Here is a 67,322-nt window from a genome sequence, read left to right as displayed (position 1 = left end):
TACACTTTACTCTGTAGAACCTATGCAGGGTAAACACACACACACACACATAAGTGAAAGCCAGTGTGTGCTGAGTGTCTGGCATCCCCAGTTGGCTTGGGGTTTAAAAGGTCATGAGATATGTGTGTGTAATATGGAAACGACGTGGCGTGGATAATCAGACTGATTGAAAAGTGCCAATAAACATCACCACCAAAAACAAGAGAGTTGAGCTCAGTTCATAGCTAGTTCAGTACAGTCAGCTTGGTCAACAGTCACAGTTGAGAGTTCAATGCAGAGCAACATAGTGGAGAGTGCTATAAGTACATACAGCTGAGAGCTGCAGTGGAGATTACCAGTAGCTGGAGGAGTGTACAGCGCTGGACACTGTACACTGTGTGATGAGGAATTAGGCTGACACTATGACAGGCAGCTTGCTTTAGTGCAGCTACGACTGATATGATAATTACTGCTCCGCTATTTTAATAATCATTGTTACATCTCAATTTGCTACTACCCTGAATTATGGCAACCACCCTCACACTTTACATCAACTCATCACCAATTGTTCTTCAGTGCAAATTGGATAAATGGATCTTACTACATTTGTAGGCACTGAACAGACAGACAACGTTCATGGAAACATTTTTAGCTCTTTAAGAAAAATCCCCCTTTGGCTTTGAATGAAAATGTTGATGCCTTTGTCTTGAATTGATTGTTGACCAAGCCTGTGACTGTGAGTCTGTGACACATGTTAGTTGATAATTCTTCTTCATTCAATCCTGGTATCACAGACATAAACACATGCTCTGCGCATGTGCGCATTGAATAAATCACAAAAATAGAAGTGTACGCTGTCTTCTCACTACTGGCTGGTGTGGTGCCTGCTGTTAAACTATAATTCACTTTCACAAGAAGGCTACACAAAAGGTTCTACTAAAATGGTTCTAATTACTAATACTACTACTAACGTCAATTTGAACTGTGATATGTCTGTGGCGTACCTGTGATGTATTAAATGTTTATTTTGTTGTGATATCCAATGTACATGTACAAAGAATTTCCAGAGTGGACAATAAAGTAATCAATCAATCAATCAATCAATCAATTACTGTATAGTCGCCACTTGCGTGTATTTCCTATGCACTCCCGGGTTGGCGAACTAACGACAGGCACTGAATTAGTTCGCCGCCCATAGCGCAACACGTATCATTAGCACGTGTGTTATACACACACTTTAATGTAGGATGCATTGTGCATCATCGCGTTTGAAAAACTTTGTTAATCTCCCACCTGAAATCAATTCGAAATCAAAAACATTCTCGCATCAAAAAATGGTTTTGTCACCTGTTACATATGGTAAAATACATATGGATTACAATTATTCGTGTTTTTTTGGAGGAAAGAGGTGAATTAGGAATGTCTTTTGAGAGCGATGAAAACCTGTCACCACAGTGCAGTTGATGCGATGTGAATGTCTGGCGACTTTCCGCTTTAGGTAGTGGCGACTTAATAATGGTAATCAACGTTAGATTACCATGCCAGCTGCCATACCGTTACTGGCGTTACACCAAATAGTACATGTACAAGCCTGTAGGACCTAGTAGATCTTTTATCTGTCTCTTCACAGTGTCAGTGGGCATCTTATCTGACGTTGGGACATGTGTGGTCAGCCCCGCCCCCAGTTTGCTGACCATACATACATGTCCCAACATCAGCAGAGACTCCAACTCTCCCGCTTTCGACGGGAGATCTCCAGCCGAAAGCCAATTTTTGCAAAATCTCCCGTTCTCCCGCTTGAGATTTAATTTCTCCCGCCCTAGCTCTGTGTCTCCCGCTTGAAGTGATTTCTTACTTTTTGTCTTCGTATGTTGAAAAATAAGCCTTACATATAGACAGCACGAGAGAGCGTGCATCAAGAACCCTAATTATTAGTAGGGTGTCTGATCGTGCACTGCCAACCTACGGACAAAACGCTCCCCTATCTTACAACACGCAAGCCCCATAGAACACAATGGAGTCACGCGCCTACGCTGTTTTGACCCCGCGTTTTGTGCTAAAAAATCGCATTTATTGCAAAATCCCTGGTCCATGCCGCTATCGAATCCTAACAAATTTGGTATCATATGAAAGAGGAAGTTTTGCTCCATAATCTATCAAAGCGCTGGGACTCCGACGATAAATTGGTGTAAATGTCGTTAGAATCACACCTATCTCGATATCTCGGCGTCTGCTTCGCTACTTGTACCAGCGTGTGGCATGCGAGTAGTTTAGGATGTGCTGAATCCGATGGCGAGAGTGGTTTTTCGCTAGCTTCACGTCTTGGACCGGGGATATTGCCTAGAAGATACCCCTTGCAATAATTTTTTGATCACAGCGAACGTGTTAGGCGTGGCTTCGTATGCAACAACCATAGTAACGTCCGCGTAAATACGCTCATACATATGTAAATCTACACGCATTCGCCGCCACATGGCGCGCATGCAGCTAGCTCGCGCGCTGTGTGTGCGTGTATCTCACTGACCTACACGTGTAGATATGCTAATACATGTATACTATCTACCACAAATCGATTCTTAGTCTACGAGTGACCATGGTGATCTTATCATGGCTTATCACATCTTGAGGTCTATGGTGGTAATCGTGTTGATCGTAGAAGAATTATTGGACTGTTTGAAAAATTACTACGATCAACACAATGTCTTTGACTGACATCAAGATTTGATTATCTGATGATCAGCACGATTAGTCCGCGAGTAAGACCACGATTTCGGGCGAATCGAGAAAGTGGACCCAGCTTAGTGAATGCCACGAGAGTGGAAACGTACCATAAGGATAATCAACACGACAGTTTCAATACCGTACATATCAATATTTACATATCTTCCAAGATTACTTCACCTATGTAATCTAGATTCTTTTGTATGCCTCCGCCAAGAAGTGGTGCCGGAGGCATTATGTTTTCGGGTTGTCCGTCCTTCCGTCCGTCCTTCTCTCCGTCCGTAATGAATTTTGTGGACAGCGTAACAAAAAAAAAAAAAAAAAAAAAAAAAAAAAACCTGAAATTTGGCATGTATGTGTATTGGGGGTGAAATTCTGCCTATCAACTTTTGGGTGCACATGCTCAAGGTCAAAAGTCAAAAGGTCGAGGTCAAATGCTTAAAATTTCACTATTTCCCTCATATCTCTGCAATGCCTAAAGATATTTTCTTGAAACTTAGTGTATACAGGTATTACCCAATTAAAATTCACTGGTAAAAGTTTGGGGTCATAAGGTTAAGGTCAAATGTGAAAAGGTCAAGTGAAAATGTTAAAATTTTACTTTTTTTCTCTGTATCTTGGATATTGTTCAAGGTATCTTCATGTCAGGTCAGGATGATCTGCTACTGGTACCCTGTAGCCCAGTACAACCTGTTTCAGGGTCGGATTGTCGGCGACTAAACCGGCAAACCCACCAGTCTCCAACTGGAGAATGGTGAGGAGGGTGGCTGGACACCCTGGTGGAACTAAAAACAAGATCTATCTTAAGGGCATCGACTCTGGAGAGTCAACGATGGCCATCCAGCAATGCAGAAGGACCCGGCCACCCACTGCATTTTCTTGGCCACGATAGTTCTTATGAGAGTTCGTAAACATTGTGGAAAACCGGCATCTGATGGTGGGACCCGCAGGCCAGATGATGCGTCAATGGCTACTGGGGAAGAGGAGCGTGTTGCACCGACTAGGCACAGCTGTAAGGACGCAGAATATACTGCCGATAATCCTGTGCATGAAAGGAGCAGCACAAACCTGAGAAAACCTAGAATTATAGGGACATGGAATGTTCAAGGAATGAATGCTGACAAGATGGAGATCATCATAACCCGAATGGGAGAACAAAATATCAGTGTGCTTGGTATTTCAGAGACTTGGTGGCTCAACCAAGGTCGTTTCACTACCGAAGATGGCTACACAGTTGTGTATTCAGGCAAAGACGGCGGAAAGAGGGAACACGGAGTAGGCTTCATCCTGGACAAAAACTCGGCTAAGTCTTTCTTGGGTTTCAACCCAATAAGCAAAAGAATTATTACTCTCAGACTGGAAGGTCACCCATTTAACATCTCCGTCATCCAGGTCTATGCGCCAACATCTACTGCATCTGATGAAGCCATGGAAGACTTATGATCAGCTCCAAGATACTCTTGACAAGATTCCGAACAAAGATGTTCTTGTGATAATGGGAGACTGGAATGCAAAAATTGGCAAATCAGTGACCAAGTCTAAGATCGTCGGAAAATATGGATTGGGAGAAAGAAATGAACGTGGAGATAGTTTGGAAGATTTCTGCCAAGCTAATGACCTGATTGTTGGAAACACTTTCTTCCAGCAGCACCCCCGAAGACTATGGACATGGAAGAGCCCCGGGGACAATGTAAGAAACCGGATTGACTATATTCTCGTTAAAAGAAGATGGCGCTCTTCACTGCTCAGTGTTCGGACAAGACCAGGTGCAGACTGTGGGAGTGACCACCAGCTTCTGGTTGCACAGCTGAAACTAAAGCTCAAAGTAAAGAAGAAAGAGACACCACCATTAAGGTTTGATGTAGACAACATACCGGAACAGTACACTGTTAGTGTGAGCAATAGATTTCAGGCACTTCTTCAGATTGATGATGAAGAGCTGTCTCCCAATGAACTGTGGGAAGGAATGAAAGAAGCAGTGTTAAGCACAGTTAAGGAGGTCATCCCAAAGAAGAAGAAGAAGAAGCAACCATGGTTATCCAGAACAACATTAGAACTGACTTGCTGACAAGAGACAGGATGCGAGGAAGAGAGGGGATATGGCTGAGTGGCGAAGACAACACAAAGAAGTGTCAAAAGCAGTTAGAGCTGATCAACGTGCCTTCGTTGAGAGAAAATGTGAGGAGATAGAAAGAGCAGGGAGTGATTCTAAGAGGGTGTATGCTCTGGTCAAAGAAAATGACTCAAAAACCATCAGCAAGGTCAGATGTCATCAATGACAGAAATGGTACCACCTTAACAGAGAGCACAGACATAAAGAACAGATGGGCCTAGTACTGCAAGGAGCTCTACGAGCAGAAGACCCAGGCAGACTCTGCCAACAGCAACCTAGGGGAACAAGAGTTAGAACCACCCCCGTTATTGGAGGAAGTGCGCCAAGCAATGAGAGAAATTAGGAACGGGAAATCACCAGGCTGGGATGATATCCCAGGCGAGTTATGGAAAGCCTCTGGTGAGGAAGGCATAAACATCACGTGGAAACTATGTGACAGAATCTGGAGGAATGTAGAATGGCCCGAGGACTGGGGAAGAGCGGTCTTTATCCCGATACCTAAAAAAGGAAATGTAAAGGAGTGCTCAAACCATCGCACCATTAGTTTGATAAGCCATGCCAGCAAAATACTACTCAAGATCATCAACAACAGAATGAAACGGCAGATGGAAAATGAGATATCTGAAGAGCAGGCTGGTTTTAGAGCAGGAAGAGGCACGAGAGACCATATCATCAACATCAGAAACATCATTGAGAATTGCCGAGGACACTCTGTACCACTCTACCTGTGCTTTATAGATTACAGCAAAGCCTTTGATTGTGTCTGTCATGCAAAATTATGGAACACTATGAGAGAAATGGGTTTTCCTAGCCATATAGTGAAGCTCATTAGCAAGCTATATAAAGATCAAGAGTCTACAGTACGAACAAGCAGAGGTGACACAGAATGGTTCAAGATTGGTAGAGGTGTCAGACAGGGATGCATACTATCGCCCCAGCTTTTCAACATCTATGCTGAACGGATTATGAGAGATGCCCTGGGAGATTTCCTTGGTGGAGTGACAATAGGTGGCCAACGGGTAACAAATCTCAGGTATGCGGATGACACCACCCTGGTTTGTAACAACAGAAGAGAATTGATGGATCTACTCAGAGCAGTAAAAATAGCAAGTGAAGAGAGGGGGCTAATGCTGCATACTAGAAAGACTAAGATCATGGTTGTAGATGGAGAACGGAGTTTTGCAGATGGTGTCTTTTCTCTAGATGGTGATGCCATTGAAGAGGTGGAAAGCTTCGAGTTCCTGGGTTCCATCATAAACACCAAAGGGGACTGCTCACAGGAGATTAAACGAAGACTAGCAATGGCCCGGAATATGGTACAAAGTATGACAAAGCTCTGGAAAAGTAAACTCCCTTCCTCCCTCAAGGTCCGGCTACTAAGATCTACAGCCTTTGCCGTGGCATCATATGGCTCAGAATCCTGGACAATGAAGTCAGCAGACAAGAAGAGACTGGATTCGTTTGAGATGTGGTGCTATCGTAGGATACTGAGGATACCATGGAAAGAAAGAAGAACAAATACATGGGTGCTAGAGGAGCTTGGAGTGGAAAAGAAACTACGGGCTGATATTGTGGCCAGAAAATTGACATATTTTGGCCATGCTACCAGACATCACTGCCTGCAGAAAACAATCATCCAGGGAATGGTTGAGGGAAAACGTAAAAGAGGAAGACCCGCAGCAAGCTGGCTTGATGACATCAAACAGGTGACTGGAGCAAGCATTACAGAGGCTACCAGAGCTGCCGCTGACCGCAGACAATGGCGTTCTCTCATCCGAACCACACCTGCATATTTGTATGCTACGTGACTAGAGAGAGAGATCTTCATGGAACATAGTATATATTATGCATGTACTGACTGGAAGTGATTATCTAGGGAATTTGGGGTTCATGGGGTCAAAGGTCAAGGGCAACACTTCAAAATTTTACTATTTCCTCATATTTATGCAATGCCAGCAGGACTTAAACTTGGTGTATGCATGTATAACCCAAAATAGAGATTCTCTGGCAATTTCTTTTTTTTTTGCCAAAAAGGTCAAAGATCAAGGATCAAGAGAAAGTGCTGAACTTGCTTCTTCCTCCATGTCTCGGAAGTGGCTCATGGTATCTTGAAACTTAGTACATATTTATGCATGTTCTGCCTGACAGTGATTCTCTTATGAATTTTAGGGTCAAAGGCCAGATGAAAATGGTAACAATTTTCTACTCAATACAAAAATTGCACTTTTTCTCCATACCTTGAAAATTACTTAATGCATAAACTTATGAAAGGGCCAAAGTCAAGTTAAAGTCCTAAAATTCCCAAATACATGCTCTCCTATTCATCCAATTAGACCTAGGTCAAGGAAGGTGACCATTTTGAATTTTGAATGGAAACAATGTCATTATCGTTTTCAAATTCCCAGTAACAGGGCATTTAATCTTGTTGCTTTCGCGTGGCCTTTCTTTCTATGATATACAAGAAGTAAATTTGTTATTGCTTTCAGCAATAACAAATTGGGGCCCGTTTATCTATATCATGACGAACCTCCGGAATAACGAACCTTTGGGGGAAAAAATGAACCTTCGGAATAATAAACTATAACTACTATTGTTATATTGTACAAGCTTTAACGCCGACATCTATTAACCTACTATATTACTACTTTCACTCTTTGAAAGGAAACACGCCAACAACCAACGACACAACAGGAATGGAAACAATGGCATTATCGTTTTCAAATTCCCAGTAACAGGGCATTTAATCTTGTTGCTTTCGCGTGGCCTTTCTTTCTATAATATACAAGAAGTAAATGTGTTATTGCTTTCAGCAATAACTAATTTGGGCCCGTTTATCTATATCATGACGAATCTCCGGAATAATGAACCTTTGGGGGAAAAAATGAACCTTCGGAATAATAAACTGTGACCAATATTGTTATATTGTACAAGCTTTAACGCCGACATCTATTAACCTACTACTACTTTCACTCTTTGAAAGGAAACACGCCAACAACCAACGACACAACAGGAATGGAAACAATGTCATTATTGTTTTCAAATTCCCAGTAACAGAGCATTAATCTTGTTACTTTCGCGTGGCCATTCTTTCTATAATATACAATAAGTAAATTTGTTATTGCTTTCAGCCGGCAACATAGCTTTCGATGGTTTGTGATATCATTAGAATTAAAACATTGAGCTCTCCATAGCTGACAATTGTAAAGTAGTAGCCCGCCAAAGTTGGATTACCTTTTTTTGATACGCACTGTATAACCTGAAAAAAAAAAACCAGATTGATTGGGTTTTTATCAATTGTACATTATAGCCACTCAAATAATGATGTATTGTTTGAGTTAGTCTTCGTACACCACTTAATTACCAACTGCTAATAGTAGTCGTAATCTTCGTTGTAATATTAAACTAGAAATGTCGCTATGACGACTGGTATGCCTCCGCCATAATGCATGATTCTCCTAATAGGTCTATAGTACATGTGGACAATGTGTGATTACATTTTCACAAAATTGGCAAAATATTATAATGGCATGTTTGTCACAAATGTGTTGAATGGTCACCTTCCTTGACCTAGGTTTAATTGGATGAATAGGAGAGCATGTATTTCACTTGATCTTTGACCTTTGACCTATCGTAGATTTTTTTTTGGGGGGGGGGGGATGCACGGGGACCATTTCTGAAGAATTTATGATGTAACCCAGTATGGGCCGACATGAACTACACAGATACTTCCCTTCATTTTGTTATAAAAAAATAAGATAGCCATGTTTCATTTTAAACTCTGAAAGGTCATTTAACAAGTTCTTTATTTCTTAGCGCTTTTAGCATAAGATTCTTCTTTTTTTTCACTTTAATCTTACAATAAGAGGAAACTGTCACGTAATTTTTTTTCTTTAACTTTTTAATATCAGATAAGTTGTGATTAATTTCACGTTCTTGGAGGGAATCCAAAAAGACAAGAAACTGTTCATATGGGAAGCTGAATGGATTGAGTTTGGTAACACAGAATAGAAAAAAAAAAACATTTTTATTTCATATAAGGAATAGAAAGTGTAATTTTTCTTTCTTTCTTCGCCGATTTCGATGAGATTTGATCAATAGATAGCAGTGATCTACAACAAACCCCACATACAGAACCTACGCAATTGCGCGCGGAGACATTGTAACCCTTCAATATTGCTGTAAAACCTATTGAACCATATCCCCTTTAATGTCGTGTAACTTTTAAAGGAATTGATGTATTGGAAAGCCGTTTTCACATGATAATAGCTATGTTTTGGGGATAATTATAGGAAAATTCAAATGTTATTTGTAAATGCATATTAAATGTATGGAAAAGAACATTATAACCAAATTCCCTATCTTTTTAGAAAAATGCTAAAAAACATAATTCCTTCCTTAATATTTCATGACAACATCTATCTATCCCATCAAATGGGGTATCAGCTTGTAGGAAATTTAATTCTCTTCAAAATGATACCATTTTTATGGTAATTTGTTATTCCTAACTAAAGTTATTCAAAAATAATCCGTCTCCTAGCAACGGGCGGCGCCCATCTTAGAAATATGCAAATTAGACGCGCGCGCAACCTTTTTTTCCGCTGGCGACAACCGGATTCGGAAAATACAGGTTCTGACGATCTCCGAACATATCGTAGAATTTTGTTTTAAGGGGGGTGCACGGGGACCCTTTCTGGCTGCTAGACTACAGGAGAACCAAAGCATTCTCCCTTCGCATGGCTTGGCTTGGGAATCCCCAGTACGTCGTTGACTAGTCTGGCTTCCAGACCCTCTGGAGCAGGTTTAAGTGGATTTGCATTCGGCAAGCATATTATGAAAGGAATCCAATTGACAAAGAGTCTGGAAACCAGACTAGTCGTTGGCGCTTCTTCGCCTATGTAGGTCAAAACTCCCCACCTCCCAAAAAGAGACAAAACATCAAAAAGCAAACAGAACAAAAGAAGGCAATTGTGCACTATAAACGAAACCCATAAAATTACCAGACTGGGGAATTCCAAAGAGATCGGCTCGGACCTCTTTAGGGAATTCCCATCCCAGTCTGTTCGCGCCCTGTGGTCATGTGATCTTGCTCCCCTCAGCAGCAGTGCTTTGATATTGATACCAAATTGGGTTTTTTATCATATTATTTAGTTGCATGATACCTTAAACGTCAATGCAGACAGCCTGATCAGGCTTATTTATCACATCTATTTTGATGCCGCCATCACCACACGTTAAACTGCATGTCGTGTACTCAGTATGTTTTGAAATAATTATTGATGATGTTCCATAAACTGGTGACCAAAACCAGATGATATACGGGAGATAGTTTATGAAACTGAATGAAATTGAGAGTCACGTATTGAATTGACAACCTTTGATTGATGCCTGCCTGATATTGAAGTGCAACTAGGCTTTGCGCTTGGAAGATGAAATCTTCATGGAATCTTGCTCATAGCAAGGAGGTACTAGGCCTAGTACCTCCTTGCTCACAGTCTGAGAGTCCACTTTCCACAAAGCTATACATGATTACGCTGAAGGGCTTTGAGGAATTTACTATAATAGGGATCATCGTATCTGCAGGTTCTGTATTTTTTGATGATCTGCAGTGTAAAAAAAAAAAAAAAAAAAAGGGGGGGGGGGGGACCGGAGCTCGTGGAGTCGCATATTGCAATTTAAAGAGGAATGCGTTTTATCAGTGTGTCTATACCCCTAGAGTGTGAGCACTGTAAGCATTCTGTCATATTTGACCTAAAGCACATTCGAAGTCTATTTTGTAGGGCCTATACTATACAGTTGCACCACATTACAGGGGCGTCACCAGCTTTTTTTCAAGGGGGGTGCGTTTTGACACTAAATGTAACGAGATTTTTTGGACAGACATTTGGAATATAGGAAGCTCTCAATCCCTAGACTTTTACTGTTTTTTGAGGGAAACCAAGCGGGGAAAGGGCACCGGCGTAGCTAGGATTTCATCTTGGTGTGATGGGGGGGGGGGGGGGGGGGGAGGGGGAGGAGGGGGTGTTAGTATGCGAGGGAGAGAGCAAGGGGGAGGGGAGGGTATGGAAGAGCCTGTTGCCCCCCCCCCTCCTCCCACGGTGAGAACTTTTTGCATTTTGATGTTTATAAATGGTGCAATTTGATGTAGTTCTTTTGCGTGTTTTTATCGACTTGAAATAGTCCCACTTGTTTAAGGTAGCAGTACATTTTGATGGAAATTGTTGTTGAACAATGTGCCTATAAACTATATATCATTTCAATAAACTTCTTGTATTGATTCTTACCCTGATGCCATGAACGCGACCGAGCCCGAGCAAGCGGAGCGAGCGAGGGGGGAAGGTGTGGGAGGGGGCCAACCCCCTCCCACGGTTAGAACTGAGATTGCATTTTGATGTTGTAAATGGTGCAATTTGAAGCATGCTTTGCTTGTTTTATCGACTTGAAACAGTCCCACTTGTTTAAGTTAGCAGTATATTTTGATGTAGATTATTGTTGAACAATTTGCCTATAAAATAGTATCATCCAAATAAACTTTCTGTTTTAATATTTACACTGAATATCATGAACGCGGCCAAGCAAGAGCGAGAGGAACGAGCGAGGGGGAGGATGTGGGAGGGAGTGTCCCCCTCCCCCCAAGGTGAGCACTTTTTGCATTTTGATGTTGTAAATAGTGCAATTTGAGGCAAGTTTTTTGCGTGTTTTATCGACTTGAAACAGTCCCACTTGTTCAAGGTATCAGTACATTTTGAAGTAAATTGTTATTGAACAATTTGCCTATAAATGGTATAATTTAAATAAACTTCTAGTAATAATTCTTACACTGATGTCATGAACGCGACCGAGCCAGAGCAAGCGGAACGAGCAAGGGGGGAGGTTGTGGGAGGGGGTTGTCCCCCCTATAAATGGATTATGGAATGATGGTGTGAAACGACAAGTTACTGGCAGCAATATCAGGAGAATGGCATAACGACTACATGCGAGTGAGCGGGGAGAGCGAGCTTGAAAATTTTGACATTTTACAGTCCAAAAACTGCCGTTTGTAGCCATATTTTTTTGCTTTGGAGATTAAGGGGGGGGGGCGCACCGGGCGCAACTACTGGCAATTACTGGCAGCAAGATCAGGTGAATGGCATTACAATTAAATGCGAGCGAGCGAAGAGAGCGAGCTTGAAAATTTTGACATTTTACAGTCCAAAAACTGCCATTTGGAGCCATATTTTTTCGCTTTGGAAATTAAGGAGGGGGGGGGGGGGGGGGAGGGCGCACCGGGCGCAACTGCCGGCAATTACTGGCAGCAACATCAGGTGAATTGCATAACGATTAAATGCGAGCGAGCGAAGAGAGTGAGCTTGAAAATTTTACATTTTACAGTCCCAAAACTGCCGTTCTTAGCCATATTTTTTCGCTTTGGAAATAAAGGGGGGGGGGGGGGTGCACCGGGCTCAACTGCTGGCAATTACTGGCAGCAACATCAGGTGAATTGCATAACGATTCAATGCGAGCGAGCGAAGAGAGCGAGCTTGAAAATTTTGACATTTTACAGTAAAAAAAATTGCCGTTTGTAGCTATATTTTTTCGCTTTGGAAATTAAGGGGGGGGCGCACCGGGTGCAACTGCTGACAACTGGCAGTAACATCAGAAGAATTGCATAAAGATTAAATGCGAGCGAGCTTGAAAATTTTGACATACGGTCCCAAAACTGCCCTTTGAAGCTATATCTTTTTTGCTTTCGAAATTAAGGGGGCGCACCGGGCGCAACTGATGGCAATTACTGGCAGCAATATCAGGAGAATTCAAATGCGAGCGAGCGGAGCGAGCGAGCTTGAAAATTGTGACATTTTACAGTCCCAAAACTGCCGTTTTTAGCTATATTTTTTTGCTTTGAAAATTAAGGGGGGGGGGGGTGCGCACCGGGCGCAACTGCTGGCAATTACTGGCAGCAACATCAGGTGAATTGCATAACGATTCAATGCGAGCGAGCGAAGAGAGCGAGCTTGAAAATTTTGACTCGGACATTAATACAGTAAAAAAAACTGCCGTTTGTAGCTACATTTTTTCGCTTTGGAAATTAAAGGGGGGGGGGGGCGCACTGGGTGCAACTGCTGACAACTGGCAGTAACATCAGAAGAATTGCATAAAGATTAAATGCGAGCGAGCTTGAAAATTTTGACATACAGTCCCAAAACTGCCGTTTGAAGCTATATCTTTTTTGCTTTCGAAATTAAGGGGGGCGCACCGGGCGCAACTGATGGCAATTACTGGCAGCAATATCAGGAGAATTCAAATGCGAGCGAGCGGAGCGAGCAAGCTTGAAAATTGTGATATTTTACAGTCCCAAAACTGCCGTTTTTAGCTATATTTTTTTTTTTGCTTTGAAAATTAAGGGGGGGGGGGAGCGCACCGGGCGCAACTGCCGGCAATTACTGGCAGCAACTTCAGTAGAATGGCATTACGACTAAATGCGAGCGAGCGGAGCGAGCGAGCTTGAAAATTTTGACATTTTACAGTCCAAAAACTGCCGTTTGAAGCTATATTTTTTAGCTTTGGAAATTAAGAGGGGGGGGTGCGCCCCTCCCCCTGGATCCGCCACTTGTAGTCAAGGGTGTCGGTTTATGTTCATGACTGGGGGAGGTATGACCAGCGAGGTGGCGTCGAAGTGACCAAGCGGGGGAAGGATGTCCAAAATCTGCACTTTAGAGCATCCCCTAATTGTGCGTGTTTGTTTTTGTGTGTGTATTATATACATGGAAAAGTTAGGAATTAGCCCAGGTCAAGTCTTTTTATTGGCAATGCAAGACATTTCAAAATCAATGATCTATAGCTTTGATATAACGAAGTGTAAGGTACAAAGGTGTACAGTCTACATCACATTGCGCAACATTGTAACGACTCTTTTTGCCGTTCGGATGTTCTGAGTACACAGCGCACATCCTGCTTATATGCAGAATGCCAACCAGGAATCACGCTGAATCACAATCTTTTGTCGGGTCCGGGCTTTTTGAACAATGTTTCTCACTATATACCTATTTGATTATGGTTAAAAGAAATCATACAAAAATATCTAATTTCTTGATCACCCTTTCATTCAAAAGCAGTTTACTACCCCCCCCCCCTCCCCTCCGTATTTACGCCACTGCTTTTGGGTGAAATAATTGGACAGATTTCTAACAAAAAAGCAAGAAAATCTTTTCATCGCGGGAATTATGATTATGTAGGGTGGGGCAACTGGTACGCTTACCTTCCAATATTTTTATGGGGGCAACATTTTTGTTTTCTTTCAAAAGCAAGAAAATCTTTTCATTTCGGGAATTATTGATTATGAGGGGGGGGGGGGGCGGCAAAATTAAAATATGCTTGCCCCTCCAATATTTTTATGGGGGTAACTTTTTGTTTTTCTGTCAAAAAAAGTTAAGAAATTCTTCTCGTCTCTGGAATTATGGAGGGGGTGGGCAAAATTATATGCTTGCCCCTCCATTTTTTTTTTTTTTTTAATGAGGCTAAGGCTTGCTCTTGGGCTGGCAATATGGATTGGTCAGAAGTAACGTACATAGACCCTACATACTTATATAAGTAGCACACGTACATGCAAACGTGTATGTGCTCCGTATCAATAACGGATGTACAGTACGGTCGATAAATAGTAAACACTGTATAGAATACTAGTAGATTTGTATAAAATCAGTGCTGCCAGAACCAGGGGTGCGAATTGTTTTTGCCCAGGATATTTTTGTCCCTATGGTGCAAAATGTTATTATATAAAAAAAAAATGAAATAGAAAAGAATAATTATTTAGCGTCCGGCGTTGAGGTCGCTCGCAGACTGATTTTTTTTTTTTTTTTTTTTTTTTTTTTTTTTAAAGGATCTGAAGGGGGTGCGTTCGCACCCAACGCACCCCCCCTGGTGACGCCCATGCATTATAGCATAATAGCCTAAACCTTTTTTTTTTTTGTAAGTGGTAGAGAATGCAGTAGTATCATAGGCAATGCAAAAATGTTTATATTCAACTTAACCTTAGGTATTTAGCAATGTTTCGCAAGTTTTAAATCTTCTCTGCTATATACATAGGCGCTGTACGAGACGTGTTGTATTACCCTCGTGGAGAATATTATAGGGTATGGAGGCTCAGAATATCACCCTTCGATAGCATTCTCGCTAGAGCGCATAAATGCCTTCAGGTCTTTCAGAAACGATCAAGCTATGATATTAGAGTCTTTGCACAATAGTTTGAAATCCCAACTCCGTACGCCATTCCCGACTCTTTTTCCAATTATTTTTGTTTGTTTGTTCATTTACGTTAAAAAAGATGATCGGTAAAGCCACCAAAAATAGATATCAACGAATTATAGCAAACCTATAAAAGATGCTTAAACTTCGAAGAGCTATTTGTAAAATTTTCAGTAGTGGAAGTCAAAATGTTTTTTTTTTTAAAGAATTATTTCATGATAAATATGTTCATACGATTGAAACTGTCTCACAATGATATTGCAAATGCTCAATATATTTAGAGCAAATAATTGAGAGTATTTCCGTGCAATAACTATAATCTTTAATCTCATTTTTATTTCATAACACTTTATGGCAGGTCGATGCAACAATTTGAACGTTATTATCATATGCACATACACTAACACTTGAATACACACGTTAATGTACTGATCTCTTCACCAAGTAATCGTAATCCCATGCACATATCCCAGATGATTACTGATAGAATGACCAAAATTGCCTTGCTCCTCAAGGTATGATACTGATGATATATAAGGCGCAGGTCCTACGTATTGTTTTGTAGTTCTTTTCCGCTGAACAGTCAAATGCTAAAATGGGTCCTTCGTCTTGATGTAAAGACTGCTACAGTTGGCAATTTCCTGATCTCTAATAAACGGTAAGTTATTCCAGAGTCTCGGAAGTGCCCGGTCATCTTGGCAGCTAACATGATATTGTTTTAACTGTTGGGATTTGTAGAAGAGGAGTAGCTTGCGCAGTTTATGTGTTCAGCGTAAATGGTGTGATCACAAGATTCGCAATGCTCTTTTATCATCATTTTGGACTTTTGCAGACGAAAATGTCATTCCCCGGAGCTCCACCTGTTCCAGACGTCCATAAGACGACAGTTGGTGTGTCGGCCACCAAACTGCCAGTTGGGTCAATGCTTGAGATCAGCATCACCCTGCGTGGGAGCCGTGGAAACCCTATTGTAGTGCCACAAGCTCTGTCCACATTGGATCTAGTGATGGAGACACCGGGTGGTCAGACAGCCAATCTTGTGGTTCCCAACCAGCTGTCTGCCAGCGGAATATGCGTCACGAGGGTGTCTTTGAAAGACATCGGGCACCACAAGATCCACGTCAAGGTCTGTGGCAGTGACGTAAAGCACAGCCCCGTCTCGGTCCTGGTCTGGGTACGGGGGAATTTGGTCAAAACCTTTAAGCCGTGCATGAACAATCCTCATGACGTCATGAAGCACGAAAACATCTTTGTCGTAACAGACAAGGATTCAAACCAGGTTCAAGTGTTCGATTCCATCTTTCGACCAGTCAATAGATTCGCCTCTCCGGATATGCAAGGCTCGGGTAAGTTTGACCCTTATGGCATTGCTTGGACAGGAAAGAGTTTTGTTGTGACGGATCTCGCTAATCACCGGGTTGTGGAATTCAGCAATTTTGTCCCCACCCAGGTGTTTGGACAAGAGACTCTCCACCAGCCCTGTGGTATCGCAGTAGCCCGAAATGGAGACGTGTACGTTTCCGATTGCTTCAAACACTGCATCTTTGTCTTTAATCAGCAGCGCCATTGCACTGGAATCTTAGGCGGCCTGGGATCAGCGCTCGGACAGATGAATACGCCTTGGTTTATCGCAATGAATTCGCAACAACACCTAGTTGTGGCAGAATTCAAGAACCGCCGGATCCAGGTCTGGAATACGCATAACAACAAGGCACTGCGGATCATCGACGTCAAGCACAACGGGAAGAAGTGGGACTGCAGAGGTTTGGCCGTCGATCACCATGACAACATCTACGTCACTGTCCGTTGCGGCTTCATGCCAGGTTTCAGCGTGGAGACAGTTCTTGTGTACAGTCCCACTGGAGAGTTCTTGGGCAACTTCGGCGAAGGTTTCGATTACGTGAGAGGTTTGACCGTCACACAGGAGGGACAGAAAACAATGGCTTATGTCGTTGACGGAGCCAATCACCGCATCATGGCCTACGAAATGTAAAGAAAGATCTACGGAAAATAATGAGAGCTATTTGAGCAATCAATGAGTATTGTTTGAAGCGGAGTGTTATTTTTATCTCCATTCCAACAACTCTTCTATTGCTGACAAGATGCCATTCGTAACATCTCATTACGAATTTCGATATAGGGCCTACTTAGTGCTTGATAGTCTGTTGTGTAAAGTGGTTGGTACAATGTATTGGTATCGATTTTCCGTCAAAATTATGATGTCATGAATTGTTGAGGTTGCTTAAATTCAAAATATGTGTTTTTGTTCTTTTTTTTCGTGGAGCTCAGCTGTTTTCTTGAGTGTTAATTGTGTTTGTGAACCATGCATGGCTCTGTAGTTTTTAGTTCTGAATGATACATATGTATAAAATCCTATCATTTTGATTTCTTTGTCAGATTTGCTACATGTTCTCTCCCTCTTATAAAGAGGTTGCTGTATATCTTTTTAGTTAAGGCATTATATTTTAGGGAATGCGGCTTCACTAATCCTGTGCACATTGGTTGTGACAATTGTGATGGAAATCACTTATCATTTGCTGCGTGCATTAGCATTAGTTTTTATGTGCAGGGTATAGTGTGTGCCTACGTTTGCTGACAAATTAATGACTGATTGTGAATTGTTAAGTGTATTTTCAGTAAATAGTACCCGCGCCTTATAACCACGGTGTATATACGAACTTTCAAAGCTATTTTTGCTGTAAAGCTGCATGGTGTTTTTTTTTAATCAACCTTTCTTGTTTTGAGCAGCTGAAATGAATTCATGCCTTGTTGTAATCGTTGTGGTTATTTTGTTTCTCATGATATCCAATATCACGATTTAATTTCCGGAAGCTTTTCTGTGTAGATTTAAGCTAGTCGAGGGTTAATAGAGCTCGAAGAACTGGTTGTTATAGGATGAAGAAGAAATCGAAGTACATGTAGAATTAGTTTTGAAAAGCAGTGGAGTGGAACAGTATTCCCGTTCGGGCGTTGGCTCCGAGGAAACCTGAGTGATGCTGTGCGTATAGTCGGTGGGGATTTTGGAATCTCAGAGAGCGAATGAACACCGTTCGTGCTTTATGCGTACATTTATTGTGTATTACGATATGATTATTGTTCCGCAGTTTCGCAAAATTGCAAGCATGATATTTTGCATGTACTTCATGTTATTAAATATGAAAAAATAATTACTCGTTCATCTCCGACCTATAGGCAGGTGCCATTTTTTAGAACTCACAAGTCACATTCCATACTTTCATGTGGCACTGGTTAACACTGAGTAATTTGAGAAGGGTGATTATTCTTTTTTACGAAGAAGATAGTGATTGCTTTATTGAACGTTCTCTTGCTGTTTTGAAGTACAGTGGATTAAACAGTCTGAACTACATACTGCATGACTGTAACGCATGTAAATAGTGTATGGTCTTGGTGATGTGCTCAGACCACAAAATAATTTGTGTTCGTTATTATAGGGCAGTATATAATAGGCCTACCCATGGGTATGTCGGCACGGAGACTAGCTGGTAAACTGGGCCCCGTTTCATAAAACTTGTTATCAATGACATACAACTGCCACATATCAGATGACAAATTTGCTCTCAGCCAGTCAGATGCAACGATTTCAGTAGCTTGTCACAATTACTATAACAACTTGTCACTGATAACAAGTTTTATGAAACGTGGCCTTGGTGGCTACTCGAATCTCACTGGTTTGGGAGACGTCTCCTGAAGACTATAGCAGAGTCTCTGGAGAGTTGCTAGAGAATCGTGCATACAAACTGATTTTTTTTTTTTCCCCCCGGAGACTTTTTCTAGTCTCTGACAGGTCTCGGAGACGTCTCTATCAATTGCGGCCATGTTGCAGGGACAAATTATTGTGTGGACCTGCGAACGTTTTCGGACCTTGCATGCGAAGGCCCATGGCGAATTACCCGGCAACAATGTATAGACGTCTCGGGACGTCTCCTATATGATGACAAGACGTTTCGGAGAAGTCTCGGCGACGCGCAACGTTCTCTCGACTTCAGACAAAAAAAAAAAAAAAAAAGTTATAAAGGTTACCGTGTTTGGAGACGTCACCAGTATACATCCGCCTTTTTGATGGTAGTGTAAGCTTCTTCTTTTTTTTATAGTCTTTTTAGTCGCGGCGACGTCTCCTCCAGTGAGATACTAAAGCACTTTGGAGAGGCTTTTTTTATGAAGAGGTATGTAGGAGGTGTCTATGATTGCATGTTTCTTATTGGCTGAATTCATCGCCATCTTGGTGACCTGAAATATTCGTTGATGATGGAACGTGGGACTCGGTGTTAGTAAGATGTAATGATTGCATGTCAGAAATGGCGTGTCATGGCTTTGTATGTATATTCAAAAGGTACTGGCCGAAATCTGTACTACTTTATAACATAGACGTTTTTGTGAATCCAGTAGATTCCAATAATTTTTCTTGTTATTTTTATGCCCAATTTTGTTGGAACTTATACGGTTTGCTTAATAGCATTTTCTCTGCGTATCTTTAGAGTCATAATGAACAAAATTGAATGTATACTCGATACTCTGCCGATATAAATATCTCACGTGATCGATTACCAATCACACAACAATCTTTACTGTATAGGTCTTGGTATTGTTGTATACACTTGCAGACACCTGTTCATCTTATTTATGTGACTATTATGTAGAATCCCACACGGCTTCTTCATGTATACTGCATAGATGCGTTGACTCAAATGCTATTCATTCGGTACTCTTGTCAAAGTCAGTGCGTAGAATAAAATGATGAAAACGCTACTTGTCCTGCATCACATCTTACTGATTTTCATTTTTTTAGTTCATCACCAGTGCCAGTGAGAAATGGAAGAGTTCAAAGTTGATGCAAAGTGGAACGTAATGAGTATATGGAGAAAGTGCGTGATGTGGGAAAAAAGCATAGTCGCTTATCACTATCGACATTTTGATACAATCTTCTTATCATTACGATCAGTTACATGCATTGTGCAAGTGGCTTGTATCTTATACAATAATGCTCTAACTCTATGAAGATGTACATGAGCTAACAACCTATAGTTTAAAGGGAACTCAAACCTAAATGGGGATTGAGTGAAAGCAGCAACATTAGTACGTAGAACACATCAGTGAAAGTTTGATGAAAATCGTACAATCGATGCGAAAGTTATGAATTTTTGAAGTTTTGGTGTTGGAACCGCTGGATGAGGAGACTACTAGAGGTTTTGACGTATATGAGTGGACAACAATATAAAGAAAATATTTAAAAAAAATCCCCCCCCCAAAAAAAAAAAAAAAAAAAAAAATCTTTTCCAGCATTGTGAAAGAGCAGTTGACTAACTGCTTTCATAAAGCAGGGTGGAATAATTTTGCTATACCCTTAACATCATGTCAGTATCTAGATGATGGAATGTGTAATTTTCATGAAAAATGAATTTTTGTGGAATTTTCTTTATATTTTCTTTATATTGTTGTCCACACACACGTCATAACCTCTTATAGTCACCTCATCCAGCGGTTCCGACACCAAAACTTTGAAAATTCATAACTTTTGCATCGATTGTCTGATTTCCCTCAAACTTTCACTGACGTGTTCTATGATGTTGCTGCTTTCACTCAATCCACATTCCTCTTTGGGTTTTGGTTCCCTTTTATGCGATTGTAAACTGTTATCATTGTTTCGTACTCTATAGGCAATATACATTCCATAACAATCTGTTCTCCCATGTCTCTCTTTTCTCCCCTCTCTCTTACTTTTTTTTTTTCAATGATATTTTATTGATTTCATTCAAATCAATCATAAATCAACCCATTCTGGGTGTAACATGAACATAAAAACGGTACAAATGCCATTCAAAAGACAAATCCATTACCAACTTATACTGCCCATCATCTCCCTTCAAACATAACTCGATTATAAATCAATCCTACTGACCATTTCTTCACGAGAAAGTATTGACATTTACAAAAAAAAAAATATATATATATATATATATATATATATATGTATCTTTGACTATGGTATACTTATACTGCCAATCATCTCTCTTCAACATAACAACTCGATTATAAATCGAGTATGTAAGGGTATATATATATATATATATATACAAGGGTATATACATAAAAAAAGCAACAAAAATACGTTATACAAAACTAGAATGGAATCATTTCATTGAAAATCAAATCCCCATCCCCACCAACCCCGATGCACTCAAACCTATCCCACCACCCCAAACACATACATCCACAACCACCACACACATACACCCCAAACACCAACACACATACACACCAACACCAAAAATCGTACATACACACATACACCCCACACACAAAACACACCCGAAGCGATACCACCTTCCTTCCTAATGAAAACAACTTCCAAATGTTGATTGATACATACAACATTCAAGCGTGTAATGGCCGTATGCAGAAAAGCATCGTCCGCCCGCACCCAAATACCGCTCCAAATACCCATTCAAATTCACCAAACAAAACTCATCAAACTCCTAGCTGCGGACAAAATCCTTTAACTTTTACACCACCAAAAACTTATCCCTCCCCGCGCGCGGCCAATGACACATTATATTGCCTTCACCACTGATAACTACACTGTACTAATAAAAAGAAAAAGAAAACAAAACAATACTTAAGTTCTCGTTTCAGAAACATTTTCCCATTTCAGCAAATGTAATCCCAACTTATTTCTTTTCATAGCAATTTCTTTTTCTTCATCCCGAAAACTTATTATTCTTTTACAAATTTCCTCCAAGGTAGGAATTTTTTCCTCCGACCTAGATCTAAAAATGATATATTTCAAAATAAAAATTATTGTATTATAAAATTTTACTTTTGGATCCCTTCCCGTAACACCAAAATGAACGTCTCTCCACTCTATATTTCGAAGATCTGCCATCTCAAACCTATCTATCACTTCCTGCCACAAATTCTTAACATACACACAATCCCAAAATAAATGTTTATATGTTTCTACCGATTGCTCACAAAAAGAATACCGGTTAATTGCAACGAAACCAAACTCAAAAAGATTTTCCTTTGTATAAACAACTCCATGTAATAATTTATACTGAAATTCCCTAAGTTTTGTTAGAAGTGTTGTCATTCTTGGTCTTAAAAATATATGTGTAATTTCCTGTTTCGAAAACAAATAATCATTTTGGCCATCTTTCATTCGTAAAACACAATTGCTGTAAATTTGTAACAAAGAGTTCATACACCTTTCTAAATGAAACATCTTTCAATAAAATTACATTCTCAAAAATTTTCAAAGAAATATTATATTCCTCTTTATCAACAGAATAAAAATCATATATATTTCCCTCAAATTTCTGGCTTCTTACAACAACCTCCCCTATTTCCCAAACTTTAACTATATTTTCACTATCTAATCCTAACCTGTGAAAATATACTGCTGATCTCATACGATCTTTTTCCAAAATTTGCTTCACTAAATAAATATTCTTCCTATATAAATTTTCACAAAAAATCACTTTCCCTTTACACAAATAATCCTTATTATTTAAAAAAAATTGGATTAATCTTGCCTTCTTGATAATTCCGGTTATTCTCCATTTCTTGCCATGCCCTCAAAATTTCTAAATAAAACAATGGTACATTAAACTTTAGAAATTGTATATCATAATTGCACAAAAATATGAATCTTCCTCCCGCAGTCCTAAAAATATAATCAAAAAAAAGTTTCCATCCCATGAGCTTCTCACCATATAACAATCGCTTCAACCACATAATTCGTTGACTCTTAACAAACAATTCAAAATTTGTCATTCTAAGACCGCCCTCACTATAATCCTGATAACAAATAACCCTTTTAATTACACACACACACACACACACACACACACACACACACACACACACACAGGGTCCCGCACTTTATTTTGTTTCCTTCTAGAGGTTAATCTGCCAGAGTCGAAAGGTCATTGGTTTCTTTTTGCGGTACGTGATCCGTAATTAAAGGCACCGCATGAATGGTGAAAAATTGAAATTACGAAGTGATGGTTAATGCTCTCAAAGTGTATTTCGATCGTACTAAATCCGAATCTGAATAACGCAAATCTTACATTTTTTACGGTTTGTAATACAATGTTATATTCAAGATAGCTGCCAAAATGGAAACTATCACATGGAAATTCCAACTGAACCCTAATAACCTATATAGTTAATAATAGTACAATTTGTATTTTATATCGAAGATGCTGAATCCAAACCCGCATAATGGATGATGTTTGTTTGTTTGTTGTTTGTTTATTTCATTATTCCATCTGAGAAGATGGCTGGATAACCCACAATCAGCTGCTGTGCGCTATTTTGGTGTTCCATGGGGTCCACTTAGATATACGAGGCGAATTCATCGGGTTCCAACCTGCTCTTTCCGATGCCGAATGAAAAAAGCGGGATCTTTTAGGTGCATGAATTGTGACTCTTGCACACGGGACCTATAATGTCCCATCTGAGGGACTGAGTGTTTTTGCCTCGTTAAGGGGCGGTATGAGACTCGAGAATCCAACCCGGGTCCTTTGGATCTGAAGGCAGACGCGCTAATGACTGAGCCAAATCATCGCCTTATAGGTTTTGAGATGTTCGAGATGGCCACCAAAATAGTCGCAAAAAATGCAGCCAATATTTAAAATTCCTGTGTGTTTTCCATGTAAATTGGGGAAAATTTCCAAAAATGGCTCTAAATCCAATTTCAAGGGGGCTGAATCTGAAACTGGATGAATACACTCTTGCATGCATCCTGAGGATTTTTTGAAGTGCGTTCAAAATAGCTGCCAAAATGAAATATTCCCACTAATAAAAAATAGATGAAAACTTATGCTCAATAGATAGTGATTGGGACATTGAACCCATGCAGGGTGAAAACCTCTTATTCGTATTTTTATGTAGTGTATTTCGCTGTATTGACTGAAATTTTGTTATAGGCCGCCTAGCCCCGAAAGTATTGATAGGGGCTATAGGCCCTAAAGCAGGGGCGGATCCAAGAATTCCGTTAAGCCAGGGAGCTGAGGGGGGCGTCCAGTGCACCCCCCTCCCCCCCCCAACCCCGCCGGTGCCAGGTAAAAATGGCAGAGGTAAAAATGGCAGAGGTAAAAATGGCAGAGGTAAAAATGGCAGGGGTAAAAATGGCAGGGGTAAAAATGGCAGAGGTAAAAATGGCAGAGGTAAAAATGGCAGGGGTAAAAATGGCAGAGGTAAAAATGGCAGAGGTATAATGGCAGAGGTAAAGATGGCAGAGGTAAAAATGGCAGAGGTAAAATGAATGGTAGAGGTAAAAATGGCAGAGGTAGAAATGGCAGGGGTAAAAATGGCAGAGGTAAAAATGGCAGAGGTAAAATGTTAGAAGTAATGACAGCGATTTCGTCAGAGATAAACGTATGAAGAGCAAACTGTATTTATCGAATTATCAAATCCAAACTGCAGAATTGAAGAATGTTTATTGAATTATGTTTTAAAAAGATTACAGAGCACTCTCATTATTCTGAGTTTGATTCAAGTGCAGTGGCGTAATCTGTCTGTTCAGAGGTATGATAAACCAGCTAAGAGCCTAGTAGGCCTATGGGAAATTATTTGTATCATTCAGTATTATTATTGTTATTATTATTATTATTATTATTATTATTATTATTATTATCATTATTATTATTATCATTATTATTATTATCATTATTACTATTATCTATCATTATAAGGGGGTTCCAACAATGCTGCAAAGCCCTTAAACAGTATAATCCTATACGTTGTTTCGCCCAATGAAGTTATCACACACACACACACACACACACACACACACGCACGAACCCACTTTTGGTATAAACATATACTTCTATACGCAGATATACATACTCTCACATACACACTCTTGCACAAACGAATTCCGCTCACATCCAGGCTAGTATATTGTCATTATTTTTCATTTTTTGAACTGTTTAGTGTAAAGAAGTGAAGGAGACATAGTCGAAGGAAACCGCTAATTTTTCACCTGTTCTATGTTATTTTCTCACATTCATGTTTCGTAGGAGCCTATTTATCTCACAAGGCCTGATCGCGACGTAATGTAGAAGTAAAAATACAAAACGAAAAAAAAAAACTACAGCAGATGTATCGGCAGTCATAAGTAAGCTCTTGCAAAATATTTTATTACATTGTTCAAGTATCACATGGCGCAAAAACAAAATAAATATCTCGAAGTTTAATGAACACTTTGTGGTCACTTTACAAACTTATGCCTATATTAAAACTGGAGACGAATTTTAGCAATAAACTGTTCTAGTGAGAAAAAAACCCCGATAGTTTGCCATGGGATTTCTTTCAATCATTGTTGAACGAATCCGCAGGCGAAAAAATGTAAATGTGTGATGCCTTTCAACCTTAGCTGTTGCCCCAAAGCATGGGCGTAAATCCCGGAACACACCAGAATCAGGTCAATAGCACCATTAGACCCAGAGATAATCGCAACTGTAGATTTCAAATGGCGACCATTTTGAAATCCAATATGGCGAACATAAAGATAGAATTCCAAGTGGCCCAATATCTGAAAATGTTTGCAATATGTTAATGTACATTTGTGCCAAATTTGGTGCTTGTATCACAAAATGCACGATAGATTTGCTAAGCTGCCCCACTAAGAGTATTAATTTTAGTGATACCCCTTTTATATAAAACATTTTCGTGTAATTAATGATTTGTTTAACCCCTAATTTTGGGGGAATGGGACATCAAGCGGGGAGAAATGAGACAACCTGGAGAGAAATTGGATAACCATCATGACCAAAGTAGGATTTACATGTGCCGCGGGGAGAAATGTAACACTGCCCTATTAAATTTCTCCCAGTGGTAACAGAAACAGTAAAAGATCCCTGCCAGTTTTTCATACCTGCATGTCTGTTATCAAGCAATTTTATTTTCGGAAGTTTGCACACTTATTAGAATACATATTAACATAGTATAGGACCTACCAGATCTATAGTAAGTTTGATATTTTACTGACAAGATACCTGTAGAGCTGTATAACGGTTAATATGTCCATTTTCAGGTGTACCGAGGCTCATCTTTTTACTGATATAATTGGATTGTTGACTGGCCAAGCATTTTTCAAGTTACATGAGTGTCCCATATTTCTCCCCGTGTCCCATTTCTCCCCAATCTCCCCCGTGCTTTTATTTATTTCAGAAGGCACGAAAAGCGCGTATTGCGAGCAAGATGTCAGAAACATGAAGAAAAAAAAAATCTGTCACTTTTACCTCCTCCTCTTGCATTTCAACGACTAAATCTTTATCAATGGCATTTTTATCTCTAGCATTTTGACCACTGACATTTCGACCACTGACAACTTTACCTCTGACATTTTTACCACTGACATAATTATTTACCTCTGACATTTTTACCCTGTCATTTTTACCTCTGCCATTTTTACCTCTGCCATTTTTACCTCTGTTATTTTTACCTCTGCCATTTTTACCTCTGCCATTTTTACCTCTGCCATTTTTACCTCTGCCATTTTATACCTCTCCCATTTTTACCTCTGCCATTTTTACCCCTGCCATTTTTACCCCTGTCATTTTTACCTCTGCCATTTTTACCTCTGCCATTTTTACCTCTGCCATTTTTACCTCTGCCATTTTTACCTCTGCCATTTTTACCCCTGCCATTTTTACCCCTGCCATTTTTACCTCTGCCATTTTTACCTCTGCCATTGTTACCTCTCCCATTTTTACCTCTGCCATTTTTACCTCTGCCATTAGGCCTATACCTCTGCCATTTTTACCTCTGCCATTTTTACCCCTGCCATTTTTACCCCTGTCATTTTTACCTCTGCCATTTTTACCTCTGCCATTTTTACCTCTGCCATTTTTACCTCTGCCATTTTACCTCTGCCATTTTTACCCCTGCCATTTTTACCCCTGCCATTTTTACCCCTGCCATTTTTACCTCTGCCATTTTTACCTCTGCCATTTTTACCTCTGTCATTTTTACCTCTGCCATTTTTACCTCTGCCATTTTTACCTCTGCCATTTTTACCTCTGCCATTTTATACCTCTCCCATTTTTACCTCTGCCATTTTTACCCCTGCCATTTTTACCCCTGTCATTTTTACCTCTGCCATTTTTACCTCTGCCATTTTTACCTCTGCCATTTTTACCTCTGCCATTTTTACCTCTGCCATTTTTACCCCTGCCATTTTTACCCCTGCCATTTTTACCTCTGCCATTTTTACCTCTGCCATTGTTACCTCTCCCATTTTTACCTCTGCCATTTTTACCTCTGCCATTAGGCCTATACCTCTGCCATTTTTACCTCTGCCATTTTTACCCCTGCCATTTTTACCCCTGTCATTTTTACCTCTGCCATTTTTACCTCTGCCATTTTTACCTCTGCCATTTTACCTCTGCCATTTTTACCCCTGCCATTTTTACCCCTGCCATTTTTACCCCTGCCATTTTTACCTCTGCCATTTTTACCTCTGCCATTTTTACCTCTGCCATTTTTACCCCTGCCATTTTTACACCGAACCCATCCGCCACTGGCAAGACATATGGATGGTTAATTTGGGACATGAATTTTATTTTGTTTTAACGAGAATTTCGTTATGACCGTGTTCTTTATAGCGGGAGGGTGCTGTAGGCATTTCAGTTGAACGAATGGCCGAGAGCGTTACCCAACCGCTACTCGAAGACATGATCCCATGCAATAACGCATCCGCAGCATGCCTCATTACGATGTTTCAGGCGTGTTGAAATGATTGAAAATAACATCCTCTCTCGAGGTGAAAGTATAACATCATTAAACAAAAAAAAAAAAGATCTGTTTAATAATTTATTATGCAAAAACAAACAAAAACATAGAACAATTAGGCGTTTAGATTTTTCAAGACGGGTAGATGGAATCCCAATTGAAATAGAGTTATGATCTTTTTTTTTTTTCATTAGGGAAGCTATAATTTACACATCATGCAAATTCCACTAATTTGCCGCGCTGGATTTTGAGGGACTTTTATCATGGCGTTCAGGAGACCACAACGGCTTGCACGGCAGTGGAATCCCTGACTGCTGTAGGCCACAAAAGAGATTTCATAGTGACCAGGAGGTACGTGTTTCACGAAGAATTTAAGTCGAACTTAAAAGTTAAGATCGGCTTAAACTTATATGGTATGCCGTTGGTATCTCTTTTCAGTTTTATCTAATGTTTTCAGAATCCACTTCAAATTTTTATTAAAATTTACAGAAAAATCCTTTGTTCCTTACTTTATTTTGTTATTTAGTGCCTGTATGAAAAAGTCTCCAAAATTTGCATTCCTATTTGGAAAGTTAGAACATTATTGAAGTTACACACAGCATACCATAATCTTAAGTTGATCTTAAATTCTTTGTAGAACACCCCCCCCCCCCCCCCCCCCCCCCCCACCACCACCACCACCACCACCACCACCAGCGCGAGCATCAAGATGCTTGTTCTCGCATTTCAGTACATAAAACTGCACTTCCAGTACAACTTTTCGCACTGGATCTTTCTGGGCATGCAGTGTGTGGTACGGGTTACTAGTATACTAGTACACGGTACGAGTCGATAGGCCATCCATAACCATCCGTCGGGCGCGGCGGGGCACGCGTACTACATGTACTGCATGAAAGTTTAAAAGGAAGAAACGTGTGTACAGGCCTACTCTATTAAAATTTAACCCGTTTATCGCAAGTTACGGTGGCCAAGACTTCCAGTTTCTCAGCTTCCTGTTGTGATAAAGTTTCACTAAGTTAGCAAGTGCTCTGTATAGTTTTCTCTATGTTACTTTGGACCAATCAAACAACTCTCCCTTGTTTGGAAGAACAATAGTTTTGACGCTTCGTATCGTCATTGAATGTATGGGAATCACTCTCGCTTAGCGCTTCAACGTGAACTGCATCAGTAGCTCGCGAACGGAGACGGGTGCGGTTGCTGAAATCGACCGAAGCCGAGGTGGGGCTTCGTCGTGCAACAATCATGTTTTCCTCGAGGGAAGTTGTCCAGCAGAATGCATTTGAACGGGAAATTTTTCGACAGCGTGAATTATTACTGCGGCGCGAACGGCAAACATGTAAGGAATCCCTGTCACTGAAGCAACGCCAGTTTCTTGCAAAGAAGTCTAAGCTTCTTCTCGAATGTAAAAATTCCTCGGAAGAGCAGAATACAACTACAAGTTCATCTTCATCCTGTGGCAACAAGGAGCAGCACATCAGTGGTGAGTGCATAGAGCAGACCCAGAAGCGTACAAAAACATGTAGTTGCAATGCAAACAAATGCTACTGTAAAGGCATTAGTGCCAGAGTGGAAAACTCAAGCAGATCTATACCTGAGCGAAGCAGGGAAGCATTCATTAGCTTGGAAAGTGTCACTGATGATACAATGTCAATGAACTTAAGGGGATCTGCTAAAAAACAGAGACCTAAGAGTAAAAAGTTTTCAAGTGCAGTGCCTCAAGTAGAGTCGCCGTCCACACCATTGCAGCCATACTGTAAGCCTAAGTCACCTACCAAAAGGAATGTTGCCATCAGAGCTGACTCTACAAAAGCATCTACTAGATCCAGGAGACCTCTCCCTGGACATGGGCATCAGGTGAGGATAGAACCAGGGCTTCATTTAGATCCCAGTCAAAGCATCGAGATAACAAACTTCAGTCTTAGACCACAGCACGGGATGAAGAGTAGCTGTTCAAGTGACAAATTTATGGACAGCACCCAGCGCAAAATCAAGGCATTTCTTGATAAGACGTGTGCCGATGCTGTCCGGTCTCGTGCAACTATCAGGCCAGCGGTCAGCATTAGTGACCTCGGGTCAGTGGATGAGCAGCAGATGCCAGTGCCAATCCTAGTGGATGGTGTACTAGGACCAGAAGAGAAGAAGCGCCAGGTGAGCATGGTGTATCCCATGCGTACCCCATCGCCCCGCCCCATTCCCACTTCACATCCTCAAGGCACTGGAGACAGTTCTTACAGGACCCCCTGTAGTGAGTTCTGTAACAAACCAAGTTCACCACTCAACCTTCCACCTATACTTTTGCCTCCAGTGCGAGAAAATCAGAAGTTCCAGCCCAGACAGAGTTCTTGGATGAGACCTTGTGAGAACAGAGTGAATAAACCAATTTCTGAGGAAGACTGGCGTTCTCTAAGAAAGTGTCGCTACTTGCGCATCCCAGAACCCCGAGGTGTAAGATTTAATCTAATGGATAATATTGAACACATATTCAAGTAACTTTTGTGTTGAGAATTTAAAAAAAAAAAATGATACATGAATAACCATTCCAATGGCCCAAAACCCAGTCTGTAGTTGAGCTATTTTGTAACTTTGATCTTCCTTTATCATTATCCTTGCCTGTAGTGAATAGTGAATACTTAGTAATGTGATTAGGATTCTAGTGGCATTTTACCAAGAAAAAAAAAGTCCATTTATCCTCAGCTGGAATTTTGACGAACACTCAATTTTCATGTAAAGTATGTAGTACTTTATGGATGTGGCCGTATTCTGTATTTTCGTAATCAAGAATGACCGGATATTTTGCTCCAGCTTGACATTGTCCTGAGTAACAATAACAGTAGTTTATATAATACAGTTGTATTATATGCTGTTGTGAAGTAAGTACAAGCTAAATCCAGTCTTTTTGAAAAACATGAGAAAAGCATCACTTAAGTTTGAGAAACATTTTAGCAATAGATATGTAGGTGTGTAAAGTTGTCAAGTTTCATAGTACACAAGTTAGAAAACTTGATGTTTGTTTTTTTTTTCTAGAAAATGGCTTCCATGCATGCTTGCAGATACTGTTCAAGGACTTTAGGAAAAATGATTCCAATGCTAGGCTGTGAATATTGTAAGACTATGTGATTACACACCTGTGATCAAATTTTGCACAACTTGTGAAGTGTATGATATATACATGTATCTGTTTTTTATTATAATAGTGGATGAGGCAAAATATATGCAAAGTGTTTAAAGAATGCATTTACCAGATGTTCACTGTAATGAGTAATGGGCGTCTTTTTGTAGGTTCATGAATAAAAACAAAAAGCATTTATATGTTCTTTCCTAAATAGAACAGTGTATGATAAATTTAACAGAAGAGTAAGGCAAGTTGGTAATTTTTAAAGTGCAAACTTTACATGTACCTGAAAATCTATGGTTTTGTATTTCCCATGTACTTCACACTGCCTTAACAGAATGAAAAATACCCATGGCTGCTCTGTCAAAATGACAGAAAGAGAGGATTGTCAGACTTATTTTCAACCAAGAAGCCACATTTTCTATGATGAACTCTTTCTATGCAACTATCACAATCCATAGTGATTGTATTGCAGGGTTTTCTTTCATTTGCCTTTTTAGTATACTTGTCATGGTTACCATTTTTGTAAATTTTTCTTGGATATTTTGCATTTCATTGTTGAAATTAAGCCATTTAATATAGACAGATACAGTTCAGTACACTGTAGTTCAATACTTTTATCCATTCTTGCCATAATGCTGATTGGTGCTGTGTAGTTTTATTGAATAGTACTGTATAATAATATGGTACCAGACACTGTAAGGATCTTTTGAAACCTGAGCCTTACAGTGTCTGTAGTGATATTTGAAAGTTATTGCACAGTTTTCTAAAAAGAGTGGAAAACCTCAGTCAGCAATGTTTTTGTCACTAGCAGTATGCAGACAAGTAAATTTATACTTGCCGTTGTATTGCTAAAGTCTTGCCAAGCACTTATCTATAATACAAGGAGGGTTCTCACATATAGTAAATGAATTGAAAAATAAATTCCATTGGAGAAGTATGATGTATATTGTATACTAATTATTACTTGTATGATTAATATACAAATTCATACTGTTGAATCTAGTATTTTAATGTTTGACTGACTTCACATCAGGTGAAATTGTAGACCATGTACCTTATGACAGCTGTGGAATCTGTAGTTTTACAGCAATAATACTGTCAGTTTTAAAGACATCATGTCTAAATGCTAACCGGAGAGCAGGTTTATAGAGCCGCTCCTCTCCCAGTGTAGGGAATTGGAAAACAAATAAACAAAGCGTGTTAGAAATTCAATTCTACATAAATATCACTCAATGTGGTGATTTCACAGTATCTCTTTCATTCCTGTAGCTGGTCCTTTGAATTTGATAAGTAAAAGTACAGGCTACCCCTATTGCCAGTATAGGTCCAACCTCAGTACTAATGGTCCTACTGGTTTTTCTTAATTTCTCTTGATTCGTTCATGTAGAACCATCTATAAGTTATTTTGTTTCAAACAATATTTTATTTCGATTCCATCATCCATCCTTGATTACAATTCAACATTTAGTTGTTGTTGCGCGCTGCGTGACATTTCAAACATCATATTATTACAAAATACCTGTATTACAAAGTAATTCTTAGGACTGTCATTGTGTCAATTTCTGATTATTCTACTATACACAAACAATACACCGTAACTGCTTCACAAATATACTCATCCCCACAATATTATAAGACCAATTTTGATAATGGGTCAGCAAAACCAATATGTATGTACAATACACAATACAGAATACAATTGGACATTGGATACCCATTATTGACATTGTTGCTCGATAAACAGTGAAAAAGGAAATAAAGAGAGAAGGGCATCAGTTGAAAGATGAATAATTTTGGAAAATTTGTGCATTTTGATTTTTGTGAACAATGGACATTCTCTCATGCCTGTGGCAAAATGATTAGATCATACCTCCGTTATAATGACTTTTAATCTACCTAAGAATAATATCAATTAAAATGAAATTGTTTAAAATGTTATCCCAACTATTTGTCTTTGTACATATTGGTAAAGCTAAAGACTCATGAAGTTCTCTTTGATAATTGAAGGTGAATTACATTACGTAGGACCTATTTGGCTTGTCAATTTCCCGAATTGCAAGACGTAGCAAATTTCACTCCAACACCTCTTGTGTTATAACAATTACCTGCTTATACAAACCTCTATACCGACTCTCTTTTTTTTATAGTCATTTTACAAGAATTACAGCAGTTTATTTATCATTGATGGCAATAAACCGCCCAAAGCGTACTCTGTGTCATCATTATGGATTTCATCTGGTTGAATATGCTTGGTACATACAGTTGACTAGTACATTCTCCGCCGCAGCCCCGAAATTATAGGTGCTGTGAACAATACTCTTAACAGCCTTTTGCGAAAATAGAAGTTCAGTTTGTATACCGAAAGAGAGTTACAACATCCCCGCTGTTTTGGGGTGTGATCCCGCGGGTCCAGGGTTACGAAAACAACGTATGAGTTTATCATATCATTTTTCGGTTTCAAACACGAATGCTGATGGCTCTCTGATCGCGAAACAAAGATAGTGAGTCATTCACCCTGAAGATCCCCCCCCCCTTTTTTTTTTTTGTCGCTTAGTTGATTGACGGCACAGATGGGGAGAAAGGTGTACTTGAGTTTCGCAGATTGAACTTTGGATTGTATGTCAAAGGTCACATATTGCCGCACCCATTGACATGAGAGGCTCACTGAGAGGCAGCGAGAGGGAATGAAGTACATGTATGCATGCCTTGCCCTCTATCAATTCGTACTTTATCAACTCTTCTGACTCGTGCACTGCTATCCTGTCGTTTTCACTTCGAGAGTTTCAACGAGTAAGAACAGCAGGTATTGCTTACATATACCCCAGTCACCGCGACAATATGATTTTGCGTTATAATATAGGCCCTACATCATGCAAAATTCTCAATGTTGGAACAGTTTGCTAGGCACATAAACATAACTTAATTAAAGAGGTTTAACCTGAAATATGTTACTATTAAGGAGATTGAACGTCTTTGAAATGAGACACTAACTTGTTCGATCTGTCGAGTGGAAATAAACTATTGTCCTTAGTTTCCCGAAACGACACGAGTATCCCGACCTGTTCTTTGTTGCTATAGTTTGTGGCACCAAATCATATCAACATTTTCAGATTTTGATTATGACATGCTCATTGTTTTCAGTTGCGGTAAAGTGCATGAGCCGTCTATAATATGCGATGTATAACTCTCACAATCTGGAAGTGTATTACTAATTTCATTAAACGCTTTGGATATGAAGGATAAAATATACCGCTTAAACTTAGTATTGTATACTCTCTAAAAAGATCGAGTGAAAATACTCGTGAAGGAGTGAATAACAAAAACAAGGTGAATTTCGAGTGAAATTGGAGTGAATTCTGAGTGAAAATCTTCATTTTCACTCATTTTGGAGTGAACTCAGGGATCATTGAAAAATTTTGGAGTGATCCCCGAGGTCACTCTAAAATGAATGGAATAAAAATGAACATTTACACTCAAAATTCACTCCGATTTCACTCGAAATTCACTCTTCTCTTTTATTCACTCCTTCAAGAGTGAACATTTTCACTTGATTTTTTTTTTTTTTTTTTTTAAGAGAGTACCTGCTAAATTACCTACAAAAAATGTGTATACAGTGTATTTTCATGCACAGACCGATGGAATAGTGTATGACGCTTTCAATAAACTGACCAGCATCACGGTAAAAACAAGACAATTTTAACATTCTGCTCTTCTGTACTAATTATACATTATTTTCATTAATCTCAAAGTCATCTCGAACGTGTTTTTTAATTGCATTTTAAGAATACAATTTAATAACAAGTTGAAGGAGAGCAAGATCATGAAGAAAAAGGAGGAGCAAGTAAACAGTTATAATAATTAGCAATTTATTTTATAATCCTATGTAGGAAAATATAGAGAAAGCATCGTATAAACAATCTCTTCAATCCTTGTGCCCATAGTGCGGGGCTGTTCGTTGCAGGTGCCCAGAATGATCGATGTATAATTCTGAACATTGTTGTAACTTTGACGCCATCAAATTTTCATGCCTCCGCCACAAAGTGATGCCGCCGGAGCGATACTTTCGTGTCGCTCTTGCGTCCATAATCGATTTTCACGACAGAACCGTTCAGGACATCCAAATGAAATGTTGTAGAATTATATGTAGGGTTTAAATAGCTTGTAAATCACCTTTTTTTTCCGGAAGGATGCTCTTATATAGTTAGAGTGATCAGTCGTTAATATGTCATGAAGTCAAGTCGACTATGGTTTTGAATTGTTTTTTAGAAGACAGTGAGAACAATATGGAAACAAGTGATAAGAGGAAACAAGATCGAGAAAAGGGGAGATGAAGAAAGGAGGACAAAGTACAATATTGTAACAAGATGTGATCAAATTGCTTGTTGTGTGTGTGTGTGTGTGTGTGTGTGTGTGTGTGTTTGCGTGTGTATTTCCTTCCTCCTCCCTCCCTCCACCCCCCCCCCCCCCCCCTTACATGATCATCGAGCGGTATTGAACACCCGGAGTAGAGGAGTTTATAGGAGCAACTTTATGCCGGAATCATTCTCTGGTAGGTCCTTGTACTCACATTTTATTGGTACCTGGTAGGCCCTATAATAATTCAAGATTTAAGTGTCAGTTTATCGCAGTGTGCCTGATCAGGTGCCGTGGAACCGGGGGCTGGCGGGCTGCAGCCCCCCCCCCCCCCCCCCCCCCCCCACACACACACACACACACACTTGGCTCGTCAAGTAAAAAATATATAAAAAGAAAAGCCTTTGGGGGAAAAATCGGGGAAAAAATCACAACAATCATGAATTTCAATTTCTAAAGATTCCACCCTCAGATTCTTCCTGGTGAATGAAATCAGAAGTCCGTAGGACCTACAGGTACCATGTAATGACGGCACCAATTTCAGATATTTTTTCCCCCAGGTAATGATATGAAACGCTTTACAGTATTTCTGTGTCTATTCGGGAAGCTCGGGCAGCAAAATAACAGCGACACATCGAACTGTTTGTCATGTTCCCAGGCCCCTATGTTATGTGCTGTGCACATGATTGTGGCATGGAATTACGCATGCGCTGTGGTGTCATCAAGGCGCGCGCTTTTGAGTTCCGCGGCAAAGGTACGACCTGGGACAAAAGCATCACGAACATCATCATGCTTGGACAAGCGAAGATATCAGCCTTTTTCAGCCCAGTGCAGGCGAAGAGGCCACTTTCGAACGTTTGTAACGTGAAGGTATGGGTTATTTCTCTAAGAAATACCTCAGTATTTGATTAACCTTATGAATTAGACAGACCAGCTCGTCAGAGCTTGTCATTGCTGTATTTAGTCCCATACATTATATATTATGTTTGTATTCTGTGCAAGTCGATCTGTCGTGCAAATCACGAAAGCGAAACCGATTCCGAGTGCTGGGCGTTATTAGAACTGTCTAAACTCTCACAATAGCAAGACGTGTTTCATGCAGTATAATGATAATTTACCCCCTTAAAAACCCATGATTGCCCTTTGCCCTGCTGTCAATTCCGGAACATTTTTTACAAAGCAGTAAATTTATGCCAGTAATCTGGTGATACTCGGCTCGGGTCAGTAGACAGTAGATCTATTTTAAACATTAATAAACGTTTAGCAATAATACTAGCATACCGCATCATAGACGTCTCTACCGACGCGACCTACGTACTGCATACATGACCATTCTCTCCACTGATTACGGTATGATGAGGCTCGGCTCAGGTTTGATACTAGTTGCGCATAGTAGATAGACCTAACTTCAAGCTTCTGTTCCTAGTAGAGTACTGGGAGTTTGTGCATAACATACAAGGCATCAATCATCATGATGCTTACATGTATTTGTGAGTTTCCAATTCTGCCAACTAAACCATGCATTGCTGACATGAAAGACAAGGAAATTACTTGATTGTGTAAGAATCATGGTGGATGTAGAAAAAAAAAAATAAGTAGAAATACCTGTACAGTTATTGTGGTAATTATTTGAATCGAACAATTGCAGCATTTGTATTCCTAAATACATTCACATTAGCAGAAGTCAACATGTTATGGATATCGATGTCACATCAGGAGCCTTGGAAAATATATAAAGCTAAAGCCATAAGGAGCTTGAACCTTCAGTAGCACACAGGGAATCAAAATACATTGTAGTAGTTTAGTTGTACTGCAATTTTACTAAATCACATGTAGAAGCCTGACCTCCACCATCCAGAATAGCAGAAAAGTTATCAGGCAACTCCCTTTGCCTTCCTTTCATCTGTGTTATGGCTTTCAGTTGTAGATAATTGTTTGATTTTCATCAACTACCCTCTTTTTTATAGACTTTAAAGATGTTACTTATATGTATATATATATATATATATATATATATATTCAATATTTAAATACATGTATTATGGTGGCTCCTATAACATGATGTGTATGTATATTACGTATATACCTATGCTGAGTATACACACATATACTGGCATACCATATAATGTATACACACACTAAGTGAACAAAATGTATAACTTTGAAATACAGACACCATCTCCCAAGAAGATCAAAGATGACAGCAACACCAGTCCCAGCAGTTGCAACCTAAGTCCTGAGCAGAAGGAAAGAATGCTGAAAAAGCGGGAGGAAGCGATGAAAAAACTGAAGACTAAGGAAAATCTGCCTTCCATAAAGAATGCTCCAGAAGGATTCAGTCATTCATGGGCTAAGGCACTCTCTGCTGAGTTCTCCAAACCTTATTTCATCAAGGTAAGACATGAACTACATCCAATAATCATATTTTTCATATTTTTTTAATTTCAAGTCAAAGTTGATTTCAGTAAAAGTGATCAAAGATAAGTTTATACACTGTAATTCACTACCTGTGACAAGTTCTCCCATATTTTCTCAATGTGGCTAGACCAGATTTTGCTCTCAGTGACTCAAAGCTATGGAATGGCAGATTTCAAAACATAAAAAATCTGAAAGCTATTTAAAGGTTCTTGAGGAGGTGTGGTATTACAATGTATCATTGTTCTGATTCTTTATTTCTACATGTCTTTGTCCTTTTTTCCCCCTTTTCTTCTATGCTTTTAGCTACAAGAATTTGTTGCATCTGAGCGAAGGGGTCACACAATCTACCCTCCAGCTCACCAGGTCTTCACATGGACACAAATGTGTCCCATCAAGGATGTAAGTGTGTCTTGGGTGTTTCATGAAAATCAAAATCTGTGAATCAAATGAAGGATATGATATCAATCAGCAAGCATCCACTGGTGGGCTGTCTAGGGATTGCTGGTGTGTGATAATACAGTGGACTCCCATTATAACGAAGTCCTCGGGACCAGCAGTTTTTTTGTTTTTGTTTTTTGTTTTTAATCTAAATTTTGTTATAACCGAACAAAGAAACAATAGATATACATAGAGTGGATAATTTTCCGGCCAGAACTCTTACTTCGTTGTATCTGGAATTTCGTTACAACCATGTTTGTTATAACGGGAGTGCACTGTACACCTTTCTGTTTTCCAGTGGATGACAAGAATTTCAGTAGAATATTATTTCAGTAATGATCCCACTTTAAGTTATATGTTATTATTGTATTTCAGTATTTTATTTATTATTATTTTTTTTTTTTACTTGTAAATGTTCTGTCAGATTTATAAAGGGGTAATGCAGGGCTGCACACTAACCCATTTTTTCTGCCGGTCCAACCTGTCTCTGTCGGACCGGTAAATGCTCCGTTTTACCATTTTTTGCCGGTCCGAACAGAAAATTCACCGGTCAACAACAACAACAACCTAAAAAAACATTAAATGACTTGCAAACGTATTTTCTTGTTTTTGTATGGACGTACCCCCCCCCCACCCATGTACATTTTACAGATTAATATTTTTTTTTAAACTTGCATTATTTATTGCACAAAAAAATTTAAAAAAGATAGGAAAAAATATAATGTTTGTTTGTGAATTACAGTGTAAAATGATAATGAACAAAATCAGATTGTATCAAATGCGTTTGTGACTTTTTCTAAACATCGGCGCACGAACTTGCTGCGTAACCTGCTCTTGGTGGTCAGTTGGATTGCGACGATTTAATGAATTATTTTAGCTGTGATATTTTCTGATGCACGCGCTACAAGGGGTTCTTTATTTTTCTCCCGATAATCTATTCGCATTTGTGCATGCGTTCTTGAAAGGAACACGACATGCAGGGCCGAATTCGCGATCCTTTTTGCGCCCATTTCCACCTCAAATATTAGCGGGATTGTGACGATTTCATAAATTACTTCGGCTGTAATATTTTCTGATGCAAGCACCAAAAGAGGTTGAAAATGTGTCCTTTATTTTTTCCCGACAAACTCTTCGAATTTCGTAAGTGCGTTCTTAAAAAGATGCACCACATGGCCGAATTCATGATACTTTTTTCGCCTATTTCTACCTCAAATATCAGCGGGATTGTGACGATTTCATAAATTACTTTGGCTGTAATCTTTTATGATGCACGCGCCAAAAGGGGTTGAAAATGTGTCCTTTATTTTTTCCCAATAAACTCTTCGAATTTCGTAAGTGCGTTCTTACAGATGTTCCACACAGCCGAATTCATGATACTTTTTGCGCCTATTTCTACCTCAAATATCAGCGGAATTGTGGCGATTTCACGTATTACTTCGGATGTAACTTTTTGTGATGCACGCACCGACAAGAATGGTTGAAAATGCGCTCTTTATTTTTCTCCCCATAATCTCTTCGCATTCCGTACATGCGTTCTACGACACGGCCGAATTCACGGGGTTCAAAGGGGTTGAAAATGTGTCCTGTATTTTTCTCCCAATAATCTCTTCGCATTTCGTACATGCGTATACGACACGGCCGAATTCACGATCCTTTTATCGCCTATTTCTTCATTAAATATCAGACGAATTGTGGCAATTTCATAAATTACTTCAGATGTAATCTTTTGTGATGCACGCACCAGCTAGAATGGTTGAAAATGCCTTCTTTATTTTTCTCCCCATAATCTCTTCGCATTCCGTACATGCGTTCTTGAAAGGTATACGACATGGCCGAATTCACGATCCTTTTTGCGCCTATTTCTACCTCAAATATCAGCGAGATTGCGATGAGTTCATGTATGACTTCGGATGCAATCTTTTATGATACACGCGCCAAAAGGGGTTGAAAATGTGTCCTTTATTTTTCCCCGATAAACTCTTCGCATTTTGTAAATGCGTTCTTAAAAGATACACGACACGGCCAAAAATCATGATTCTTTTGCGCCTATCGTTTCCTCAAACTTCAACGGGATTGAGATGATTTTATGAATTATCACTCGGCTCTATAATCTTTATGATGCACGGGCCAAAAGGGGTTGAAAATGTGTGCTGCATTTTTCACCCAATAATCACTTCGCACTGCGTACATGCCTGTACGTCACGGCCGAATTCACGGTCCTTTTAGCGCCTATCAGCGGGATTGCGATATGTCATTAATTCTTTCGGCAGTAATCTTTTGTGATACATTCACCAGAAGGGTTGAAAATGCGTTCTTTATTTTTCTCCCGGTAATTTCTTCGTATTTGGCGTTTTCAAAATTATACATTGCATGCAGGGCCGATTTCGACATTCTTTTTGCGCCTATTATTGTTTACTCAAATTCCAACGGGATTGCGAAATTTTCATGAATTACTATTCGGCTGTAATTTATATGATGCAAGCGCCAAAAGGGGTGAAAATGTGTCCTTTATTTTTCTCCCACTAATCTTTTCCCATTTCGTACATGCGTTCTTATCTACAAGTATACGACACGGCCGAATCCACGATCCTTTTTGCGCCTATTTCTACCTCAAATATCAGCGGGATTGTGGCGATTTCATGAATTACTTCGGATGTAATCTTTTGTAATACACGCACCAGAAGGGTAAAAATGTCTTTTTTATTTTTCTCCCGATAATCTCGACGCATTTGTGTATGCGTTTTTGATAACCAAGACGGCATGCAGGACTGAATTCAAGATCCTTTTTTGCGCCTATTATTTCCTCAAATTTCAACGGGATTGCGTTGATTTCATGAATTGTTATTCGGCTGTAATCGTTTATGATGCACTCACCAAAATGTGTCCTTTATTTTTTTCTTTTTCTCCTCTATAATCTCTTCGCATTTCGTACATAATCTTTTGGAAGATACGACGCGGCCGGTCGAATTCATGATCCTTTTTGGGACGATTTCTACTTGAAATATGTAAGCGGGACTGCCATGATTTCATGATTTTTTTTTCCTCCCTAGTATTATCTCTTCACATTTTGTGCATGCGTTCTTAAAAAGTACACGGAAGGGCCAATTTCGTGATCCTTTTTGCGCCTATCTTCGTTATGAGAACATTCTGAGCGAATGAAAATATTAATTTGTGAAATGACCGTGCAAAATGAAAATAAACGCAATCAGATCCATTTACTGTATCGCTGAATATCGAATGTGTTTTTACTTTTTCTAAAAATCGACACAAGTAAATTAGTTCTAACATAACTGCCACGCTGCTGCGAAGCCGGGATCGGATCGATCTTGCGTTAAAAAATCATGAGTAAAATGACCTACAAATGCGTGCGCTTCTTTCAATGCTTCTTGTCTGGCATGACCGCCGATCGCAAGCAAACGAGAAGCAGTTACATGCTTTGCATCGTGTGCTTTGCATGTATTGCATTGCATGGCAGTGCGTGAGCAGCGCCAAATGCGCAAGCGAGCGCGAATGTATTAACTGGTCCACTGCTAGTGCTAAAAACTATGTTTACTGTACAAATTGCACCGGTAGACATAAACGAAAACTTGCGTAAAACTTGTTGAACAGTGCGATATCTTGCATTCTGTTTCTCCCTGATCGGGGCTGCTCTTTTCCTTTCTACTGACCCCACCAATGTTTTTTTTTTTTTTTTTTTTTTTTTTACTGGTCATGTCGGACCGGTAACTTGTGGATTTCCTGAAAAGTTACCGGTCCGACAGTGACTTTTACCGGTCTTTGACCGTCGGACCGGCGCCAGTGTGCAGCCCTGGGTAATGTATAATTCATACAGTGTAGATGGGTAGGACAGTGTATAATATTGTCCTGTGGAATCTCCTGTTATGTATCAATGCACAAACTTGAGAAATATTGCAGTATGTTACCTCACAATTTAAATTAGGATAAATGGCTGAAACTATCTCGGACTCATGTTATTTTTCAGTTTACATGGTCAAGGAAAACTCCACTTTATTTTCAAGATGACTTTGTTATAAAGAGTTATGTTAAGTTTAACAGTAAATAGCTTGTACACTTTGATAAAAATTGAGTGAGTTATAGTATAAAAGTTTGACATGTTTTTAGAAAACAATTATTGTTAATTGCTGTTTCATGTAAAGATTTGTAATTTTAAGATTTTAGAATGTTTTTGTTAATAGCAATGAAGCTTTCATTGTGCTTTTTAATAACTTCAGCCTTTAATCAAAGGTGACCAAAAATCAACATAAATATGTACAGAGTGGAAAAATATCAAAGTTTGTCATATATGCCAGACATTGCCAGTATTATATGTTTGTGAATTTGACGTCTACTCAATACTTTGTCTTTCATGCAACCAGGTGAAAGTTGTGATTCTTGGTCAAGATCCATATCATGGACCCGGTCAGGCCCATGGTAAGATTTATTTGCTTTCCTTTGTTTCATTAGTTAGCTAGTCTCATTCCTTTTTTTTAAATTCTCTACACACAGCAATTAAACACTTTTTATGAGAAGATACAGGGAAAGGATGTGAGAATATTACACTCACCAGAGTTCCACTCTCAAGCAGAGATGCATTTCACTATTGGGAGAGGAATTTCATTGGGTACAGATTGGTTTGCAAGCTTGTTTATTTCTGCACACACCTTGATTGATATTGGGAGCATATTAGAAATACAAACCAATTTCCCACCACTGTGAGATTTTAAATGCCAAAACAGTCAACAGTTTACTTTACTTGCTGTGTTCAGGCCATACAAAGTGACAAAAAAAAGGTGTGACTTAATTTCGTGATACACACACACTGAGAATTCACCACCAGGTACATATCTTGTGCACATTATGTTCACACAAGCAAATAGGACAAATCACAAACTCATCACATACACACTAGGCTGAGAGGTAACACTACCTGGTTTGTTTCAGTAGCATGCAGTAGACTACTGTCTATCATGCATGGAGTGACTAATCTTTGTCTCTGATTGTTGTGTGAGTGACTTGTCGTTTAAAGTACTTGCCACTCATAGAAGCAAGTGGGATGTACCTGTTTGTTACATGTCAGTTTGTTCAATGTGGGTATAATGTACAGGTAACTGTTTTTTTTTTTGTTTTTTTTTTTTTGGGGGGGGGGTATATACAGTTTAGATGTGATGTACCATTTGTCTGACCATGGACCTACAACAAAAAATGTGCTAATTTTTGTCCTTTGAAGTAAGACACTATATTGATATCAACTATACATATTTCAGATACAGTAATGTCCATCACTCATGCGTGAAGATATCAGCAGTTGCTATTGGGGGGAATTTCATGAAGCATTTTGTTTGATATTTTTTTCTGACAAACTGTTATAAGTTACTGAAATCCTTGCACCCAATTGGCTTAGAGCTTGTTAGACAAAATGCTTTATGAAATGCCCCCCGAAGATGCCATAGTGACAGTGTTTCTAGATTTTATCATGAATTATTAATTCACCTATGATTTGATGACATCAAAGTAATCTCATCCCCCCCCCCCCCCAAAAAAAAAAAGGATTTAAAAAAATGTAAATCCAGATAACTTACAGTGTGCCCTCTTTGTTTTGACTCTGCAGGACTATGCTTCAGTGTGCGCACAGGAATCAGGCCTCCCCCAAGGTACCATCAACAAGTGATTTTCGATTTCTCTCTCTGTTTATTTGAAGTTGTGTCCTGCAAACATTTGTTGTAAAAAGTATCAAACACAAATGGTAAAAAACATCAATCAAGTGAGAGGAAATAAGAGCCAAAAGTGGCTTCATACTTTCCTGAGAGTTATGATGACATTAGTGTAGCCTGATGCAACTTCCCTGCGTTGCCACTTTGATGTACCATAAGTGATAAATTATGGCTGCCCCACTACCCCTTATGGACCTGTTAGCATCCTTTGGTCTATAAAGGTATCTGCACTTGGTATGATTTACGTCTGCTAGTGTATGAGAAGAATGTTGAAATCAAATGATATCAAAGTGCTTTGTGTGCCATAGAATGTGACTGTGCTTTGTTTTCCTTGGTATCTCTGCAGTCTGGAGAACATGTTCAAGTGCCTAGAGAAGGACATACCAGGCTTTAAGCACCCAGGACATGGCAACCTCACAGGCTGGGCTAAACAAGGTATGGTACCAGTACCATACACTGTACATGCATTGTTTGAAGTGAACTGTATCAAACACAGTCTGAATGGAAACAGCAAGAGGAACTCTTTTTTTTTTCCCCCACACCATGTATATACTGGTAACCATTTTGAAATAGAGTGCACAGCTTTCTGGCACACATGTCATATATTTCTAGCAGTAGGGAGAGTGCAGCAGTATAGTTATTCATTGAATCTAGTAGGTAACAATTTATTACAGTGCACTCCCGTTACAACGAACACGGTTATAACGAAATTTCGTTAAAACGAAGTAAAACTTCTGGTCCCAAAATTATCGCCATTAAAGTCTATGGTACAAAATTCGCTTATAACAAACACGGTTATAGCGAAATTTTCGTTATAACGAAGTCTTTTCCGAGCACCACTGACAAAGAAAAACAAAAGAAATGTGCTCCGTTATAACGAAATGCGGATCGCTTTCGAAAATACGTAGTGGAACAAGGCATTTACAGCGTCTCTGCATGGGCGAACGTGTCACATCACTGTGTGTTCGCTTGGTGTGTCACGCACAGTTTCCGAGGGGAACTTGCGTTATTGTAATACAATAATCTGAAATTGATTAACTATTTGTTTTATTGTTCACATAGCTTTCCAGTGTATGACAAGTATTCAACAAACAGAATATCATATATGCGTGGCTTCCTTGTTTTCGTTATATATTGTATTTGTTCAGTTATAACGAAATTTCGTTATAATGAAAGAAAACCGCCAGTCCCGAGCATTTCGTTATAATGGGAGTGCACTGTAGTGGCAGAGCATTTAAAACAGATGTTTGTGTATCAATGCGCAAACATTATACAGTGCACACCCATTATGATAAATTGTTTAGATGAGACTTTCATTACAAGGAAGTAAAAATTCAAGTCACAACATTATTATCTATATACCTTTATATACTTTATTGTTTGGCTACTATAAAATTGTGATACAGTACTGTATAATGAAAGAAAACTGCTGGTCCTGAAGACTTCATTATAATGGGAGTTGCCTGTAATATTTGAAAGTTCGTGGAGGTATACAACCACTTTCTGTAAGCTTCCCCTCACATTCAAGAGTGCTGGATACTCTGCCACTGTTGCTAATCATTTGCTATTTTATGATTTTGAATTCTAGCTGAGAGATCAGTGGCATGTGCTATTTTACACATGGAACTTTTGATACATTTCTTTCTAACTGCTATAAGGGAATTATGAAGTAATCCACGAATGTATTTTTGCCTTCACATGGCTATGTTTAGCATTGCTGCAATCCAAAAAGAATGATCAGAATAAATCTTGCCTCAAGTTTGTAGGATTTCAGACATTGCTGTTGTACTTGCAGTAGCCTGCAGATTATTTTTGCCAGCTGTGAAACAAATTGTGACTGTGGACTCGTTTACATGACACACAAAGAACAAGATGTCAGTTGAGAATGAGAAGGGCGTTTAGTTGTCTCGAACACTATGGCCCGAATTCACAAAGGTGATACAAATGAAACCATGGTTTAAACCATGGACAAAAACCATGGAGCGCCAAGTGTCGCACGGATTATTTCGTTACGAAATTGGTCATTTCTTAGACAAAATGACCGTTTCGTTAATGAAAATTATCATTTCGTGGACAAAATTTTCATTCAGTTACAAAACGTTGTCATTTCGATACAAAATAGTCATTTCATCGACGAAATGACTGATTTCGTAACGAAATATTCCATGCGACAGTAGGCGCTCCATGGTTTTTGTCCATGGTTTAAACCATGGTTTCATTTGTACCACCTTCGTGAATTCGGGCCTATGGGTTTAGTGGCAAATTAACGCCCTTCTCATTCACACCCAGTGAAGAGTGAAAGAGATAAATGAGAGTTTTTCTCCATCTTATTGTCTTCTTCTGTAGGAGTTCTTTTGCTCAATGCAGTCTTGACTGTTCGTGCCAGTAATGCGAACTCGCACAAGGATCGTGGTTGGGAGACGTTCACAACAGCAGTCATTTCTTGGCTCAATGCACACCTCTCTGGGGTAGTCTTCCTGCTGTGGGGCTCATATGCACAGAAGAAGTGCAGTTTCATCAACTCGGTAAGTTATGTAGGAATGGCCCACAAGCTTACCAGGTAGTTGATGTCATTTCCACACCAGGTACTCATCTACTAAAACAGCAACACAAACTTTCTCCTTCAAGAGAAGGGGGACTCTCTAAAATTGAATTTTTACTTACTTACTTGTAGGATATCTATAGTCATCTAATGTATCTTCTCTATTCGTATCAGCTTCTGTCTTTCCAGCATATAAAACAAACTTATGAAAAGATTTTCTTTTTTTTTAAAATTACATGGGGAGTAAATATTATGCATGCTGAGGGAAATCCACTTGAACAAACACAGACAATGCAAACTCCAGGTTCGAAAAAAATCTTCCAGACAAACAAACAAGCATGAAAACTTGTGGCCATGTTGTCATGTAAGTGATATACTCGGTGTCCATCTGTCACTATGTCCATAATTTTTATGAAGACTGCTGTTTTCTATTTCATTTTTCATGCAATGACAGTGAAATTATGGTTTGATGTTGTGGATTCATTGAGTGTACATAGGCTGGAAATTCACTAGCCTATATTCACATATCATGTGTTTGAAGTCGAAACTATTATTTAAACTTAATGGACTAATATAGCATGAAATAGGCATACATTGTACATTAGTTATGGATGTGAGTATCAATGCGCAGTTATAATTGAACATCAGTAGATGTATGTAATCTCTCATGCGCCTTATGCTGAAGAAATATGCATAAACCATGGACTAAATTCAAACCACCTTTGTGAATACGGGCTATTGTGTCTCAGGTTGGTGATATGCAGTGTACAGTCTTACTGACTTGACTTTCAAAGGTTTCTGAATATGAGGGTGTGTCTATGTGCATTCATGTGTGAATGTATGTGTGTGTGTGTGTGTGTGTGTGTGTGTGTTTGTCTCCATACCTGTTTGTACGTGTGAAGAGTGGCCATCATGGACACTAATGGTTTTTCATATACAATGTACTGGCCTAGTCAGGGATCATCTTGTGTTTTGTTCCACAGAAAAAGCACCACGTTCTGAAAGCAGTCCACCCCTCCCCTCTGTCGGCTCATAGAGGCTTCTTCGACTGTCAGCACTTCTCTAAGACCAACGAACTCCTGAAGAAATCTGGGAAGAAGCCCATCGACTGGACAAGACTCAGTGACAAAGACTGAACTTAAGACCAGGTCCAGTCAAGTCCTGTCTCAGCAACCAACATGAAACTCTCTCCTTAACATGACCCAAAAGTGAAGAAGATAACAACAGACTTAGCATGATATCCTTACAATCATAACTTCCTCCAGTTTTGTTTCTTTACAGTACTAGCTCAGACTGGGCAACAAGACTCCATCAAACCTTATTTACAGAGAGAAATAGAGAGTGAGAGAGAGAGAGAGAGAGAGAGAGAGAGAGAGAGAGAGAGAGAGAGATGGAGAGAAGATATCCCAAGATGCTACACCACATATACGTATGTCATTCAGATGGCGTCTTTTCATTCAGGCCTCATTCGGGAGAAAATTTGTCTGTTTGTCATGTTTTAACCTCAGTGCCTTACAGCTGTATTAGACTGATATCACTCAGATGTCAGTCTCCAGAAATAAAGTGCCAAAGTAAAATGTTACCTGCAGTAGATTATTGATGTTACTACAGTGTAGTTTCATACTGTCAATATGATAAAGAGAGTGTCATGTGGATGTATGGGTATTACATTTTAGATTCATAGTATGGCAGAAATACAAAGCAAAACTGGAAAGTGTGCTCATTTTGAGATATATTTAAGTACAATATGTACAAGTTGCAGTCTCCACAATCAGAGCAGCTTTGAAGTCATTAGTTTTCTTTAGAGAAAGCATTCTGAAATTTTCCAATTTGAATGCTAAAGCAATGGAGGCAAAATACTCCATAACAGCAATTTAAGTGCACTTCCATTAATCTTACACAATCTCATACAATGTGTATGGTATATATACTGATTATTCTGCCAATAATCCTTGCCCAAGTAAACATATCACATTCTAGGTAGGAAATTAACATCATTTGTTAAGATATACAAGAAACTTAAGTTAAGATACATGAAGTACATCACTGGCTTCCAGCCCATAAAGCTACGATAGGCTTTTTTGCAGTCTGTTCATTGTGTGCTTTGTCTTTGCTTTGTTGAATAAAGGACACCGCAAGATGTAGCAGTCATTCCATTAGGCAGGTAATCATCTCCTTGCTGTGAAAAAAGTGGGTGCAGAAAAAGAGCAAGACATTGGGAGCAGGTTGCCAGAGATGAAAACCAGCTACAGTATTCTTAGAAACTCATTCCTGAAATGTGTTAACAACGAACCATGTATACTTGTAACAACAGTAACTGTTTACTGCATTAAGTTTTCTTTGTGTTGAAGAATTTGATAATGTTAAGAACACCGTTAGAAAGTTTTCCTGTTGTTTATATAGATGCCATCATCGGTCAAGTGCAAAAACCAAGTTCACATCTGTCCCCGTCCCCATGTCTTCCCTTGTGTAAATACTGTGTTTGTAAATCCTGTCTGTTTATCCCATTAAGTTTTCAAAGATGTTGATGCAAGCATGTATTGGGATGAGATATAGTAGGAAGAAATGCTCTTACTGCTGGTAAATCTAAAATTACCAACAGTAAGAGTGAATGTTGTATATGTGTATGATCAATTGTATGTTATGTATATGTTTCAAACAGTGCTCACTTGTTTTTACCAGCTCAAAAAGAATGCAGTAGAAGTGTAAATGTACAGAGGGGCCATGAAGCGCTTTCATTTTCAAGAAGTAACCAAAACTTTGTACAAATTATGCTTGTAAGTAAAGCATCACATAAAAATTGCACTTTTAAGTCTCTGCACCAACCTAGTGGGAAAGAGAGCTAACATAATGACTGGCAGTACAGCATGTGAAAGTATAAGTACTGTACATTTTGAGCTAGCAAGCCTTTGACTGTGACTTGTAACTACAGTACTTCAAACTTCTGTTGAGTCAGAGTAAATATGCCTGTCCAGGCAGTGTTTATCTTTGAATATAATAAACTCCTACAAAATACAGCATGTTCAATTTCAATGCACATTGCATTTCTTTTATTCTTTGTTGTTATCAAACCCATAGCTAAGTCTTTGTCTGCCAATGTCGTTGGGTTTTTTACTGGTAAGTCTAGAGCACTAGAAAGTCTGCATGAGTTGAATGTATCAAGATAAAAGAAAGCTTTGACCTACACAGTATCTGCATTAAATGATTTGACTTCCAAACACAGTTCGTATTTTGACTCCAGAATTTATTTCAACCCTAGCAGATATTTGACATAATGTGACTTCCACTAGTACAGCATTGTCTGCATTTTCCCACACGTGTATGGGAAAAAGTCCCTAGTTACCTATGGAGTGACTATCACTATGTATCAGGAGCAAAAGTTGTCTTCCATGCTTCGTTGATACATTATGGTCCATTACTTGCATGCACATAGCAAATTGTATTACAGTACCTATACAATGTATATGTAAATACTTTCTCAAGCAGTAGAAATATGTGTATACACTGCAAGACACACTGCAACACAGTATTCAAGAATTTTTGGCATCTGATGCTTCGGCTGGTGGTACATGTATTTCATTTTGTTTGCTTGATTATTTTGTCTCCCTAGTTTTTATTGAAGGGACCTAATTATACACAGCCCTGTTGCTGTACAGAAGTCGTTCGCACGGCGACTGGTCAGGTTAGCAGGAAGCTGACTTATGTCACATGAATCACACTGGTGTCTATGTGTTGTACACTTGATATGTCATCATTGGACAGGGCGGTAGGTTTTCATGCAAGTGCATGTCACATTTGTATCTTACGAAACAAGGGTACGTGATGTTAAATATTTCTGTACATAACATGATCTTCCATTCATGTTAAGTCTGGTATATTTTTATTATGCCTCCGCCACGTAGTGGTGCCGGAGGCATTATGTTTTCGGGTTGTCCGTCCGTCCGTACGTCCGTCCGCTTTCGTTTACGCGATAACTTGAGTAATATTTACTGGAATTTTACCAAACTTGGTCCAAGTATGAAGTATGATGGGGCAATGATTTGATTAGATTTTAGGTGAAATCGGCAAAAGGTCAAAGGTCAAAGGTCAAGGTCATATCATGAAATTTATCCGTTTACGCGATAACTCAAGACTGTATGGAGCAAATTTCACCAAACTTTGTTGGAGGATGATGTATGATGGGACAATTACTTGATTAGTTTTTCAGTGAAATCGGACAGAGGTCAAAGGTCAAAGATCAAGGTCAAATCCTAAAATTTATCTGTTTACGTGATAACTCAAAACTGGATGAAGCAGCTTTCACCAAACTTGGTCCAAGGATGATGTATGATGGGACAATTAGTTGAGTAAATTTTAGTGACATTGACAAGAGGTCAAAGGTCAAAAGGTCAAGGTCAAATGCTAAAAATGTTGCTATTTCCCCCATATCTATGCAATGCCCGCAGTTATTTTCTTGAAACTTAGTGTAGACATGTAGTACTGCATAAAGATTCTCCAGAGAGTTTCATGTCATAAGGTCAAAGGTCAAAAGGTCAAAGGTTAGGTGAAAATGTTGCAATATCACATTTCTCACAAATGGTTCAATGTATCTTCATGGAACTTGGTACATATGCATGTACTGACTGGCAGGGATTATCTAGGGAATTTAGGGGTCATGGGTCAATAGTCGGGGTCAAAGGTCAAGGTCAACTCCTCAAAATGTTACTATTTCCCTCATTCACTAGTATATGCAATAATTGCATTATTAGTTTTAAAATTTAATATATGTACATGTATTACTTAATGGAGATTCTCTTGGAAGTTTCCAGCCAGAAGGTTAAAGGTCAAAGGTTAAGGGTCAAAGGTTAGGTTTGAATGAAAAAAAAAGATATATTTTGTACTGTACACTCTTTCTTCATACCTTGAAAATTATACTCAATGCATAAACTTAAAGGTCGGTCAGAAGTCAAGTAAAAATTTTCAATTCCCCAAATATGTGTACCTAGCAAACCCAGTTCGTGGAAAGTGAACATTCAAGATATTTCTGATAAACCTGTTATTTCGATATTTTGCCAGTTATGTGAAACTGTCATCACACATTGTGAAGACATTGTACCATACACCTATTGGGAGAATCATGCATTATGGCGGAGGCATCAGTCGCCGTAGCGACATTTCTAGTTGTCTTTGTACTTTCGCAGCTTTTTATTAAAAGGATTTTGTACGTTTACATAATTCATGCTCGCAAATGTTGTCCTTTCTTTCTGGGAACATCACTGCCATGTTACCTGCATTTAACCCCGATGAGTCCAACCGATGACAAGGGGCAGTGAACTCCTTTTAACCCTAAAAGGGCCGGGGGGGGGGGGGGGGGGGCGGAATTCGCGCTATAATTCTGTAACGCGAGAAGGCCTCGTCGCGAGGCTTCTTGACTTTCTTCATTCAAGTCTCGCGCAACTTTTGAGACCAAATTTGCAACGTCCGCGCATACCCACCCCCCCCGGTCTGAGCATAGCCAAAAAAGCCCGGCCCCTTTAGGGTTAATGTCCTAAATCCTCTGAAGCAGTACACCTATTCATTGTTCAAGGATTTTGAAACGTCTTACAAGGAAATACTGCAGATTCGTGATACTGTACAAGGAAGTCTGGTTGCACAATACCATGCTTGTCATGGCCATTACATTTTCCTTGGTATGAGCAGACCCTTGTATCAGACAATACAACACACACACACACACACACACACACATGCACAAGATGTGTCAATCATAAAGGTTTGAGATAGCAAGTGTCGTACTGAAACATACAATCACTACTAAAATCCTAACTAAGACACACAGACACTGGAATTGAAAAAGAAAATACAAAGAAAAGAAAAAATACTCCAGGCTCCAAGCCTTCACCATCCGTGCTGCATGTACACTCTGTCTTACTGTATAAGCTGTTATTTTTGTGTACAGATATTTTCATCATTGAGGAGGTCACAAAAAAATTTTAGAGATGTTTTCATGAACTGACACCAAAGCTATCTGAAGTGCACCATAACCCTGGCACATAGCAACATTTTCATGTGTTGTCAAATTTGCAGTCCAACAGTGATTCCTGAAATTTGTGAAAATTAAATCCTCGCGAAATAACAGCTTATACACAGTACGTATACACATCACTCGTACACAAAATACCATTTTATTGACAATGGCCCTTTTCTCCCGTCACTGCATAATGATACAGAAATCTTCACAAGAATAAACCAGTTCATAATTAGCTCATGTGCACGATGGTACAAATTACCTTTCTTTTTTTCTCAGTTGGTTATGCACTTCACTCGTATTCAAAGCAACATAATGCGTATCAGTAAGTTTGCCCAGCGTAACAATTTATGGAATTCGTGTTAAACAAAAAATGATCTCGCATAGTGAGACCTGGTGACCAGAATGATCCGTCAAACAACCCTGGGGGAAGCATCCATTTTTTTGTTTTGTGTTGAATGCATTACAACATGATTTTATTCATATATGTATTGCCAAATACAAGGTTTGCTGTCAGGTGGATGTACTGGCAAGAACAGTATAATTTACAAGGATTGCATGAATAATCATTATATGACAGATGCTATCTCCGTGAATTTAACAACCATCATGCGTCTTGGTACGAATGACCTTTTTCTCCTCATGCGCAAAGTAGAACTACGGACTGGCTTATTGAAGTCCTCTAGACTGAAGCAAGCACTTCATGTTCCACTCTCACAAAAGTCAAAGTTATTTTGACTCACAATTTTCAATACTTTTAAAATAATGAACCACAACTAACAGGAACTATGTGTATATCAATGTCTGTCAAGTATGTTTCTATTCAGGTTGGTGTTTATGACGATTTTGTCCATAAACTGCTAAAACTTTCTGTTGAGTTTGATTGATATGACATAGCATGGAAAGGCAATGCATGTGTACTACAAAACAATCAATGCAAATGAAGTTGCATTGTTCTGTGTGTGTTAATGTGTGTGTCATCGAGGATTACTGCTGTCATGCCAGCCAATATCTAGTTTAAACAGCACAACCATATACAACTACTGTAGCACATCCTAATAACCCGATCACCACAGCCATCGAACCATGCCATTTTCTTAATACCAAATACATGTACACCCTAGTTGTAATGTTATGGACATTATTCATTTACACACTGGCACACAACCACACAAAAACTACCTTGGCTTTCAATCGGGACTGCTGTAGCTCATCCACCACTGTCACTTATACCGTAAAACATATCAACATAAGATAAATCTAAAACAGCAGCTGAATGTATGCAAAGAATAATGCAAAACACAAATAGATATGTTGAATAATTTTTGAATCTCATATATTTTATTAATTTATAGCCTCCTCATCAGGAGCACCAAACAGCAACCACCTCCAACATGGATTCTTCTGAAGAATTCCAACAAAAAGTTTAGATGTTGGGATAAAAAGCATTTTGTCCTTTCCTCCTTTCATAATCGTAATTCAATTTATTCCCACATGAGTTCAGTGTGCCACACTCATCACTGAGTATATTTTTTTTGTAACTGAAAAGGCAAAAGTCACGGACATGTAGCTGCAAGCACATAAAAACACACTAATACATGTACTACTGCTCCACAGACACATGAGCTGTGTAAAGTTGCAGTGCAAAAGCAAAACCCTTTATCAAGTTTGAATAACATTAAGCTTTTGAACATGCAGTTATCTGAACAATGACAGGTTTGTCCACACTCACAGTTGCAGCAAAATCAAATTCACCAAGCATGCATAAAAACCTGATTATTAATTTTCTTTCCAACTTGTGTGGTCCTAAACTGAATTCATCAGTCCTGCAAAATGTGGTAATTTTTTTGTTTAGACACTAAAATCAAGAAAATTGCGATGATATGCTTGTATGGAATCCATAAATGGTCCTCAAGTAGACACACAGCAAATATTTGGCATGTAAACTTGTTGGTAGACAATACATGGTACTTCTGCATTTTGCACATTAGAATGCAATTCTTAGCGGCATTTCTTTTTGAAGCAGTAGTGATCAATTGTTTTTAGTCTGTCAGCATGTTTATAATTGCTATTTCTTATTCATTCAATCAAAAGGCCTAGGTCATGTGTATCACAAGACGGAGGTGTAAAAGGAGGGCATAAATATGATCTTTTACAGCTTTCCTTCCCTTCTTTCAGGATTGATGCTCAACAAAAGAGCTTAATCAAGCTCTGTTAAGAGAACAATGAATATTTATACATCCATATTCACCAATGTCACATATTTTGAATATTACCAGCAGCAACCTCCAGGCTTCAGAATAAGCAATGACCATGCAGAATACAAGTACATTGCTTTGGTGCAATAGACTGCAGTAAGGTTCCTAGAAAATGACACTTTCAGTGCATTTTGTTACCCACATGCAGAAGCCCAGCCATATGATGACGGTCACTGCTGTTTGTTAATATTTTTTGACCCACACCCTCCTTTCCTACCGGTCAGTGAAAGTGGAGCCCCCCAAGCCCGGCAGCGGATGCATGCGATGATAGAACAGATGCAGCCTGGCTGGTTTCCAATAGCAACCGAGCTTCTCTCAGCCAGTCTTCTGCCACACTGCGTGGCATCCCGGTGAGCTGGTTGGCGTACCTCAGTGCCTGCTCAAGATTGCTGTTCTCCAAGTGGTAGGAGGTGTAGGCCACTAGCTTGAATGTGTCCAGCGTTGCTGGGTCAACCGTCTCCTCGGGGTTGGGTGGCAGGGGGTCGTTGAGGACCAGCATGGACTGGAAGTAAGATAGAAAGTAGGAGAACATGTTCCCTCCGACGGCATCCATCATGGCAACACGGCGGCAGACACGTTGGGTGTGGTCCCATCTTTGTCGAAGCGAGTCTTCTGTGAACACTCCCCTGTATCATTAAAGAAATGAGCAGTGTGTATTTAGTATGATGCAACCATAAAGTTGAGTGTCTCCTACTGTCCTAGCAATCACTAGTTTGTCATGCAGTTTTTGGAGAGCTAACAAAGCAACAGGGTGGCGAGAAATGAACCTAGATTTTACTGCCAAATACAAGAATTATTCTCCACGCATGCACCATTTCCCATTTCTCAAAAGATGGAGATTCTTGAAATGCAAAATGACAAAATTACCAGTCACTTATCAGTCATGTAAGCCTCTTTTTGGTAATTTCTGTAGATACAATGTCCATTTTAATCTCCTTTTGTTTAGATTGAAGGAAAACACACAGCATATCCAGAACAATATATTTATTATGCCGCTTCTAATGAAATACAATCAAGGAATTCTACATCTACTATAAAAGTGGGTATTTTTGTGCAAATAATTTTTCACACTTGGCTGAGCAATATGTTTTTTAATTCCACATGAATACATTACATAGTACTGTATACGCCATATATTTCACGAGTCTAAACTTTCGCGAATCGGGAATTCCCGATGATTTCGCAAGTGGTTAAATTCTTGATCGTGGAGTCCTGTACTGAACGAAGAAGTGTACACACATACGTCACATTCACATGGGGATCAGAGCCAATATTTTCGTGTGTCTTTAATTTCGCGAATAGCACCTGACTCGCAAAATTCACAAAAATAAAAACCTCGCGAAATATACAGTAATTTGTGTTAACATAGCAAGCATACATATTTGCACACTCTTATTTTCATGCTAGTTCTGGTCATGCAAAATACTTGAACATTTCTACACTGCAAAAATTTCCACTCTTACAGTATACTTCCAGATTAGTATCATACTTTCACTTCAAAAACAGAGAGGTGTCAGGGGAATGTAAGTGTGGAAAAAGAATGCTACAAGATATCAGCTCTGAACCACATCAATGCCTTCTGTAAACAGGTCTACATGAAAACTACAAACATGAGTGATACTTGATTTCAAACAAAGAGTATCAAGTCAGTGACTGAGCACAGACTGCTCATCCCCCAATTTCAGAGAACTACTACCATATATTGAACGACACACTTTGCTCTAAGGAGACCTGCTTAGTGTTTCCAGTTAATTCATTCATTTTTTCTCCCCAAATAATATGAAATATTAGTTGTTGTTTTTTTAATCTTACAGGACACTTGTTGGCTAAAAGAGCAAACTCCAAGTTCCACCAAACATGTCTTTGCCTACATCTCAACTTATATTGCCCTAGATAGGGCAACAGCAGTCAGATATTGCTCTAAAGGCATCTGTACACATGTCACAATTACCTTGCTCCACTACTCACCTTGTGAGGGCCTCCTCCGGTATTGTTTGGATGACAGAGTTAACAAATTTGTTGTTGGGCGAGGCTTCTTGGATTGCACCGATCTCACTAGTCAGAGGTTTCAGCCTTCCCTCCCAAGATTCTTCCTCAGTATTACCTGTATCAAATATCAAAATAATGCTTCATTACCATCCTTTACACCTTGTGCCCTTGTGATATTGGAGCATTTAAAGAAAAAAAAAATGACAACATTGTGATATGAGATCATTCTGCTTAAAAATTAAATAAACATTTGTTCAAAATGTATGGTCTCATATCATAACAACCTTCTGTTTGAATTTCACAGGCTGGGCACATTTGAAACTTAACTTTGTGGTTTCATGAAGCATTTTACTATGGTGTTTTGAATTGACCTATTGTGTCTAAATGCCTAATCTCTTGCACAATTCATGGCATCTCAACTTCGACTCCATTTTTTTCCCCCAAATCTGTGTTGATCTGGTGGCTGGCGGTGTGACCCCTTCTGTGGTAGGTTATGGAAATGATATGGCACAAATTTAACTTTCATGCACACCTTAGAATGGGGAGAAACTACTAACAATGAAATCAGAAAGTCCCTGATGAGCATTTCTATGACATGACTTTGTGGTTGCGGCCACATTGCAGCATAGACAACAAAGTAGGTGATGTCAATCTTGCATCGTATAGCTGGACACTCTGTTTGGCCAGTGCTGACATAAACTGAGTGACCAATCCTTATCAGCTTGCAATGCTATTGACATCACTCTCGAGTCTCCAGGTCTCCTTTGGAAACTTTACACAAAGTATGGGGAAATACATAAAAAAGTTACCATTTACTACAATATTACATCACATACTCAGAATGATTTGAATATGATATTGCCTTTGTAGATCATAATGAGTATGTTATCAAAGTCAGTAAAACTTGAAAGAGATGCCACCTCCCATTGTTCTGCAGGTTGCTCCCTGTATAACTCACAATGCATGCCCATAGATAAGGTTACCTGTTACAAGAGTTCGCTTGAGGGTTTCACAAGCCAACCAGAGCTCCTGGGCCTTACGGTTCTGCATCTCAAGTCCTGCTCTTCCTGTGTAGAGAATAATAGGAGGAAAAAGATGAACGTACACCCAAACTTTATTTTTTCTAATGGCAAGTATACCTCGGTATTGACAAGAATCCTGCTTCCTTATTGGCTGACATAGCATCTTTTTACGAAATGATACCCTGAATGTTCAGATTCAGATTTCAGACTTACATTGTGTAGTATTTAGTACCCTCGCATTAATGGGGAATCGCATGCAGCTAACAAGTTACTCATACAATTCACTCTAGTAAAATGGATATTGCTATGGCCCAATATATCTTGATAAATGTAATTAATTATATAACTGGTAAAGCATCACCTAGTATAACTACATGATAGGGTATGCTCCCGCAGCTAACAATCTGTGCATGTGAATCACTCTAGTGCAATGAATTCTGCTATGGCTTGATATTATATTGTAATCAATGTAACATGTTATAAAACATCATGTAGCAACCATGATCGGGTATGCCCCGAGATTGCAATACACAGTGGCAATCTTTACTTCGAAACATTACTGTCTAACTAGTGACATCTTAAAGGGACTGTACAGTACTGGTTGAGGTGGGGATTCATTTTTTGAACATTCCTAAGTGAGATAATGAGAAACCTCTTATAAAATATGAAAGAGCATGTAATTCTAAGAAGGATTCAACATTCATTTGATGAAAATTGGTTTTCAAATGGCTCAGATATCCAAAAAAGTGATAATAATAAAAGGCGACAGGCCACGCCTTTTAGGATCTCTTTGTTTCACCTTGTTTTTGGATATCTCAGCCATATCAAAACCGATTTTCATCAAATAAACTTTTGATGCCCCTTAGAATTGCATGCTCTTTGACATCTCATAGAGTGGTTTCTGAATATCTCGCAAAACGCTAAAAGCTAAATCCTCACTTTGACTAGAACTGTACACACCCTTTAACTCAGCGAATCCTTTAAGTTGATTAATTCTTACTGCCACAGCAGCAGCCTACTGAGAAGCAGTTGTTACACTCAACATTCCACACGACAACTCGTAATGCAGGTTGTGCTATAAATTTGATAGCACTTGAGGTCTGCTAAACGGTCAAGGATCTAAATAAGGAATTAATGATGGCTGGATGATGCAAGGAATATACAGGGTGAAAACTCACCATCAATCGCAGCTTCCACCCCTCTCAGCTTGGCCATGGCTCCAGTCAGCTGCTGGTGGTAGTTATCTCGCTCTTGGTCTCTCACTGCTGACTCCTGCACCTGAAGCAGCTTGTCAAAATCCCCCTGCTGCTGCTGCAACACGTCTGAGAGATGGTCGCTGTGGGCTGCTGCCTGCCGCCTCAGCTGGAGCCGCAGTTCCTGCTCCGCCTGACTCAAAAGGTCCTCCTCCTGGTAGAATGGCACCGAGGACAGATGATAGGGGAAGGACGGTGAGGGAATGAGGGTGAAGGAATAAGGGTGGAGGAAGGAGATACGGGAGAAAAAGATGGGGGGATGGGGGAAGGAAGGTGAGGAGGATGGGGTACAAGGTTGGGAAGAATGATTGATCAAGTAAAAGAGGGGTGGGGAAGAGAGAATGGGGAAAGGGCAATTTCATATCATACTGTCATCCATTTTGAAATGACACATTTACATATTGTTTCAAAGTACGATTTGTCTACCAAACTAAAACCTCATCACCATCAATAGCTTTTTCATTACACATATCTAATCTGTACATTGAGTGTTCTGAAGGTCAAGTGATAATTCTGAGTGGTGCAAGTGGACCTCCCAAACCACACAATGCACAAAATAAGTCAGTGCATTGAAGAAGAGGAGTTCCTTCTGGGGAGGATAAAAGCAATTACACACAAGTCAAAAATTGTGTTTTCACATATGACCCAGCTTCTCTTTGTTTTTAAGCTGGAGGCACATAATCTAAAAGAACTGCATAAATCTATCTTATCCACCTAAACCCCTTTCGAAGTACAGACACCATGTGTACCTTCTTCCTGTAGAGCACAGCTAGGTCAGCAGCTTGCCTCTCCAGCTCCACTAGAATTTTGGACTTGACTACTTCCTGGTCAGCCTCATGGGCCTTGGCCACAGCCTCAGCCAGCCGCTGCTGCTCCATGGCCTGCTGCTCGGCTAGAGCCCTCTGGAGCTGGTAGACACGACGGTGGGCATGAGCGATGAGGGAATTCAGTTCCTCCTCTGTAAGCTTCTTGCCTTTGAGTGACGTCCAAAGCAATTCATTCACAGTCACAATCTCAACAAAACATCTCTTACGTAACTGATATTATGAACATGAATTCAAAACATCACCTAAGCAATAATCAACAGAATAGTAACATTTGCATAGGTAGTAAAGTAATAGTTCATACAACAAGGCCATTTTAATGTCTCTGTAATATATCAAAAGCATACCACAGAAATTTATCCCACACATTAAATGACAAACTGTATGCCCTGTAGATATGGTAGGATTTTTTTCCAGCCTGCTACAGATAATATTGACCATACAAGACTGTCATACCAAAAAACACCGCTTTCTCTACTGTTGGATAAACATTCATTCACAGACTCCAAGACTTCTTACTTGCTTTGTGCATGGAATACCTGTAATACTACCATCGAATTGCCAAAAAATCCACATCCAATGCAACACTCTCTTCAAGATATGTTAGGGGCATCATGTTACTTCCTAAGATATCAAGGACATTATCTCACACATCCTCTAAGACAATGGCAGCTGAATACTTTGAGGAATTGAAAACCTTTTTTCTCGGCATGTGCATCACTGAAAAATAAATCCATACAGTAACAACAAAGTCAAAAGATAAGGAACATATTTTGATATCTCAGTTGTACGCCACCTAAGGTTATTGAAAAGAAACAGAAGATTCAGAAAACTAGTGCAGTTTTCTTCAAACTTCAACTTTTTTTCTTGTTTTGATTCCATCTATTTCTTTTAAACAGCTTTCCCTTGGGGGTAGATTTTCGTTTCCTGATATGTCAAAGACGACGGCAATGATAGCAAATCTCACCTTTTTGGCCAATCTGCACCTCAGGCATCAAACTCTGCAGCTCCTTCTTGAAATCCTCCCGTCCCTTCTCGATCAGCTCATGGAACTTCTTGAGTATGAGGGCCTCACTCTGTGCCTTCACCACCTTCATGAAAAGAATGCCCAGTCGTTACAGACTTTTGAATCCTGCTGATAACATTTGAAAAGCTGAACATCTACCATCTAACGACTGTCTAAACCTACTTGGAAACCAGAAGATTGGTTCATCCTATTCATACAATGGAAAGTGAGAGACAAAGCCAACCTCTTGAGGTTACAGTGCACTCCCGTTATAACGAACACGGTTATGACAAAATTACGGTTACAACGAAATAAAACTTCAGGCCGCAAAATCATTGGCTCTACATATTTTTATAGTTTATTTGTTTGCTTAAAACAAAATTTCGATGTAAAGAAAGATATCTGCCGGTCACGAGGACTTCGTTTTAACGGAAGTCCATTGTAGTACCAGGTGGCAACACGTTAGCCAGTTACGTCCCCCAGGCACTTGTGCGCCAAATGAAAAAAAAAAGAAGAAGATGGAATCCATACTTGATTCAGATGCGTCACATGACTTATATTACACCACAGGTACAATTCTATCACTGATAAACCTGTGTGCCACATTATCCTGAAGCCGCATCACAAGCTTTTTGTTCTTTTTTTTTTAAACATTCTGTTTTTCAAGGCCTTGTAAGTCTTTATACAAATTTTTTGCTACACATACTATGAGCAAAGTTGGAGAGAAAATTCTATGCTTTGATGCAATCTAAGTTTTATGACAAAGCTTTGATTATATTTCATGCAACTAGACAGTAGCTATGTTCTTTTGTCAACGTCTGGAAGGCATGACTTTGCAGACACAAGCATGACATAAAATTAGAATTTACTAAAAAACCCTTAATATGGAACACCACTACCTATTCAAACACAAGGTAAGGCAAGTTACATGTTTGAGGAATGGAACTGTGTTCAAGCTTTCATTGTACTGTGGCATTTGGCTATTTATCCATTGGTTTGGGGGTTTGTGCATTATGAGCAAAGTATGCAAATGTGGCATGCTGTTGACCAAGTCGGGCATGCGAACATGGCACATAAAGAGTTAAGAGCATAGAATGTCATAGCTAGGGTACTAGAAGACACTCTATCAGTGCATCTGACTAGCATGAAATTCACTTTCTGCTTTATACCATACAGTAAGATTCACATATAATGTCATGTTGCAAGAATATACCTCCAGTTGACGATAGTTTGCAATCTACTGTGAATTTAGATATTTTCGTGCTCGGGTGAGTAAAATGAATTTGGCATGTTTCTAATTCCACAGAATCAAAACATTACATAGCGGTACACATGACAGGCAAAAATATTCACATGCTTTTATTTTCAAATTAGTTTCAAGTTGCACGAAAATTTCCACACCACAAAATATTTCCACTTAATAATGTCTTCCCAAGAAGATTTTCTTCTTTTTTTTTTTGGTGAAACTTGGAGTTCTTTTTACACACGTATGCAAATACTCTACTTTACCTCAGCAGTGGCTGAGTCAAGGTCATAGGTCATCTGGTTGAGGCTTTCCTGGGCTCCTATGAGACGTGGGCTGGGACCAAACTTGGATTTAGTCTGCTTAGCCTCCTCCAAGACTGTCTTGAGTTTGGCCAGAGTCTCCCTGGTTGAGATACACAGAAACAACATGGACAACACTTGTTCATCATCTGCATGACATGTGACCGACATGTGACTGCCATACAAGGACAGGCATGTGAAGCTCCCCACCAAGTGATTATCGACATTCAAATGCTTTCTCTAGCGAAGCGGTGCCTCCACATATGTGACCCTGCACCTCAAAACAAATAAAAAGTCGCCAGACATGAATTTTTAGTTAAGAACATATTCTGAAAAAACAGACTTTAAGCTTTAAAATGATGTATAACTCAAATCAAATGGACTCTCCTAACCTATCCAAATATTGGAAAGAAAGCACAAACTCAGGAAAAGTGTGAACTGAGAAAAGAGGCTCTGAAGTACAGTGTCTATTCAAGCGCTTAATCTTTACCAAACCGTGCTGGCTGTGCGATAAATGGGACAAAACACAGGAAGTAAACCACCAGAGTAACAACAATGAAGGGATTATTAGATTACACTGAAATTAAGCATGCCTCATTAACACATTCTGTCCATAGTTAATGTCAACTTTCAAAGCAGTAGCACCATCCTCTCAAAAGTTATTAGAGTTGAAAGTGAAGAGTGTGGACAAGGTTTTTCAGAAATGAAAAAGGGATTCTAAAGACACACCGAATCACACTATTCTACCAAAAATGTTCGAGATAAACTGCTAAAAAAACACACTTTCCTGCCCGTTTTATGATACCAAATTTTAGCATAATGTAAAAGAAGACCCGCTCTTTCAGAAAATATGAAAAAGTAAAGTTCGGCTAGGTTGACCCATTTCACTTATTTTCAGTCCTCACGCAATATCAGTGTGAGCAACTTTATGTTCGTTTTGAGGTGCAAGGTCACATATATAAATTGTCTCTGTTTTAATTTTGCTATGTAAGGCAAAACATGTGAAGCCCTATGTGAAACTCTAGGATGCTTCAGGGAAGCCACACATCCCTGTACACAAATCATCTGCCTTCATTCCTTAACTTCCCACTAGCATTTATCCTACATTTTCATACCAAAATTATCTAAACCAGGCCAACCAAAGAGAGCTTTTTCTCTCTTTCTCTTTCTCCAAACAAAATTTTTTAGTGTGTTTTCAATTTCAGAGATCTGCTAGTACTTGCAAATATCTTGCCAATTCAGCATGCTGCCACAAGGTTAAATAATGTTGTTTTTTAGGCTCACAAAGTCACTACAAAGATTCCCCCATTCCTTCTTCCAAGGAGTGCAATGGATGGACTAAGGCGCCTTGGCAGATTACATTGTGCAGGAAAACAGCGGCGCCGCCGTTCAGCGGTCCTTTGAGCGGCGCTTTGAAAAGCCCGTTAATGCGCCGGGGTACTCAAGCGTATTCCCGCAGTGGCCCGCTCTACGGCTTTTCCTTTCAAAACGCCGCTCGGGTTCTGCAAACCCTTTTATGAATAACAAACTCCTTGTTGTGACGAACAACTTGTTTAGAACAACGCCCTCTCGTGGCAGCGTCTAATAGAACTCTACACACAGAGTGATAGTAGTGTGTAGTGTAGAGTTGTGAACCGTGAAGGGAGTACAAAACAGAAAATGATATTGCTGTCATCTCATAGGTTCGTCTCACCTCTACAATTTGCATACTGAATGCAGGTTCAAATGGCCCATATCAGGAAGATGAAACTTAATAAAGCATGTGATTTATCAATATGCTTTAAATGTTTGTACAGTGTATCTTATCTTCTAAATAATAATGAGGTATATTTTCGATCTTTATTGCCACAAACATGGAGTATATTTCAAGCAGGGTTTTTTATAATTGTTTGACATTAGACATTTTAATCTATTTGTCGTAAATGTGTGTATGTGTGTGTGTCTTTGTGTGTTTGTTTGTTACTTCATTCTTATTTTTTATTCCTTTTGCTGTTATCAGTGATTTATGTATTACAAGCACATGCAACCAGGGGTGACAGTAATGACGCATAGAATTCGGGGAGTTTGGGCCTGCACGGAAATGATTTCAATCAACTGATCAATATTTCTTTTGAACAGTTAAAACGTCAATCATGCGCTCTTAAAACACCCAATGTCAGAAGATAATTTCAAGTCCATACCAGCTGTCAAACTATCATTCGACTTTGGATATCAACACGGCAGTTTATTATCAAACATCCATATATCCTCGTCACGCACGCGTGTATGGATACACACTATAGAATGGCGTTACCAGTCGTTTTTTTTTTTATCGTTTTTATGGCAAAGTGGCTATATTTTGTGTACATGCACACAAAATTAATCTTATAATGATTTCGTACATACTTGCAAGTACATGTATGTACGAACTCATTACAAGAGGCTAAAAATATACTGCGGATGTAGAAAATGAACAACAACAGCAAACATACCTGCATTGGACGTGACGGATGCAGGCACTATTTAGATTTCGCCTTGCAAACATTTACACATGGAAATCAGCATGTCTCAGCGAGGTCATAATACCGGTATGTAGTCTGTATATTTTATGCTGCATGCTTAGCATCTTCTGAGATTTGAATCCGACTCTCTCGGTCAGCTACTAAACGAACAGATGTATATTGCGTGACTATTATAGAATGTTGAAATGTACTAGTCAAGTATTTATAAATTTATGAATCTATGTGCTATTTAGTAGTTATGTATTTATTATTTTCTATTTACTTACTTATTTATTTATGTGTTTATCTATTTATTTATATATCTATTCATCTAGTTATATATAATCCAGGAAGAAAGGAAATATTAGCAGTTGTTTTCATCGAAGTCCTATGTCAACATAATATGTCGGGCAGTCAGAGGCTGCAGCCGAAAGATGGTGATCGAGAAGGCTGCTACCAAACGATTCTAGGAAAGCGTGATCTCAAGAGTGCAAAGGGCTGCTGCAAAATGATCAAAAGGGCTGCGAGATTATGACTGAAAAGGCCGCGGCCAAACCCACCAAAGGGCCGCGGGAAGAGCGCCATGGGGTATAGAATGTAATACCAACCAAACCCCTATAGAATTCGGCACATAGAAAGTAGGTGGTACAGGTACAATAGATTTCAGACACCCCGACCTGTCCATAGTGAGATCTCCGATCCCTTTGTTCAATGTCCGGAGAAGATGGACACTTCCGCGATGGGCACCGTGAATCGATCATCACCCATTGTCTTTCCCAAAACAAACCTTTGTTGTGATAGCAACGGAAGCTGAAACTGTGTGATTGGTCAGCTCCGTGTTGCATTTCCAGCAACATGAAAATTAGTTCACAACCTCTATAGAGATGTAAGTTCAATAAATGAGTTAAAGTTTCATACCCTGAAATTGCATTTTTATTGATTCCCTGTCTTTTATCGTTGCGGAAGGTGCCGTTGTATTTTTTTTTTCTGGGGGGGGGGGGGGGGGGGGAGGAGGCGGGGGCCTACGGTTTGTAATCTGTTTTTGGTACTGCCGCCATCCAAACGGCTGAAAGAATTAACGCTGGATGAGCTTTAATAGATTGCCTTTAAATAGTATCATACTGTAGTTATGTGTTTATAAAACATAACATAACGTAACAAAACATAACATAACATAGCATAACACATTTTTCATTATCCCTTGTTACAATACATGTGTATGTGTGTGTGTGTGTGTGTGTGTGTGTGTGTGTGTTTGGGGCACATGGGGAAATATCCCTGAAAACCTCACACAAAATAATGAAACAAAAAAGATCTATCAATTTGCAGTTACCAAAGTGCGCGCGCACACACACACACACACACAAACACACACACACACACACATCTAAACAATCCACATAAATAAAATCCATACCCTATCTGTGAAATGTATATCATACCCGTAAAAAGGTTGTCACACAGAAACTGAAGTTTTGCCCAAACAGCAACGATTATGTATAGCTCTTCAACACACGGGCTGCCGTTATAAACAAACAAACAAACAGACAAACAAACCAAAAACAAACAAAACAAAACAGATTCAAAAGAAGAAATGCAAGAGAGACAACTTTCTTAACTGTAACCAATAACTGTATTTTGATATGAAGTAGCAATATATACCTGTACCATTAAAAGAAAAGAACTCACTGTTTTCTCATTCTGTTTACACATATTTGCCAAATGATCGTATCATGCTGATAGCAATAAAGGCCTACAGAGACATTTGTCTCAGTGAAAAGTGAAATTATAAAATACTCAAAGCGTTTTCATCATGAAATATTCATAGTTTACAATATTTCCAATACAGATAACTTTGTAGTTCGTAATATCAAAATACGTTATTAATTGCAATACAACAAAGCGGAAATTTATCGGTATCACCAATACCTACTTGCCGTGCAGAGAGCAGTGGTTTTCTTTATAATGGGATAGCTGAGGGGACAAACGTGCCCCCGTTTTTGGCTGCATGTGCACTCAGGTCACGTCCTGCCTTTATCGAGGGGTATTTTTTGTTGAAGATTTCTTCGCTTTCCATCATTTGATCGGCACATTGAAGCCTTGTACCTGTAACCATGACTCTAGAGACCGCAAATCAGTAAAATTCAGAAACTTTCAACTCTTTAAAACCTGAATTATAGCCACAAAAAAAAAGAAAAAAAAGGAGTAACAACGGAAAATAAGACAAAGAAAACAAATGAATGGTATAGGAACTGGACGCATGCGTGACACCCGGAAGCGACGATGTCTACGATAAATCACACAGTGCTTCTTGGACAGGGCTCTTCAGCGCGTGCAGATTGGCTATACCGAGAATGCAAAAATTTCAACTGCACTGAAGAGGTAGTGCAAAATCATATTTTCAAAATTGTCGTTTTTCAATCCGCAAAATGATCAAAATCTCTACATGCTAACATTTGCGATTTCCTCCACGAAATCTTTATTATCAAAAATGTTGCTGCAGCAGGTAGCACGATCAGGTATGCGTAATCATTAAACGTATGCAAGAAGAAGTTGTGATGAAAAGTA

The 67,322-nt window shown here is 39.3% G+C and overlaps 4 protein-coding genes across 4 annotated transcripts in view; 2 read left to right on the top strand and 2 right to left on the bottom strand.

Moving 5' to 3' along the window:
• Nucleotides 1-15,839: 15,839 nt before the first annotated feature.
• Nucleotides 15,840-19,925, top strand: LOC139715742 (uncharacterized). Its single transcript, XM_071627293.1, has one exon. It carries the CDS (start codon nucleotides 15,873-15,875, stop codon nucleotides 17,025-17,027), a length of 1,155 nt encoding a protein of 384 aa, XP_071483394.1. The 5' UTR covers nucleotides 15,840-15,872; the 3' UTR covers nucleotides 17,028-19,925.
• Nucleotides 19,926-36,014: 16,089 nt separating this feature from the next.
• LOC139715741 (uracil-DNA glycosylase-like) lies at nucleotides 36,015-49,382 on the top strand. Its single transcript, XM_071627292.1, has 8 exons — nucleotides 36,015-36,131; nucleotides 37,434-37,655; nucleotides 37,983-38,078; nucleotides 42,494-42,548; nucleotides 43,726-43,768; nucleotides 44,175-44,263; nucleotides 46,175-46,353; nucleotides 47,354-49,382. The coding sequence occupies exons 1-8, from the start codon at nucleotides 36,051-36,053 to the stop codon at nucleotides 47,504-47,506; spliced, it is 918 nt and encodes a 305-aa protein (XP_071483393.1). The 5' UTR covers nucleotides 36,015-36,050; the 3' UTR covers nucleotides 47,507-49,382.
• Nucleotides 49,383-53,714: 4,332 nt separating this feature from the next.
• On the bottom strand, nucleotides 53,715-64,798 carry LOC139715725 (MICOS complex subunit MIC60-like). Its single transcript, XM_071627274.1, has 8 exons — nucleotides 64,746-64,798; nucleotides 62,239-62,377; nucleotides 60,691-60,814; nucleotides 59,649-59,872; nucleotides 58,825-59,053; nucleotides 57,608-57,691; nucleotides 56,604-56,739; nucleotides 53,715-55,261 (listed from the first exon to the last, which is right to left on the bottom strand). The coding sequence occupies exons 1-8, from the start codon at nucleotides 64,796-64,798 to the stop codon at nucleotides 54,856-54,858; spliced, it is 1,395 nt and encodes a 464-aa protein (XP_071483375.1). The 3' UTR covers nucleotides 53,715-54,855.
• Nucleotides 64,799-67,070: 2,272 nt separating this feature from the next.
• The window catches only part of LOC139715749 (uncharacterized), a 6,714-nt gene continuing 6,462 nt past the window's right edge, over nucleotides 67,071-67,322 (bottom strand). The window contains exon 4 of the mRNA XM_071627299.1: nucleotides 67,071-67,322. This exon is cut by the window's right edge and continues 1,300 nt beyond it. The gene's annotated coding sequence lies outside the window, so the exon portion shown is untranslated.

The sequence above is a fragment of the Diadema antillarum genome, unplaced genomic scaffold (genome assembly GCF_040938485.1).
Source record: "Diadema antillarum isolate AM-2024a unplaced genomic scaffold, OU_Dant_1.0 scf00000054, whole genome shotgun sequence".
Lineage (NCBI taxonomy): Eukaryota > Metazoa > Echinodermata > Echinoidea > Diadematoida > Diadematidae > Diadema > Diadema antillarum.
Note: the sequence above shows the minus strand (reverse complement) of the source record. Positions and strands in the feature narration are given on the sequence as shown.

Bases quoted from the DNA above. Each gene is read 5' to 3' on its own strand.
- LOC139715725 (XM_071627274.1), bottom strand. From the start codon at position 64,798: ATGTTTGCAAGGCGAAATCTAAATAGTGCCTGCATCCGTCACGTCCAA. The intron at 59,873-60,690 runs GTGAGATTTGCT...CGTCACTCAAAG, and splicing joins GGTGCAGATTGGCCAAAAAG to GCAAGAAGCTTACAGAGGAG. The intron at 59,054-59,648 runs GTACACATGGTG...CCATTCTACCAG, and splicing joins CTGTGCTCTACAGGAAGAAG to GAGGAGGACCTTTTGAGTCA.
- LOC139715742 (XM_071627293.1), top strand. From the start codon at position 15,873: ATGTCATTCCCCGGAGCTCCACCTGTTCCAGACGTCCATAAGACGACA.
- LOC139715741 (XM_071627292.1), top strand. From the start codon at position 36,051: ATGCTTGGACAAGCGAAGATATCAGCCTTTTTCAGCCCAGTGCAGGCG. The intron at 36,132-37,433 runs GTATGGGTTATT...TTTGAAATACAG, and splicing joins CGAACGTTTGTAACGTGAAG to ACACCATCTCCCAAGAAGAT. The intron at 43,769-44,174 runs GTACCATCAACA...GTATCTCTGCAG, and splicing joins GGAATCAGGCCTCCCCCAAG to TCTGGAGAACATGTTCAAGT.